This window comes from Macrotis lagotis, chromosome 1 (genome assembly GCF_037893015.1).
Source record: "Macrotis lagotis isolate mMagLag1 chromosome 1, bilby.v1.9.chrom.fasta, whole genome shotgun sequence".
In the NCBI taxonomy this organism is placed as follows: domain Eukaryota; kingdom Metazoa; phylum Chordata; class Mammalia; order Peramelemorphia; family Peramelidae; genus Macrotis; species Macrotis lagotis.
The window spans coordinates 476,791,813-476,863,901 of NC_133658.1; the positions used below are offsets into that span (position 1 = coordinate 476,791,813).

General features: G+C 34.6%; 1 protein-coding gene across 1 annotated transcript; it reads left to right on the top strand.

Moving 5' to 3' along the window:
* The first annotated feature begins 11,832 nt into the window (after nt 1-11,832).
* CRLF2 (cytokine receptor like factor 2) lies at nt 11,833-58,069 on the top strand. The gene is made up of 8 exons (XM_074213675.1): nt 11,833-11,939; nt 38,712-38,817; nt 41,088-41,248; nt 42,652-42,785; nt 47,309-47,471; nt 51,086-51,200; nt 54,267-54,351; nt 56,378-58,069. Exons 1-8 carry the CDS (start codon nt 11,864-11,866, stop codon nt 56,633-56,635), a joined length of 1,098 nt encoding a protein of 365 aa, XP_074069776.1. The 5' UTR covers nt 11,833-11,863; the 3' UTR covers nt 56,636-58,069.
* The last annotated feature ends 14,020 nt before the right edge of the window (nt 58,070-72,089 follow it).

The following is a 72,089-nucleotide window of genomic DNA, read 5'->3' on the forward strand; positions in this document are numbered from 1 at the left end:
AATAGATTTTTAGTCTGAATAACAGATTTATTTTCCAGATCTCAACCTCCCAAAGTCTATGTCCTTTGAATATTCTGAATCCCTTGTGGGCCAAAAGATAGGGTACTATTGAATATTTCAATCTTTTTGCTGAGTCTGGCCTTTTCCATTTCAGAGAATCAGTTGGGCCCCCCCCCCCCAAAAAAAAAGATGGTTGTGACTATTAAGTTCCCAGGGTCTACAACTGTTAGGTCTAGCTGAAGTGCCTCCTATAGTCCAGGAATCTCACTGGTCTCTGTCATTTTTACCACTTTTAATAATTAGTTTAAAAATAGCATTGGGTGATAGAGTGATTGTCCCATTCAGATGATGGGGTGCAAGTGGCAGCCAATGGTGAAAGAAATTTCATTTAGTGAAAAATCATTCTCTTCACTTCATAATTCCTGGGACTTATCTCCAGAGCCAAATCTTCTGGTTTCATTCAAAACAATGCAAGTTAACCTGACTTTTTGGATGAAAGTCTTCAAGAACAAAACAGACCTACAAGATACTCTATAATCTGCATAGGTAGAAGGTTTCTTCACTAGGAATTTCCCATTCCAATGAAATCACTGTTTGGTTAATGATGGAGAGTGTCTGATTTGTAAAGTCTGTTCTGTTTAATGGCTATAAGGATCTATCTACTGCCTTTTTCCCTTCACCTATTGCACTTTTCTAAAAATTCTACCACTCTTCCTTTAAAACATAAATAGCCTTGGGAGAATTTAAAAAATGAATTACATAATTTTGACTTATTTTAGTTGTTCTCTTCCTCATATGAAAGGAAGTCAATTGGGAGCCTAGGAAGAACAAAATGTGGAAAAGGATCAAAGCGTGAGAAGCTGATAGGAAAGACTCAGAAAAAAGGTTACGTTACAGTAGTCTTGAGCATCTCAAAGAGACTAGCATAAAACTGAATTTCAGATAAAGCACTCCTTGGAGGGCTTGGAACGCTAAGGTTCCAAGATACCCATGCATTTTTTTTCCTCCTCTGCCCTGGTTCTTGAAACAATTGGAGGCAAATAATGGCACAGTAGATAGAGTGCCAGGCCTGGAGTCAGGGAGGCTTGAGTCTAAATCTAGTCTCAGACATTTACTAACTGTGTGACCTTGGACACATCACTTAACCTCTGTTTTGGTAAATTGAGAATAATAGTAATATTTACCTTCTAGCATTGCTGTGAGGATTAAATAGGAAAATTAATAAAGGGCTCAGCATGATGTCTTGCACATACATAGAATGCTATGCTAGCTATTAACATTAATTCAATGTAACAAGCTATTATTAAGTACCCATTATACTTACCATACTGCTACTACATACAGGCTACTAAGATATAAAAAATGAAATTCTTTCTTTCCTAAAGGGTCTTTTTTTTACTGGAAAGACTATAATAATAAATGTGTGTAAAATGTACTATATACAACATATATATATATATATATATACAATGCATATGCACATATGTATATAAACACATGCAAATATGTATCTATCTCTAGTTCTCACATATGCATTCATGAATCTATCTCTACCTTTTTTATACCTCTGTGTATATATACATCTCCATATTTTCTATAGTAAGCTGTCTTGATCTCTATATGTATATTTCTCTATCAGTCTTCATCTTTATCTTCTAGTTCAATCTATCTATCTATATGTACTTATATATTTCTCTTTGTTTTTAATCTCTTCTCTGTGTCCATCTCTTGGTATATGTACTATTTTTATTTTTCTCTCTCTCCATATATATATATATACATATATATATGTATATATATATAATTTCTATTTCTTGTATGTATGTTTGCATTTATGTATGTCTAATTTATGAGCCATATATGTAGTTGACAAGAAGACAGGGTCACCTCTCTTCCACAATGAGACAATCCAAGTCAGTAAGATTATGAACTGCACTGAAAATAGTGTTGAACTCAGTCACAGAGGACATGATTGGGAATCTTTGGGTCTGTCCTTTATTACCCCTGTGACACTGAGCAAATCCCTTGATCTCTCTGGGCTTCCCACTTTAAGATGCTTTTATCTGATCTGGTGATTGCAAAATCTTGTAAAATTTCCCCTGCCTCATTATGCTAGGTTAGGACTATGGAGAATTAAATTCGAATGTTTTCCAATTAATTTAGATTGTCTCTGCTCTTAAGTTTTGATCTCTCATTTTTATCCAGGATACTCTTCACTAAGAGTCTCCCTTCCTGATATTGATGGAAAGAGTGCCCTGAATGCTTGATAGGAGTTAAGGAGTGGTAATAGAGAAAGGATGTAACCAAGGTGCAATGAATTCAATACACTATGTTTTACCTATTTAACTGTTCTGATGAAAGTACGGAATGAATCAACAGCCACTAAAATTTGTACATACCTTCTAGGTTGGGAAAAAGTTATTTAAAGTTAATTGAGGTCCTTTTCCATACTTGAGTAGTCATCACTTTTTGAACAACTGAACAACCCTATAGACAATTTTGTGTTGTATCCAAATGGAGTGGTAAGTAACTATATAACTTTGTAGATATGTCCCTCCTCCCCAGCTTCCCTGGTAATGGGCAATAAAATGATCCAAATATACTCATACCTCTTGTCAGTTAGCTCCCCTCACATCAAAGGAAGATTTAGGCTCTAGATTATATCTTTCCTTGCTACCTTTCCTCCTCCCCATAACCTTGAAGACTGAATTGTAATACAGTTAAAATATTGTTCATGAAAATAAACTCTAAAGGACTAGCTTTTTATTCTATTGTTGAAAAGACATTTTGTAAATATTTCCATGATATCAGGAAATGTCAGAACAGGATTTGGCTTCTAGATTGACCTGGGGTCACAACACACTGTTTATTGTTTAGAACTTCATTAAATGAAGCCTTTGATTTTTTTTTAATATTGTAGATTTTTCCATAACTGAGTTCAGACAGACCAATCTAAAAGCAAGAGCCTAGTGATAAATACAGGATGTCTGCAGTTTGAACAGTTACCAGAATTACAAATTTGGAAGGGATTTAAGAGGTCATAATCCAACCTATATCTGACCAATGAGTCTTTTGACAACATTTCTATCAAAGTAATAATCTAGTCTTAATTTGGAGATCTATGGTTAGGTGGCTATTGTGTATAGTGCATAGTGCAATAGATATGGAGTCAAGAAGATAAGTTCAAATTTTGCCTCAGATGCATACTAGTTCTATGACTGTAGAAATCTCCTAATCTCTCTAAACCTTGTTCTCTCATCTGTAAAATGGGGATGATAATAATAACACAATTCATGAAGCTGTTAGGAAGATAAAATTAGATAATAAATATAAAGAACTTTGAAAATTTTGAAGAGTCAGACAAATACCAGCTAGCTATTTTTATTAGTAGTACCAACCAGGGCAACCCATTCTATTTTTGGATAGCATCAATTGTTAGGAAATTTCTTCCATTTACTATCTGAAGGCTAAATTCATTTAAAAATAGGTCCTGAAATGCTTTATCTAAATATTATGAAAAATATTGATGGGCTATATAATAGGGACGTTTTCCATTGTCTTATCCTCCTCTAGTCCCCCTCTCCCCTGGCCTGGCAGTATATTCACTTGCCATTCTTGATAGGAAGGCTTAGAACCCTAGAACCCCAAGGCAACCAGATGTGTTCCATGGGCTTAAGGGAAGGAGAAAAGAGTCTAATTATAAAGAAATCACATTTTACTAGTGAAAATACTTGATAGATCCTCTAAATTTTAGAGTCTAAAAAGTTATTTGTGCCTCCAGGGCAGGGAGGGAGTAAAATCACTTGGAAATCAAGCCATTTCAATTTAACAATCTTAATATTTGACATTTTTTTGCCTTAATGGATGTTTTCAAATCTTGTATTTAATATACTTTTCCTTGCTGTCTTTTTTCCCCTGAAATTTCTGATGTAAAATGTACAAGGCAAAAATTATAGCACATGTTCGTTTGGCATTTTAAATTAAAAAGATGTATAAAAAGAAAGTAGTATAGACTGACTTTATATTGTCTGCAGAAAAAAAGTATGATGTTATTCAGAATTATGACACTGTTTATTTTGGCTCATTTTGAGCTTGAAGTCACGGGTTTCATTGTCAATTTATGTGTTAGCATTGCAGGAATATGAGAAAATTTGTAATCATTTATGAGGAAGTTTCTGTGTGTTTATTATTAACTACTTTCAAGTCCAATCCAATCCAATCCAATCCAATAAACATTCATTGTATCTACTATTGACCAGGCACAATGGATACAATTAATACAAAGAAAGACAATACTTATCTTCAAGACATTTATAATCTATAGTGGAAGACAATACACATTGGGATTAAATCATGTGTCAGTAAACATCATAACCAAGTCACAATCCTTCAGCTGCATATAGGGGATAGTATATTTCCATTATATTATTTCCATTATTATCCATTATAGGGGATAGTATATTTCTCTATGTATCATAGCCTTAAACCTGGAATCTCTCTCCTTTTGCTTCTATATGTTGTATGTAATACATACATGGCAAATCGTAAATGAGAGGATAAAGATTAAATTTTCTCCTGGAAATGAATGAGGAAAGAGAGTTTTATTTTGGAGAGTCACAGTTTCAAAATTTATCAGGATGGTAAAGTGTGGAAAGGAAAAGTAAAGAAGTAAAGTCTGAAAAAGAAAATCATGGGTTAGGTGAATTCAGGAAAGTATCTCAGTTAAAAAAATAATCTTGGTTAAAAAAATCTATATAATTGGGATTTGGGAAATCTTTAAGAATGTCTGTTCTTGTGCAAACCAAGTTTTATAAATGAGATATTCTAGTTATTGTGAGGATGACTGGGCTATCTGAGACAGGCTCCATGCCAAATACACCTACCTATACTGTTTTAGGAAGTCTTATCATCTAAAATTCACCCAATACCAGAAGACCAATAATCTCCTTTCTCTCAACCTGTCCAGAAGAAAGTCACTCAAGGGAGGGGAAACAGGCAGAGATATCTTAGTAAGTGAGAGTATAGTCACTTAACCTGTTTGCCACAGTTTCTCCAACTATAAAATGGGGATAACAGCAGAATCTACTTGTCAAAAATATTCTTAGGATCAAAATGATGAGATAACATGTGCAAATAGGAGCCACTTAAAGACTTATTTCCTTCCTTCACCTTTTCAAACTTTAACTAAAAAAGATGATCTGCACCAATTGCCTCCATTTTCTCACCTATCTTCTCAATCTCTGGCAATATAACTTCTGATCTCAACACCTGACTGTAGCTGAACTAAAGGTACCAAAAATCTTTTAATTTCTAAACAGAATCACCTTTTCTCAGTCCTCATTCTAGCTGATCTTACTCTGCTCCACTGTTTGCCCACTCTCCACTCTCTTCATTCCCTAACATTGTTCCCTCTTGGTTCTTCACTCACCTGACTGATTCCTTCTATGTTTCCTTTGTTGAATCATCATTCTGTATGCTTAGAGCATGAACTTCTTCCCAGGATCTGTCCTAGTTCCCCTTTTCCCTCAAAACTGACTTTTTTTGATGATCTCTTCAGTTCCCAAGGACTTCATTTTCATCTTTATGAAGAGGACATTCAGTCCTCTTCACAGTCTACGCATCAAGCCCTCATGAACTCTTCTCATGAATTTTAGCCCTGTTTTACCAATTGATACTTCTTTACCAAAGTGTCTCTTCTCTTAGAAGGGCAAGTTTTGCTTTAATGACACTGAAGGGGAGGTTATAGCTTTTTATGTGCTGAACTTAATTAATTTTGACTGACAAATAAAAACAAAAACAGAAAAAAACTTATATTTCTTAGAGATTAAGATATTTGCCCAGAGTAACACAGATTCAAAAATAGTTGGATTTTAAACTTGAATACAACTATTCTGATTTCTTTTCCAGAATTCTTTCAAGAACATCTGGAATAGTAAAAATATGTCCAATAATGCTTTAATTTTAAATAATGTTTTATTGAAGTCTTTTGCTTTACTTCAGGCATTTCTAGATGTAATATTGGCCCTACTCAATCCCTTCTGGAATGAAATCTTCCCTTGAACAAAGAAAAACAGTTAAATAAAAAGTAAAATTAGTTTCAGCAACTTTGCCAGATGTACACAACACCCTATCCTTATAGTCCCTTATCTCTTTTTTTGAGAAGGAAGAAGTACATTTTCATTATTAGTTTTTCCCCCATTACTCAGAGTTCAGTTTCTTTTTAGTGATCTTTTAATTTATTGTGTTGTACTCATGATGTATTTTCTTCTGGTTCAGCTCACTTCACTAGGCATCTGTTTCAATCTTTCAAAAACCAGCTTTCCATTGACATTACATTTCATAGAGCACTGGATCAAGAGTTAGGAGGACATCATGAGTTCAAATATGACCTCAGACACTTCCTAGCTGTGGGACCCTGGGCAGGAAACTTAAGCCTGTTTGCCTCAGTTTTTTTCATTTGAAAATGAGCTGGAGGAAAAAAAATGATAAACCACTCTAGTATCTTTGCCAAGAAAACCCCAAATGGGGTCAGAAAGATTCAAGCATATCTGAAAGACTCAATGACAAAATTTATCATCAATTCCCATTCATAGTAAAAATATACAATTTAGGATTTGGTTTAAGGAATATATATATATATATATATGTAAATATATATGTAAAATAAATATATGTATATATGTATGTGTGTGTGTGTGTGTGTGTGTGTGTGTGTGTAAGTCCATAAGTATAAGTTAAATACTCTATTCCCTATTCCCTAAATACTCTATTCTCTATTCCAGCTTATTATCAGCTTAATTCAGCTTTGATGGTCTTTTCCAGAATTAAGTGGAAAATACTAGTAACCCCAGCTCAAAACCTCTGAGAGTTTCAAACTCTGCTTCAATTTATTTTTTTTGAATATTCCATTTTGACAATGCAAGCCTTTGCAACTCTTTCCCCTACCACTCTCCTACCATTCTCCTACCATTCTTATTATATTTATATTATATTAATAATATATGATATATATATATATATCCAGTGATCTAAAAAAAGGTTTATTTATTCTTTTTATGACTTCTGATTCAAGACCCTTCACACCCTTTCACTCTGACCAGTAAAAAATAGAGACATATGCCTCATTTCCACATTCTATCTTTTCCCTATGATTATCTGTTTTCCTAATATGCCATCCTACTAGTCTCCTCTGCTCTGGAGTTCTTCCATTGTATATAAGATATTCTTCATATTTTGACTGATTATTATAAGGAGTTTGACAATTCCCAGCTCTCTCTAATAATCTTTATGTGGTTTTGCCTTTTCCTCTATGAAGATTTTAGAATATATTGAAACAAAATTTTTGGCACAACTAGACAACATTTCCATATTGGAAAAATGTTGTCTTCTTAGAAATACTTCTGAGAATAAGAGAGAAGCAGGTCAATAAGAGTTGTTTGTTAAAAGGCAGAAGGGAAAGAATAAGAGGAGAAAAAAGTAGAAGAATAATAGTTATAATCCAGAAAGGATTGTTATACACATAATTTATCTTTCCTTAATCCACAAGGTTGGGAAAATAGTACAATATGATAAATTTGTAGCCAGAAGACCTAGCTTTGAATTCTAACTCCATTACTTTTTAAAATGTGACCTTGAGCAACAAATGACTTTGTTATTATAAAACTCAATTTCCTCATCTGTAAAATGAAGGAGTTAGATTTAAATGACTTCTGTGGTCCCTTCTAGCTCTAAACCTGTGATATTTATGTTTAGTGTTTTGTATGGCAGAGTACTTTTATGTCCTTCATGTTTTTGTGTTGCTTCAGTTATATCCAACTCTCTGTGATCCCATTTGACGTTTTCTTGGCAAAGCTACTAGAACTGTTTGCCATTCCTTTCTCCAAATCATTTTACAGATGAGGAAACCAAGGCACATAGGGTTAAGTGACTTCCTCAGGTTACAGAACTAAGAAGTATCTGAGGTCATATTTGAACTCTCAAAGAGGAAACTTCCTGTCTCTAGGCTGAGAGGTTTATCCATTGTGCCAATATTTTTCATTCTCAAAGAAGACCATGACATCAGGAGGTGATGCCATAACAAGTACATGAATTATATTTTAATGAGGGAGTGCTATGCTAACCATCTGGGTCCAGTGACCAGATCTGAATCAGGATGATTGGATATGGTCCTGGATACAAGGCAATCAGGGTTAAGTGACACAACTAGTAAGTATCAAATGTATTAGGTCAGATTTGAACTCCTGACTCTAAGGCCAGTGCTCTATCCACTGGTAGAGATAGGTAGGACAAGTATCATTTTCCTTTTATTTACTCTGAGAAAATTTTGAGGCATGAAGGATTTAGATTTGCCAAAAATAACTGTCAATGACAATTATAAAATTAGAACCCCAATCTTCTGCCCTTGGGTGCAGTGTTTCCAGCTAGAGAAAACATATTAGGAAGGATTACTATTTTAAAAAAGATACTCTTATAATGCATGATATCAACTGTGAATGACTCAGTTATTCTGAGCAATATAATAATCCAAGACAATTCCAAAGGAATTATGATGAAAAATGCTATCAACCTCCAAGGAAGCCCAGAAAGAATGCAGATTGAAACAGACTTAAAACAGTCCTTCCTTCCTTCCTTCCTTCCTTCCTTCCTTCCTTCCTTCCTTCCTTCCTTCCTTCCTTCCTTCCTTCCTTCCTTCTTTTTTCTTTCCTTCCTTTCCCTTTTCAGAATGGGTAATATGAATATATGTTTTGCATGACTACATACATATAATCTAGATCTATTGCTTGCAGTGTTAAAGAAAGAAAAAGGGAGAAGGGAGGGAGAGGATTTGGAACTCAAAATTATAAAAAAGGTTAAAATTGTTTTTACATGTAATTTGAAAGAAAAATATAAAAAAATTCACAAAACATGTTACTTCTATCTTTCAACTCTTACTATTATAGAGGATACATTAAATAAAGCAAATGATAATGGTGCAAAAGACTCAGATTTCCTTTTCTTCTCTTCTTGTGGAAGCTAGTACTAATTACAGCATTCAGTGGGTGCCAGTCTAGAGATGAATGGATTAAGACAGTTTTGATTTGGATAGTCATATTTATTTATTTAGGGATTTCTTATACAATTCTTTGTTGCCTTTTATATCAAAGCTTTACTTCACAAACTTTCTATATTCTTCCTTTGCTAATTCAACAGAAAAAACTCAATTTATTGTAGGTATCTGGCTACTACGACTATTTATAAACTTGCTCTTAATCTGCTAGGGGCTTCACATTTTCTAAACATGACTGCTCTCCAAATTTCCTGACAGAATTGTTCCTGTAGTAATTGCTGTTATTGCTGTTAAGGCATTCTGATGGACTGAACCCCAATCAATTCTACACTTAAATCTTTCCTTGAATGCAGAGCATATATTTATCATATATGTATATATATATATATATATATATATATATATATATATATATATATATAACTAAAATATACATTGACTCTGGAAATATGAGCTAAGAACAAAACCCAAATATGCCAATCTACAAAAGTAATTTAGGTGTGGGGCAGTTAGGTAGCATAGTGTGTAGAGCACTGGCCTGGAGTCAGGAGGACTTGAGTTCGATCCAACCTCAGACATTTAATAATTACCTAACTGTGTGACCTTGGGCAAATCACTTAACCCTATTGCCTTAAATAAAGTTTTAAAAAATAATAATTTAGATGCATAAAAATTTAGTTCTAATTCTGAAATCCATTCTAATAAAGAGAAAAAAGTAGATAGTGATTATATAGATTTATTGAGATTTATTAGATGAGTTCTATCAAGAAAATATTCCTAACTAATAATTATATAGCATTTAAATGTTTGCAAAATGCTTTTACATATATTAACTTATGTGATCCTCACAGCAACCCTGTGAAATAGTTATCATTATTCCCATTTTATATATAAATAAGTTGAGGCCTAAACTTTCCAAAGAATAAGGAAAGTGAGTTGCCTAGCATCACATGGATGGCAAGTATCTGAGGCAGGATTGCAACACAGTTCTTCCTGTTTTCAAGTTCAACAGTCTCCCTTCTCTGCCAAGGAAAAAACCTAGGTTCCCAGACCATGAAGCCAAAGGGTTCCTAGAATCCACCAATACTATTGTTTACCTCCTTTTCTGTCACAAAGAAGACAGAAGGGAGAATCTACTTATGTCAGTAAATACCAGTGTTTTTCAGTTCTCAGTAAAGGTTAACTTGAATAGTCTATAATGAAACACTTAAAAAAAAGTTGCCAAACTTCTCATCAAGGAATTGTGTAATATCGACCATTGCAGTAGATTACTTGGGGATCACATTCTAATTTGGTGATGATTTTATGAATCTGGGTTTGATTGTTTGATTTTTAGACATCATGTTCTCATCAAACTCATTTCCAAATTATCCAGGAAGTTTCACAAGCAATTTTTTCAACAGCAGACTGTTCAGACTATAAGGCATCAAAAGAATATTTTTGCATATAGCATTTACATATAGCAATTTCAATATTATACTTAGAGGACCAAAAATTATCTATAACCTCTGGAATCCCAAATAACTAGCTAGGATAGTAGAGCAGTCAAATGTCATTGGTTTCTAAATCTGGAAAATTAATAATTCCTCTATAACCAATGTCTATTTCAAGAGTTTATCCTAATCTTGTGGGATAGAAATGTTCCGAAGTATCTTTCTAAATGATTTTGATTTTCTTGCTAACAAATAATTCATCATCTGAAGAAATGGAACCAAATTAGTATTATCAGAAAAGTACAGCAATAGATTGAGTTGGAGGACATGTGTCTTACTATATGATTGTAGGCAAGTCAGTTCAACTCTCTGAACCTCATATGAAATATGAGAAGGTTAATCTCAGTGACTGCTAAGGTTCCATTCAGCTCTAAATCTTTTTAAAAAATTTCAACATCAAAATAATTGATCAAATAGAATGGGTTTTTTTTTAGTTTTTTTTTGCAAGGCAAATGGAATTAAGTGACTTGCCCAAGGCCACACAACTAGTTAATTATTAAGTGGCTGAGACCGGATTTGAACCCAGGTACTCCTGACTCCGAGGCTGATGTTTTATCCACTACGCCACCTAGCCGCCCCTCAAATACAATTTTAACTGACAAAATGAGTACAATATACCTTTTGTACTTAAAATGAAAAATTAACTTGTTTTATGTATGATAGGAATACAAGCCATATTTCATGTCCTAATTTTTAATTATTCAGACATATTCATGTTTCTTTTTGTATATTATAAATCTATATGCTTATATATTTTATATATTTTTCTTTTATATAGAAAGTGTTTTTATACTTATTATATATATATATATATATATATATATATATTACATTGTAGTCATACTTTCTGTTCTTTAGAGTACTTTTTAGGTTTTGCACATTTCTTTGTTTTTCCTATTTATCATTGTTTAATAGAATTATATTCTTCTATTATCGTAATTGTATCACAGTTTACTTAGTTCTTCACCAAACGTTGAACTTTTATGTTGTTCCTTGTTCTTAATATAAATATGAAACTGTAGGGGAATTTTTGAGGGATCTAGTGTGTGTTTTCTATTCTCAGTGACAATGTTGTTAGAAAACAACTTCTTAAATAATGAAGTGAGAAACCTTATCAGGATAGATGTAGATCTGTCTCTCCACCCCCAAGCACCTAATACTTTATAAATAAGGCTAAATAGATATTTATTTCCTGTAGTCATTTCCCTTGTATCTCTTTAGCGTCTTTAAAAGGTGGTGAAGTCTTGATGTCAGCATTAGTAATAATCCAGTTACTATTTGGGTTCTCTTGATACTATTGCTCATAATCACTGCGTCTCTTAGGATGGAGAGAGTTCTTTGGACTTGTATAGCAGTCATTCTACTGGGAGACATGACAACTTCTAGAGAACCTGAGAAAAGTAAGTCAAACCTTTGGGGTTTAAATATTCATGGGATGTGATTTTCCCCTTATTTTTCTTTAAGGTGTAACAGTCCCTTATTTATTTTATCCTTGAAACTTATTAGAAACCTGTCTGAGGTTGTGTATCCTTACAGATGAATTCAGCAATGTGGAAATTGTATTAAATGGTTGCTTGTTATTTGAAGTTGTTTTTTTTTTTTTTTGATAGCACAGAAGCCAAGTTAAGAATCTGTCACTCTTTGGCTCTTTTTTCTTATCTTCAAGGATATTCAGCTTATTTTATTTTATATTTTGTAAGGGAATTGGAGTTAAGTGACTTGCTCAGGGTCACACAGTCAGCTAATATCTAATGTCTGAGGCTGGATTTGAATTCCTGACTTCAGGGTTGGTGCTCTATCTACTATCACTCAAATGCTCCTATCCAGTTGATTTTAAAAAAATCATCTTTATTTTCCTATAGTAAGGTCATCTTACAGTGGAATTAAAAAAAAAGATAGGAGAACTGTAACAAGACACCATGATGATACAAAGAAAAGGTTGACCACTGAGAAACTATGACATAAAACTTAGTTCTAAGCCTTGCTGAAAGTAAGAGGGACTGTGTATACAGGAACACCTTCTGGGAATGATTAGAATTCTTATCCTGCTGTCCTTCCAACCTGGTTTCTGTGGAGACTTCAGAAAATTGTTGCCAGGCTATATCATATTATTAACTCTGTTCAAAGGACAAAAAGGAGATGCCAGATGGGAAAAGTTCCAGCATAACTGAAAAACATATAGCAGATTTCAAGTCAGACAGCTAATATTTTATATTCCAGCTCAATATACTGGCAGTGGATTACCACGCTATGCAGATGAAAGCAGGTATCATTCTTTATGGTCCCTTAACACTCTGAATTCTCCCAATGCTTCAACTTTGACACAGTCCCTTACTTTCTAATTTTGTGCCAACCTCTTATCCACATGAATTTGTAAAGGTCCTTAATGACATCACTTTACTCATGGTTTAGTGGTTGCGAATTGGATTGCCTTACAGAGTGTTCTGGAACACTAATAAGGTATTGTTACTGGGTTTCTACACAGGAAATGATGATAATGCAACATTGCAATTGAGTTCCAGCCCAAGTCCCCGTGATTTACTGCTCTATTTGTAATCTGAGCTAATCTGTCTACACATGCTCCAATTAATTTAATTCCCTACCCGTATCACAAGGTAGGGGAATGATGAATTAAGTTGTAACTAGAGTTGTTGGTATACATGGAAATAGATTCAAGTCTTTTCTTTGAAAATCTAGCCTTTTCTCCTTAACATCAACCAACTTGAGATTTGATTTGAAAAGGGACTTAAAAAAATAGATGCCTAATCCAGTTAAATACATTAGTATGAAGGAGAGAATTTATATTCCAGTTTCTTGACATCATGTAGCATATACTACTTTTTCTTGTTGTTTTTCAGTCCTTTTTAAGTCATGACCAATTTAGTGTGATCCCATTTGAGATTTTCTGGAGTGGTTTATCATTTCCTTTTCTAGCTCATTTTACTGAGAAAATTGAGGCAAATAGTGTTAAGTGACTTGTCTAGCATCACTAGCTATGTGTCTGAGGAGGAATTTGAACTCTAATCTTCTTGATTCCAGTCCTGGCATGCTATCAACTGTGCTACCCTCGCTGCCCCATTCCTTTCTTTTACCTCTTTAAAAAAAAAGGATGTGACAGTTAAGCAGTGCAGTGGATAGAGCACTGGCCCTGGAATCAGGAGGATCTGAGTTCAAATTTGACCTCAGTTGTTTAATAATTATTTAGCTGTGTGACCCTGGGCAAGTCACTTAACCCCATTGCCTTATAAAAAAACAAACAAAAAAAGAAAATAATGGGATATTTTTCTTTTAGAATGTGGAGTTTGCTTTCTACCATGATGCAGAGGGAAAAAAAAAAATCACTGGCTCTGGGGTCTTGAGTTCAAATCCTACCTTTGAGGTTTACCATCTGAGTGACCTTGAGCAAGTCACTTAATCTCCATTGGCCTTAGTTTCTGCACTTGTATAATGAAGAGGTTAGATAGATGGTCTCTATGATCCCTTCCAGCTACATATTTTTCTCATGCAGGAATTTTCTATGTCAAAAAATGAACAGATCTAGTCTTCATATTTCCTTCCTAGTATTTAATTCATTGTATTAGTAGGGTAGGGTAGAGTAGTTTGGATTATCCCCATTTTATAAATGGGGAAATTGATATCTAGAGCAAAAAGAAGATATGTACAAAATCATATAATGAATGGATCAATAGTGGAGCCAGGACTTCTACTAATTTCTAGTCCATTGTTCTTCCTCAAAAGATAATGATACTCTCATTTTATAGGTTGTTGATTTTTGATGGAGACAAATGATTCCAGGGATGAATTCATTGATGCTTCAGAGCCTGGATAGAACTTTGTGCTCAAAATATCCTATTCCTATTGATTCAGGGTACAACAATGGGGTTCAGCAGGGGGGAACCCCCCCAAATTTGAACCTTGAGTCAGAAATCTAGTTCGAATCCCAGCTCTACTATTTTCTCACCATGTGATCATAAGAAACTCATTTAGCTGTCCTCATCTGTAAAATGGAGAGGTTGGATTAGATAATTTCTAAAATCTTTCCCCTGTTTTCAAGCTATGAAACTATGATTCTAAAAGAGAATTAGATATTCCAAATCTTAAACTCCCGCAGCCTGGGTTGATTATTTCTTTTGGAACTCCTTAGAGTTCAGGGTAGAACAGCTGATTTTTGTAATGAAACATCAACCTTTTCAGTTTTAGTTATGAAAAATTATCTGATACAATGATTGCATATGAAAATGTACGGACCATTATGACTCCTTAGTTCTCCTCCTTTTGGGGGAGTTATTTTCTATGATTTTTTTCTCTTGTGACAACATAGTTTTTTGTTTTGTTTTTAACAATTACTCAAAGTTCACTTTCTTTGAGGGTTTATTTAATTCACATTATTTTATTCACTCATATTTAATTTTTAAATCCACATCTTAACTTCAGAAGTTCAAATTTATTTTATTTTATTTCATTTTGACATAAAACCTGTGTATAAGATATCTGGGCTGATAGTGACATTTGTGGTTGATTATGACATAATTAGGGAACTGAAATATTAAGTAAGTGGGTTGTTTTTTTTCTGATTGACAAACGTTGTTCCAGAGAATTTTACTTAATCATTCTACTACTTAAGATAAAGATAATGTTCCATTATCTAATATCTTGAAAAGTTCCATTCTTGAGGAAAATAAACTGAAGTTTTTTTAAATGCTGTTTTTCTCTTCCTGTTTTAAGATAACATTAACCTCAAATAGTATGTTTTTAATTCTTTATCATGTCATCAGATGGAGATAAGGATTGATACATCCTGTTCTATTTTATTGATTTCTTGCCGGGAGGGATATGGAATTGACCTGTGATTTTCCCTGGTATAGAGGATCCTTTTGTTGGAGGAAATTTCCTCTACAAATGTAGATCTACCCCATTCTGCAGCTTAGTCTTAGATGCTTAAAGTACTGAGGGATTAAGTGACTTGTCCAGTGTCACATAGCCAGTATGGGACAAGAGATGGACCAGGTCAACTTGCCTATCTAATCCCTATCTAATAAATTGAGCTTTTTTCTATTCTCAGGACCCATTCAAATTCAAATCCAAATCCAGAGGATAAGACTTAACTTTATGTTAGAGATCACAGAGGAATTAGATCTAGGGTCAGCTTTATAACAGAAAACATGAATATTTTTTGTTTAAAAAATTATTTTGCTTACTGTCTCAGGGAAGGAGGCATAGAATTTATAATTAAAATTTTAAAAATATTACAAATTAGTTCTTATAAGCACTTATCAATCCCTTCAATTAAGGAATTAGGAAAATGAGAAAGAAACCTTCATAACAGATGGTTGTAGTACAACAAAAAAAATTTCTATATTAGCCATGCCCCAAAATATATCTCATTCTGTATTTTAAGTGCATTATCTTGCTGGTAGAAGATGAGTGGAATGTTTTGTCTCCAGACTTCTGGACCTATGTGTTACCATAGCATTTATCAGAGTTCTAAAGTCTTTCTAGGTTATTTTCCTCTACAATGTTGTCCTTGTATTAATTGTTCTATTGGTTCTTTCAATTTACTATTGTTGTTCAGTCCTTTTAGTTGTGTCCCCCCATCCCCCACAGAAGGCAGTCTGATAGTCTTTACATTATTTCCATGCTATACATTGATCAAAATTGAATGTGTTGAGAGAGAAATCATATACTTAAGGAAAAATATATGAGATAGCAAAATTACATAATAAGATACCTTTTTAAAAAGCAAATTAAAGATAATAGTCTTTGGTCTTTGTTTAAACTTCACAATTCTTTCTTCATTTCAGATACACTAAAATTGTCCCTAATTATTGCACTGATGAAATGAGCAAGTCCATTAAGATTGATCATCACCCCATGTTACTGTTAGAGTGTATATATCTGGTTCTGCTCATCTCGCTCAGCATTAGTTCATGCAAATCCTTCCAGGCTTCCCTGAATTCCCATCCCTCCTGGTTTCTAATAGAACAATTGTGTTCCATAACATACATATACTACAATTTGTTCAGCCATTGCCCAATTAATGGACATTCACTCAATTTCCAATTCTTTGCCACCACAAACAGAGCTGAATATTTTTGTATAAGTGATGTTTTTACCCATTTTCATCATCTCTTCAGGGTATAGACCCAGTAGTGGTATTGTTGGATCAAAGGGTATGCACATTTTTATTGCCCTTTGGGTGCAATTCCAAATTGCTCTCCAGAAAGGTTGGATGAGTTTGCAGCTCCACCAACAATGCATTAGTGTCCCAGATATTCTACATCCTTTCCAATATTGATCACTGTCCTTTCTGGTCATATTGGCCAGTCTGAGAGGTATGAGGTGGTACCTCAGAGATTCTTTAATTTGCATTACTCTCATCAGTAATGATTTGGAGAAATTTTTCATGTGACTATGGATCGCTTTGATTTCTTCATCTGTAAATTGTCTCTGCATATCCTTTGACCATTTATCAATTGGGGAATGACTTTTTTTTTTAATAAATTTGACTCAGTTCTCTATATATTCTAGAAATGAGTCCTTTATCAGAACTACTAGTTCTGATTGATTCCCAATTTACTACATTTCTTTTGATCTTGGTTACAGTGGTTTTTGTCTGAGCAAAAGCTTTTTAATTTAATGTAATCAAAATTATCTAGTTTGTTTTTAAAGATGTTCTCCATCTCTTCCTTGGTCATAAACTGCTTCCCTTTCCATAGATCTGACAGGTAAACTATTACTTGATCTCCTAGTTTGCTTATAATATTGTCTTTTATGTCTAAATTCTGTATCCATTTTGATCTCATCTTGGTATAGGCTGTGAGGTGTTGGTCTAATCCAAGTTTCTGTCATAATAACTTCCAATTTTCCCAACAGTTTTTTTAATTGTAGAGAGAGTTTTTATCTCAGAAGCTGGCCTTTTGGTCTTATCATTTCAGTAACTTTTTAAAGAATAGTTACAAATTGTTTTCCAGAATGGTTGGACAACTTGAATAGCTGCACACCCAGTGGGATGGTTTTCCCATCGCTTCTACAACATTTTTCAAAGAATAGGAAACTTCAGGCATAAATATTGTAGGAAAAGGACCTTCACATGCTACCCTAGTGAAAACAACAGTAGTTAGAATTACATAGTCAACATCAAATGTTGTTCAGCTGTTTCAACCGTCTGATTCTTTGAGATCCCCTTTGGAGTTATCTTGGTAGAGATACCGGAGTGGTTTACCATTTCCTTCTCCAGATAGTTTTACAGAAGAAGAAACTGAGACAAAAAGAGTTAAATGACTTGCTTTGGGTCATACTTCTAGTAAGTACTCTGAGGCCAGAGTTGAACTTATGAAGATAAACCTTCCTGACTTCAGATCTGCATCACCTAGCTGCCCTGGGGAAAAAAATTCAACATCTAAAGTAGAGGGTTAAATTTGTTTCACTGAATCCATCCATCCATCCATCCATCCATCCATCCATCCATCCATCCATCCATCCATCCATCCATCCATCTATCTATCTATCTATCTATCTATCTATCTATCTATCTATCTCCCTTGCTTTTAGTGCTTATTGACTTTAAAGTGGTAGGGGGCTCTATCTATTCTACCTTTTCCACTCCTACCCCCTTAACTTACTTTATAGATGATGAAATTGAATCTAGAAGGAGTTTGTGTTAGTAGAATTATATTATTCTAAGCAGTTAGAATACAAACTTCAATCTTCTGAATGTCACTTAAAGGTTTCTTCCAACTACTCCCTGCTGCCATAAATACACACACACACACACACACACACACACACACACATATATTTTATTCTATATGTCAGAAAAAGAGGAAAAGAAGGTCCAGGCCTTCATAATCAGGTTCATGAATAACCTTTGATTTCTAGGGTTATTATTTTACACAATTTTAAAAATGGGTTAGCTATGGGACATGTTCTGCAATGTCAATGATGTCCGAGAGTGAAAATATTGATGTCTATGACACCATTGTGTCTCAGTAGGCGGCACATTGGATAGAATCCTGGACTTAGAGTCAGAAAACCTGGTTTTAGAAATTTATTAGCTGGGTGACCTTGGGCAAATCACTTAAACTTTGTCTCAGTTTCCTCATCTGTAAAATAATAATAACAATACTACTACTACTACTACTACTACTACTACTACTACTACTACTACTACTAATAATAATAATAATAATAATAATGCCTCCAAAGGTGAATGTGAAGATAAAAGTTTTGCAAATTTTAATGTGATATAACATGCTAGTTATTATTACTTGAACTAGGCTAATCCAAAGGATTTACTCTCACACAGTCTGTAGGATTGCTCATATATTGTGAGCTAGTAGTAAAGAAGTAGTCTATCAATACTTTGCTCCTATGTCTGCCACTAATAACACAACAGAAGATTCTACATCTCTGAAGTAGTACTATCTCAAAGGAATCCCAAATTATCTTTCAAGCATGCAGGATGACATTATTGAATTTTTTGCTGAGTTAGGAATCCTACTCTATTGATGCAGTAAATGCATGGCATAGTAGGAAAAGTGCTGATTCTGTAATCAAGAATTCCTGGGTTCACTTTCTGCCTCTGCAGTATAGGACCCAAGTGACCTTGGACCAGCCACTTAATCATCCTAAGTCTAAGTTTCTTGATTTGTAAAAGGAGGGCATTGGTGTAGATGCTTTTTGAAGTATTTCTAAGCTCTAAAGCTATGATTCTATGACGACACAGAGAATAAAGTTAGAATGCTGACCAACAACTATCTACTAAGAGCTTTTTAACCAACACTGCTGCTAAATGTCTTTCTTATGTATCTGAAAGACACTGTTCTTTCTCTAAACTCATCATCCTTTCCAAAAATATGGGTCTGTTCATTCTCCCTAAAACATTCCATGAACATTCTTTCCTCAACCCCTGGACTCTAATTCCCATAGCTTGCACAATGAGACTTGCACAAAACCTACATGTCTGGAGAGATAGAAATAATCTCTTACACTTATTGGAATTTTACAATGTATCCCTGTTCAGCATCATAGGTTCTAGGTCACAACCTGCTTGTCTTTCTGTATGTAAGTAAAAGATTCCTATTCCTTCCCTCTTCCCCCATCCCAGTCATTTTTCTATTCATGAGTTTTCTTAAAAAATAAAATTTTATTTATACCTCTTAGTGTTTACTTTACAATCATTTTGTACTAAGGGTCTTTCCCTACCCTAATCAAGTGAGTCTTCCCTTGTAAAAATAAAAAGACTACAAAAGGCAGTTCAGGAGAACCAATTTATATAGCACCATTTTCTGCCACAGTATTCAACATTACTGATCTGTAGTTCCCCATCACTTCAATGAAAAGAGGGAAGCATATTTTTCATCCCTTTTCCAGGAGCAGCCTTGACTATTATCATTGTAACACATTCAGTTTAAATTTATTCAGACATAAGAGATTTTCATGATTTGGATGTGATTTTTGGTGATTACAGCAGTCCCTAGTTAGAAGTTATTGTTGGTAACTGTGGAAAAATTTCAAATGTTGCCAAATAGTTGTAAATGTGACATAAGAATTTTTTTGATAATCATTTTTTTTGCTAAAGAAATATGTTATATGTAGCTCTGTGGTTTGGCATTTGGCCCACAAAGTTTCTGAGGTAATGGTATGACTTTGATTTAAAATACCCTATAGTGTTTGGTTATTGAGTTCTATAATGATCAAAAGTCTATTGTAGTGTTTAATAGATGTCTCTTAAGGGAACCCTCCTAATTTTGAAGGAAAATTTCCAGTATTCAAATCATGTCTATCACATGTCTTGGTTCTACAATGTACAAATTTATCTATCTCCAAAATACTATAGGGATCATTTAAAAAAATCATTTCCTGAAGTGTGCATATTCTGAGAAAAAGATCTTTAGAGAGTGCAGTATCAAACAATTAAAAAAAAATATCCAGAGTTTTACATTCCACTGAATTAGCCAGAGTCAGAGATGCCTTAGATATTAATATCCTGTCCTGCAACCATATCCTCTTAGAGTCTCTGGTTTCCATGGTGCCTAGAAAGAGAAGCCATTTACTAGAGATTAAGAATTAAATGGAGGCAAATGGGATCCGAAATGCCTTAGACAGTGAATAATGTTTTAGGCTCTTGCCAAGGTTTATAAGCTCCTAACTTTCTTAACCTAGATCCTGGTTTCTTTTTGTTTGTTTGGTCAAAAAGCAGAAGAAAAACTCCAAAATCCGTTTTAATGTATCCCTAAGGTAGAGATTTCCAAATCAAGTATGGTTCCAATTATTACTTAGTATATTGTAGACACACAATTGTCATGGGATTCTTTAAACCTTTTTAGGTCAAAATTTTTTACATTACTTTTTTTACATAAAAAAATGGACCACGTAGGACTCTTTGTGTTTGTTAAGTCATTTCTCAGTTGTGTCTGACTCTCCCTGACTTCATTTGGAATTTTCTTGGCAGAGATATTGGAGCAGTTTTCCATTTCCTTCTCCAGTTCGTTACATAGATGAGGAAACTGAGACAAACAGGGTTAAGTGATTTGCTCAGGGTCATATAGCTAGTAAGAATGTGAGGCCAGATTTGAACTCAGAAAGATGCCTTCCTGACTCCAGGCCCAGAACACTATCTATCTACTGTGACAACTAGATGCCCATTCTTTGTCTATGCTCTCGTTCTCTCTCTCTCTCTCTCTCTCTCTCTCTCTCTCTCTCTCTCTGTCTAGCCATACATGCATACATATATATATCTCTTCATACATACATATATACACATGTATATATGTTAATGAAATAATTGGTGTGGGTATTAGAAAATTTCACAAATGACTGACTGTTCAAATTCTCCAAAGTTCAAAATTTATCCTCTAAGGAACTCATCAAAAAATCAGAAGCCCTAGGATACAGTTTCTAACTCTTGGCCGTGAAAATATTGTTTTCAGAAAGTATCCTCCCTGTCTCTCTCCCAAATAGCATTGCTGTTTATTCCTGGGAGCCAGTTTATATTTTTAAATATTTTTTCTTTATATTGGTACAAGTTTCACAGAAAAAAGTTTAAAGTCTCTGTTGCTCATGACCAATAATATCTTCCCTATTTATTTTATTTTTTTTAAATTTATTTTTATTAAAGATGTTATTTGAGTTTTACAATTTTCCCCCCAATCTTACTTCCCTCCCTCAACACCCCCCCTCCATGGAAAGCAATCTGTTAGTCTTTACTTTGTTTCCATGTTGTACCTTGATCCAAATTGAGTGTGATGAGAGAGAAACCATATCCTTAAAGAAGAGACAAGAAGTCTAAGAGGTAACAAGATCAGACAATAAGATATCTGTTTTTTTTCCCCTAAATTAAAGGAATAGTCCTTGAACTTTGCTCAAACTCAACAGCTCCTTATCTGGATACAGATGGTATTCTCCTTTGCAGACAACCCAAAATTGTTCCTGATTGTTGCACTGATGGAATGAGCCAGTCCTTCAAGGTTGAACATCACCCCCATGTTGCTGTTAGGGTGTACAGTGTTTTTCTGGTTCTGCTCATCTCACTCAGCATCAGTTCATGCAAATCCTTCCTGGCTTCCCTGAAATCCCATCCCTCCTGGTTTCTAATAGAACAATAGTATTCCATGACATATATATATACCACAGTTTGCTAAGCCATTCCCCAATTGAAGGACATTTACTTGATTTCCAATTCTTTGCCACAACAAACAGGGCTGCTATAAATATTTTTGTACAAGTGATGCTTTTACCCTTTTTCATTATCTCCTCAGGATATAGACCCAGTAGTGGTATTACTGGGAAAAAGGGTATGCACATTTTTGTTGCCCTTTGAGCATAGTTCCAAATAGCTCTCCAGAAAGGTTGGATGAGTTCACAGCTCCACCAACAGTGTAATAGTGTCCCAGATTTCCCACAACCCTTCCAACAATGATCATTTTCCTTTCTGGTCATATTGGCCAATCTGAGAGGTGTGAGGTAGTACCTCAGAGATGTTTAATTTGCATTTCTCTAATAATTAATGATTTAGAGCAATTTTTCATATGACTATGGATTGCTTTGGTCTCCTCATCTGTAAATTGCCTTTGTATATCCTTTGACCATTTGTCAGTTGGGGAATGCCTTTTTGTTTTAAAAATATGACTCAGTTCTCTGTATATTTTAGAAATGAGTACTTTGTCAGAATCATTAGTTGTAAAGATTGTTTCCCAATTTACTACATTTCTTTTGATCTTGGTTACATTGGTTTTATCTGTGCAAAGGCTTTTTAATTTAATATAATGAAATCATCTAATTGGTTTTTAGTGATGTTCTCCAACTCTTCCTTAGTTATAAACTGCTCCCCTCTCCATAGATCTGACAGGTAAACTAGTTCTTGATCTTCTAATTTGCTAATAGTATTGTTTTTAATGTCTAAGTCCTGTAACCATTTGGATTTTATCTTGGTAAAGGGTGTGAGGTGTTGGTCTAATTTAAGTTTCTTCCATACTAACTTCCAATTATCCCAGCAGTTTTTATCAAAGAGGGAGTTTTTATCCCAATAGCCAGACTCTTTGGGTTTTCAAACAGCAGCTTACTTTAATCATCTCCTGCTTTTATACCTAGTCTATTCCACTGGTCTACCACTCTATTTCTTAGCCAATACCAAACAGTTTTGATGACTGATGTTTTATAATATAATTTTAGATCAGGTAGAGCTAAGCCCCCTTCTTTTGCACTTTTTTTCATTAAGCTCCTGGAAATTCTTGACTTTTTAGTTCTCCATATGAATTTACTTACAATTTTTTCTAACTCATTAAAGTAATTTTTTGGAATTTTGATTGGTAGGGTACTAAACAGATAGTTTAGTTTTGGTAGAATTGTCATTTTTATTATATTAGCTCTACCTATCCATGAGCAGTTGATATTTGCCCAGTTATTTAAATCTTATTTATTTTGTGTGAGAAGTGTTTTATAATTGTTTTCAAAAAGATTCTGAGTATGTCTTGGCAAATAAACTCCTAAATATTTTATATTGTCTGAGGTTACTTTGAATGGGATTTCTATTTCTAGCTCTTCCTGCTGTATCTTGCTACATATATATGTATATATACATATATATATATAAAAGTTGAGGATTTATGAGGGTTTATTTTATAGCCTGCAACTTTGCTAAAATTGCTAATTGTTTCCAGTAGTCTTTTGCATGATTTCTTGGAATTCTCTAGGTAGACCATCATGTCATCGGCAAAGAGTGAGAGTTTTGTCTCTTCCTTCCCAATTCTAATTCCTTCGATTTCTTTTTCTTCTCTAATTGCTGAAGCTAACATTGAATAGTAGTGGTGATAATGGGCACCCTTGTTTCACCCTGATCTTATTTGGAATGCCTCTAGCCTCTCCCCATTGAATATAATGCTTGTTGATGGTTTCAGATAGATACTGCTAATTATTCTAAGGAGCAGTCCATTTATTCCTACACTCTCTAGTGTTTTTAGTAGGAATGAATGCTATATTTTGTCAAAAGCTTTTCCAGCATCTATTGATATGATCATATAATTTCTGATAGGTTTGTTGATAATTGAGTATACTAACAGTTTTCCTAATATTGAACCAACTCTGCATTCCTGGAATAAATCCTGCTTGATCATATTGTATTATCCTAGTGACAACTTGTTGTAATCATTTTGCTAAGATGTTATTCAAGATTTTTGCATCTATATTCATCAGGTAGATAGGTCTATAATTTTCTTTTTCTGTTTTAACTCTTCTTGGTTTAGGTAACAGTACCATATTGGTTTCATAGAAAGAGTTAGGCAGAGTTCCATCTTTCCCTATTTTTTCCAAAGAGTTTATATAGAATTGGAACCAATTGTTCCTTAAATGTTTGGTAGAATTCACTTGTGAATCCATCAGGCCCTGGAGATTTTTTCTTAGGGAGTTCAATGATGGCTTGTTGAATTTCTTTTTCTGAGATAGGGTTGTTTAGGTATTTAATCTCCTCTTCATTTAACCTGGGCAACCTATATTTTTGTAAATATTCATCCATTTCACTTAGATTATCAAATTTATTGTCATAGAATTGGGCAAAATAATTTCAAATTATTACTTTAATTTCCTCCTCATTGGTGGTGAGTTCCCCTTTTTCATTTATGATACTGCAATTTTGTTTTCTTCTTTCTTTTTTTAATCAAATTGACCAGAGGGTTATCAATTTTATTAGTTTTTTCATAATACCAACTTTTGGTTTTATTTATTTATTCAATAATCTTTTTGCTTTCTACTTTATTAATTTCTCTAATTTTAAGAATTTCTAATTTGGTATTTAATTGGGTATTTTTGATTTGTTCTTCTCTAATTTTTTTAGTTGCATGCTTCATTCATTGATTTCCACTTTCTCCGATTTATTCATGTAAGCATTTAAATAATATATCCCTTGAGAGTTGCTTTGAATGAATCCCATAGGCTTTGGTATGTTGTTTCATTATTATCATTATCGAGATAAAATGGTTAATTCTTTCTATAATTTGTTTTTTGGTCCACTTATTTTTTAAAATGACATTATTCAGTTTCCAATTTGTTCTGGGTCTATATCTCCTTGGCCCAGTATTGCATATGACTTTTATTGCATTTTGATCTGAGAAGGATGTATTCACTATTTCTGCCTTTCTGCAGTTGATCATTAGTTTTTTATGTCCTAGTACATGATCAGTTTTTGTATAAATTACATGTACTGCAGAGAAAAGGGTATACTCCTTTCTATCCTCATTCAGTTTCCTCCATAAGTCTACCATATCTAATTTTTCTAACAATCTATTTACCTCCTTAACTTCTTTCTTGTTTATTTTATGATTTGATTTATCTAGATCTGAGAGTGGGAGGTTGAGGTCTCCCACTAGTAGAGTTTTTTTGTCTATGTCTTCCTGTAGTTCTTTCAGCTTCTCCTCTAATAATTTGGATGCTAGCCCACTGGGTGCATATATATATATATATATATATATATATATATATATATATATATTCAGTATTGAAATAACTTTATTGTCTATGGTACCTTTTAGGAGGATAAAGTTTCCTTCCTTATTTCTTTTAATGCTATCTATTTTTGCTGCTGCTTTGTCTGAGAGAAGGATTGCTATCCCTTCTTTTTCTGCTTCAGCTGAAGCAAAATATATTTTGCTCCAACCTTTTACCTTTACTATATATGTATCTCTCTGCTTAAAATGCATTTCTTATAAGCAGCATATTGTAGGATTCTGGTTTTTAATACACTCTGCTATTTGCTTATGTTTTAAGGGAGAGTTCATCCCATTCACATTCAAAGTTATGATTACTAATTCTTTATTGTCCTCTGTGCTATCTTCCCTCTCTTTGTATTTTCCCCCTTCCCCCTTATCCATATTCCCCAGTATTTATTTTCTGAATACCACCCCCTTAAGTGTGTTTGCCCTCCTATATCACCCCTCCCCTTTCTTTCCCCTTTCCCTTTTTCCCTTTTCCCTTCCCTTCCTTTTGTTATTTCCCCTTTTCCCCCCACTCCATTTCCCTTTCTCCATTCCCCCTTCCCCTTTTGCCCTTTTAATACTTGAAAGGTTAGATGTTTTATAAGTTAACTGAATATGTGTAGGTTGACTTTAAGCCAAGTCTGATGAGAAGAACATTCAGGTGTTTCTCATCTGTTCCCTTCTTCCCCTCTATTACCATAGGTATTCTGTACCTCTTAGTGTAATGAGATTTACCCCACTTAATCCCCTCCTTCCTCCTGTCTCTTTCCTGTCCCCCTTTTTAAGGAGGTAGTGTTTTTTTTAAATCATTCAACCTGAGTCATAGAAAATTCTGTGTATCTGTCACTTCTACTTAAGTATATTCTATTGAGTAGAGTTAAAATTCTTGGGAGTTATTAGAGTTTTTCTCCCAAATGTGGTTAAATTCAGTTACATCTCTTTAGATAGCAGTCTCATGGATAGATCATGAATGTCCATCATTTCTGGCTGGGTATATTCTCTCTGTTAGAGTTACAATTCTCAAGATTTATGAGAATCTTTTTCTGGGATATAGCCAGTTTCAACTTACTGGATAGCAGTTTTTTCCCTTTTACTCCCCCCCCTTATTTTTTACCTTTTCATGTGTCTCTTGAACCTCCTGTTTCATGTCTGAATTTTCTATTTAGCTCTGGTCTTTTCATCAGGCATTTTTGGAATTCTTCCATTTTGTTAAATGTCCATCTTTTTCCCTGGAAGAGAAGGCTCAGCTTTGCAGGAAAGTAGATTCTTGGCTGCATTCCAAGCTCCCTTGCTCTTCAAAATATCTCATTCCAGCCCCTTCGATCCCTTAATGTTGATGCACCCAGGTCCTGTGTGATCCTTACTGTGGCTCCTTGATATTTAAATTGTTTCTTTCTGGCTGCTTGTAAGATTTTCTCTTTTATCTGATAGTTTTGGAATTTGGCCACAACATTCCTTGGTGTTTTCATTTTAGTATCTTTTTCTGGAGGGGATCGATGTAGTCTTTCAATAACTACTTTGTCCTCTGATTCCATGATATCAGGGCAGTTTTCCATCACTAGATCCTGTAAGATTAAGTCCAGGCTCTTTTTCTCTTCAGTGTTTTCAGGAAGTCCTATAATTTTCATCTTGCCCCTCCTTGATCAATTCTCAAGCTCAGTGGTTTTGTTGATGAGGTATTTTACATTTTCTACTATTTTTTGATTTTGTTTAACTGACTCTTGCTATCTCATGGAGTCATTAGTTTCTTTAGATTCCATTCTTTTTTTGGGGGAGGAATTTTCTTCATTAACCTTTTGCAACTGCTTTTCCAATTGTTCAATTCTACTTTTGAAAGAACTTTCCATTTGACCAATTGAGGTTTTGAGAGAATTATTTTCTTTTTGCATTTGCCCAATTGAGGATCTGAGAGAATTATTCTCATTTTGTATTTGTCCAGTTGATGATGTGAGGGATTTATTCTCCTTTTGTAATTGTCCAATTGATGATCCGAGAGATTTATTCTCATTTTGTATTTGTCCAATTGTGGATCTGAGAGATTTATTCTTTTTTTGTATTTGTCCAATTGTACTTAAGGATTTGTTTTCTTGTTGCAAGGTATTAATTATCTCTCTCCCAAATTTTTAAGCTCCGTCCTTATTTCTTCAATGAAGTCTTTCTTTGCTGAGAACCAGATTTTATTCTCCTCAGAGTTTCTAGGTCTTTCTGACTTAGGGTCTTTCCCTTCCAAGAATTTTTCTATGGATCCACCTTCCACTTCATTTTCCTAAGACCTTGAGTTGGGGCGGGGCTGGTTCACAGGGCCTTGGGATGGCTAAATGCTTTACTCACTGAATATAACTTCTCGTCTGGCCAGTAGGAGGTGGTGCTGGTTGCTTTCTCTGGAGTGTCTGTGACCTTGATTGAGGCCTTCTCCCTGAGGGAGGGGTTGGAGCTATTGAATTCTTTTGCCTTCAATCAATGGTGGGCTTTACTCTAGCCTGAGGTCATTCCTCTCTTGATTGTCAGCTGGGCTGATTCTTCTGCTCACACACCTGGGCCTCAGGCAGAATTAGTCTGCAAATGTTTGTTCTGGGAAGAGGCCTCAGCTGTAATGGAGGTGTGGACACAGTTCCTCAGATCAGAGGAGCTCAGGGATGATGTCCACAGCTCTCCTGCACCGGAACTCTCCCCCCAGCCCTGTCCATAAGCTCCAGAGGGACAGCAACACCAGCACCTCTGCTCCATAGCTGACTCAAGCCCCTGCTGTCTAGCCCCACCGCTGATCTAGCAGGTGCGGCTCTCAGGCCCTCCCTGGCTCCAGTTCAGCTGCTAATCTGTCTGATCCAGGGCTGTACCGCCCTCTGAGCCCAGACTCACCAGCCGAATTCTGCCAATGCTGCTGCTGGAGACAAATCCTGAGGTAGATGTTCTTTCTCCTGGCTTTTCTGCCTGGGTTTTGTGGGTCAGATTTCTGTTGAGGGTTTTTTTCCCCAATATGATAGATGGGGAAAGATCAGGAGACTTTAGAACTGTGCCTGTCTTCTTTTTGCCATCTTGGCTGGAAGTCCTATTTATTTTTTAATAATATTAAAAACAAAGAAGACAATCTCATCATTATTAGGGTCAGATATCAATAGAAATGAATTCAAAGAATAATGGCATCTTTGAAGTTAGAGGGATCTTAGATGTCATCTAGTATTTTTAAAAATATTTTATTTATTTTTTCCAACCAAATGCAACACTTACCAACTTCACTAAATTCCAATTTATTTTCCTTCAAATCAAATCAATAACTACTTAACTGAGAATATACTTGGTGGAGATAGCAAGTCTAAGATAAATATACTCTACCCTAAATCTAAACAACTATAAAGCAAAATATCTTCAAATGAACTATAGATATTATGTACTCTATAAATTCAGAAGAGAAGGAAAGATATTTTAAGTATACTCATGAAAGGTATCATGAAGAGATAGGTAGTCATAGAAAATAAGTTGGATTTGGAAACATAGGTATATAGATTTAGAACTTGAAGAGAACATCTATATCTTTATTTACAGATAGGGAGATTTAGGCCCACAGTCAGTGACCTAGTGACTTATCAGTGTTCATTCAGGTAGGCAGTAAGTGGCAGGGATTCAAACCCAAGTCCTTCTACTCCAGACCCCATGCCCATTCCCCACTTACCATACATTCTCTCAGTCAAGATAGGGAAGATAGAGCAATGGTATTAGTAAAAACTTTTTTTTTTGACTAAGCTACATGTTCTGTCCTTCAACAAACTTTCCCATGATGAAAAGACAAAGCATGTAACCTCTAGTTCCTGTTGCTTTGAGGAAGTGAAAACTATTTTGTGCAATGCATGAAAGCTCTATCTCACCCCCTTTCAAGCCACTAAATTAGTTGGATATATCCTAAATCATTTTATAGTTTGCCAAGCTTGAATGACCCTTGCCAACACCATCTAATGGCAAGAACTTTGTGTTGACATAACATAGAAAAGCAAACCAATATAGTCCTAAGTTACTCAGTTCCTTTTAAAGAAAAGAAGCAGAATGATAAAGAGAAGCCAGACAGATTTATATTTCTGGCTTTGCCACTGAATTTTTCTTTATGAGTGTGAGTTCTTTAACTCTACAATGTTTTAAGACTTTGGTCAGAAAATAGGGATGTCAGTTCTTATCACAAAGCTTTTTTTATAGGCAGATCCAAAGAAGGTTGATGACAACATTCACCAGGGACAGTTGTGATCTTCACATGATATGACAGCCAATAGAGGGTGCTCATGTTGAGTGATAGATTGAGTACACCCCTGGCAGATGGAAACTTTTTATTCAGTCAGACATTACCTATCTTACATTTGTAATTGGAAAAAGAATGTGGTTCTGACAAGTGGTGGTAGTCATGTGTAAGAGGCATCTGATGATTGATGTCATTGAATGAAAGGATCATAGGATTTATGAACTGGAAGGGACTTTGAGGCAAATTTAGGTTAAGAAAGGGGAATGTCTTACTAATGAGACTAAGCAGAGTTACTTAGATTAACTCCAAGTTCAGTATTCATTCCAGCATACATGTTGACCTCTCAGTATATATAAAATATGATCTTCAAACTTAAGGAAAAATTATTTAGATAAGGAAGCAAGATATAGCCAAGTTTCCCCAAACTACTCAAGTTCAAGGCATACTTTGGGTCAGTGTCCACTCAAAAGTATAACTCCTCCAATATTTCTTTTTATTAACCAACCACAGAACCCACTAGCTTAAAAGGAAAGATATTTCATTAAGTAACTTAACAAGAAAAATGACTAAGGATTTTCCTCCTCTGCAGACAGGAATATAATTTCTCATATATTTCTATTATATTCCTGGGAACTCTTGTGGGGAATAAAATACAGGAGAAGGCAAATGCACCAAAATCTGTGCAACTTGGGCAATGTATTCTAGCAGGTACATATCCCAGCTAATACCTTTTCCTCTTTGGAGCCTTTGTTAATTATCTGCTTGTCTTTTCAAGTCCATTGTTACATGCTCCTGTCTGGGTCCTCTGTTGCTATTTGGTCTTCTGCTGAGTTTCAGATGTTATATGTCCTTTTCCTCATAGGCCAATGTCTTGGTTCCCTTTTTTGCCCCTTAAGCCTAAGGGACCTTGTGAGCTTTTTCTTAGACTTACTCATTTTCATGCATAGTCCTGATAGCAAAATACAGCAGAAGTCCAAAAGCTTAGAGTAAAGCTGTCATTTAGACTGGATCTGCCTCAGGTTTTTTACTCCTTAAATCAGATAGATATTTGAATTAAGTGAGGAATTAACTCATAATTTTTTTTCAAACCCTGTCATATCAATTATGGATCATGTTAACTCTTATTGGGGCCTTTAGTGTGGTGGCAACTTTTGTTTTTTGGTTTTTGCAAGGCAAATGGAGTCAAGTGGCTTGCCCAAGGCCACACAGCTAGGTAATTATTAAGTGTCTGAGACCGGATTTGAACCCAGGTACTTCTGGCTCCAGGGCCGGTGCTTTATCTACTCTGCCACCTAGCTGCCCCATGGTGGCAACTTTTGTTAGATGTTTCTACCATCAACTAAGTCACTGACTTTTTTTTAATTGATATTTTATTTTATTTCTCCAGTTACATGTTATGAAAGTTTTTCAACATTCATCCACATGCATTTGCATATTTTTAACTTACATAATTTCCTTCCACCCTCCCTTCCCACCTCCTCCCCTTAGCAATGTTGTACATATACATTTGTGTCTAACATGTTTACAGAGTAGTCATTTTCTGTGTGAGGAATTGGGATTAAGGGAAAAGAAAGAAAACCATGAGCTAGAGAAGAAAAACATGAGAAATTTTTAAAAATTGAATGTGCCACTGACTTTCTTTCAAAAATTTGGGAAAAGGGGTATGCAATAGTACTCTAACTAGAATGTTGGCAATTAATATTTATTGTTCAGAGCAGAGTCGAGTCAAGTGACATAGGGACATTGAGACTTCTGAGGAAGAGAGAGAGGTTGGAGCCCTTCATCTTAAACTGGAGGACAAGGAAACTTGTATGAACTCAGAAGCGGTCTCCTTAGCTACTAACAGTGCTCCACATTTCTCACATCTGTCCTCTTCTCTCCATTCACATTGGTACATTCTTGGTTCAGGCTCTCATCACCTACCACTCAAGTTACTGAAAAACAATCTCCATGTTTCAAGTTTTGCTTTTCTCTAATCCATTATTTGATCAAGGAAGGAAACCAATGAAAAAGCATTTATTAAAGATCTGATCCTTACCAGCTACTATGCTGACACTGGGGGATACAAAGATGGAAAATAGGAGAGTCATCACCCTCAAGAAACAGATTTATATGGGGGGGGGAATAAAAAAACATGCAGAGATCCAGTATAAAGGGAAAACATTCCTAAGGGAGCCCTGGGGATGAAGTAGCAGTTAGGAGATCCAGGAAAGATCTCTTGAAGAAAGGTAATATTTGAGCTGAGTTGGAAAGCAAGTTAGGAATTCTAAGACTTGAGAAGTGAGAAGGGAGAGAGTGAATTCATAGGATCATAGGATCATACATTTATAACCGGAAAGGACTTAAGAGAGATAACCAACCTTCCTAGTTTTTTGTTCAGTTGTTTCAGTTGTGTTTGACTCATCTTGACCCCATTTAAGTTTTTCTTGGCCTGAACCATTTCCTTCTCCAGCTCATTTTACAGATGAGGGAACTGAGGCAAAAAAGGGTTACATGAATTACCCAGGGTAACACATATGACCCTCAAACTTAAGGAAAGAATTATTTAGTTAAGGAAATAAAATATAGCCAAGTTGCCCCCAAACTACTCAAGTTCAAGGCATATTTTTGGGTCAGTGTACACTCAAAAATATATCTTTTCTAAACATTTCTTTTGATAAACCAACTCACAGAACAAAAACACTAGCTTAAAACAAGACATCTGAGGTCAGATTTGAATTGAGAAAGATGAGTCATCTTGATTTCAGGCCCGACTCTCTATCCACTGTACCATCTAGCTACCCCAGTCCTCTTCATTCTAACATAAGGAAAAAGAGGTCTTCCCATAAATAACTTTCCCCAAAATCACATAGATAGTAATAGTCAAGATTTGAAACCAGAACCTCTGAGGCCTGATTTCCACTATTTTACCCAACTTGGAGAACTGTCAGGGCATACATTGCACATATATATTGACTGAAATTTCCGGGTTCTCCCAATCCCATGACAGAGTTTATAAGGGAGAACTGAGTGCCTCATTCAATTGCAAATGAGGAAACTGAGGTCTGCATAAATGAAGTTACTAGTCCAAAGTCACTCAAATGTAATACAATATAAAACAGTACACACAGAGAAACCAGGTTTTCTGGTTTCTGCTCTTTTCACTATAATATGGAACCATTTAAGAGGTTACTTTTTTAAATGCTTCAGCTCCTGCAACTAAGGATAGGGATCAATGTGAACAGAAAAGGGGTAGAAGTGGGAGGAAAAGGAAAATAAAAGAAAAGTACCATAAAGGGATGGAGATTTAAAAAAAAAAGACCAACTTCTTGAAAGTGAGAGCAAAAGAAAAGAAACAGTAGGGACAAATCAGGGGAAAGGGGAGCTAGAAGACAAGTATTAGCAAAGGCAATTCTTTACTTATAGCAGAGATGCTCATCAAGAAATGGTATAAGCATTAATTGTAGGGACAATTATTAAAAGATAAGAATTCTGCCTCTGTTTTGGTAGGCAACTATTTTTCTTTCCAAATCCTCTTTATTCTTCTCTCTGAGGCACTTTACCAACTAAGTTACTTGGATTTGGGAAGTTCAGCCAGGTTTTTTATTTGCAGTTGAATGCATGGGGTGTTCTGGGAGGAATAGCACCTCAGCCGTGAGGGATTGATGAGCCTTTATCAGGGATGCTCATACATTGCAGTCGCCACATTTTGGCAAATCATCTTAATAGATGGGTAAACCAGGTTAAAGGTAACTGAGAGGTCTCAAACCTGTCAATGAGTTGGGAAGGTATCTACCCCAAGCATATGAAAACTTCACCCAAAAGAATGACTGGAGGAAAATAATTTGTTCCAATGGCCATGACAGTGACTGAAGCAGGGGCAGTGGAGTGCTCAGAGTTTGGTCAGACATGGAAGATACTAAGATCAGCCAACCACTCTGTCCTGAGCCATCATCAGTCATCATAACTTGTGTCTTGCCACTGGACTTCAATGACTCTGGAAGAGATGTAAGGCTAATGATTTGGCACAACTCTGACTCACTCAAATTCAATATAGATGAAAGTCATCACCTAAGTTATCATTCGTCCTCTTTGAAAATGAAGGATGAACAACACCAACTAGTTGAAAATATTCACAGAAAACAATCTTCAAATTAGTTAAGAAAGCTGAGTTCTGTGATTAGAAGTCAATGTAATATGCTCAAAACAAAAACTAATTATAGCAAAATTGGATTTTTCTCCTCTTTTGCTTCTTTGCTAAAAATCTAAGGTTTTTTCCCCCCCTTGCTTTTGGATACTCAAAGGCAATTTGTATATGAATATACTTTCTGAAATCAATAGTTTGTTCCTAATCTACCAGGGACAGTTAGGTGGTGCAGAGGATGGAATATTGGACTTGAAGTCAGAACAGAATAGTAGCATCTGTTTCAGATGATCATTGCAAGTATCAAATAAAAACATGTAAAGATCTTCACAAACCCTTTAAATGCTATTGTTGTTATTATTAATCTTATTTAATTTCCTCTAGTTGTCAGCTCAAACTACATCTTAGCAAGGCTCATTTTTGTTCCATTTGCTGAAACAAAACTTTTTCATTTATACTTCCTTGGCTTTATTCATGTAGTTTTATGTCTAGAATTCTCTCTCCATGTCCTCTTGAAAATAGCAATGTACTTTTATTTTCAAGACCCAGCTCAATCAAGGGGTTGAAGATAATAGTTGTTCAGCTCTTTGAAGTTCTGACTTATGTGTTTCTCAAGTTCTATTGCCCTTATTGCATAGCCAAGGATGTGGTAGTAAATATTTAATAATCAGATTTCCAGGGGAAAAAACCCTATGTATACTTCAAGTTCAATCTTCATTATGAACATTTTCTTCAATCATTTTTGTCTAGATGATCAGCTAAAGAATAGTTTAAGTCCTGATTTCCAGTATTTGTCTATTTACAAAATAAATTTTAATTGCTTTTGAGAGCTCACAGTATACCTCTGCATGTGCCACTCTTTTGACCCTTAATCTTGCCTGAACTATTTCACTTTTTTGTAGGTATTTGTGCTACCTTGGTGGGAGGTAAAAAGGTAAACCCTTTGTGGGCAGGGCCACATCCTATGATAAACACTGAATAAATGTGTTTATTTGTCTGACTGATCATTATTGCCTACAATAAACTGTTGTGAGGAAAGCTGCCACAGCTATGAATATATTGTTTAAAATAGTTTGTTTCTTTCTTTTGCCCAATATATTCCCATTTCATGAATGTTTGTTTGCACTGGTAGTTCCTCATGCCTCTCTAATCATTTCTATTTCTTGGAAGCTCTGGTTTTTTTAAGACTCTGCTCCATGATACTTTCTACAGGGATGCTTTTCTGACTTCCATACCCTCCCCACCAAGCTTCTAATGCTCTACTTCCTCAAACTATCTTGTAAATATTTCTCTCTCTCTCCCTCCCTCCTTCCTTTCCTCTTCTCTCTCTCTCTCTCTCTCTCTCTGTATATATATATATATATATATGCATATATATATATATATATATATATATATATATATATATATATATACACACATATACATCCCCAAATAGAAATAAGGTAATTGAGAACGGGGTTGTAATTTGTCCCTGAACACACTGCTTGGGATATTTGGGATATAGTATATATATATTTTTTCCTAAGTTACTTAAATCATCCTTTATTTATTTATTTATTCTTATTTTGTACAAATAATGTTTTTTATACATTACTAAAATATTCTTGCTTAAGAGTAACATAATTCCCCCTCCCCCAAGAAAATATAGACCTTCATAAGTGATAAAGTAAAGGGAAGAGAAAAAATTAAAATTATTATTATTAGTAATAATAGTAATAATAATAGTAGGTATGGCTAGGTGGTGCAGTGGATGGAGCACCAGCCCTGGAGCCAGGAGCACCTGAGCCCAAATCTGGCCCCAGACACCCAACAATCATCCAGTTATGTGACCCCATGCAAGCCACCCCAACCCTGTTGCCCTACAAAAGCCAAAAGGAGACCCAAAATAAAATAAAATAGTAATAGTAATAATAATAATAATAATAATAATAATAGTAGGGGTGGCTGGGTGGAGGACAGATCACTGGCCCTTGAGCCAGGAGCACCCAGGTCCAAATCTGGCCTCAGACACCCAATAATCACCCAGCTGTGTGGCCCCAGGCAGGCCACTCAGTCCCATTTGCCCTGCAACACTCCCCCCTCAGAAAATAATAATAATAAAAATTGTGCTTCAGGTGTTCCAACACCACCAACTCTGTCGTGGGTGGATCACTTTCTTTAGGATAAGTCCATCATAAAAGTTATTTCCATATTTTTCCACTGTTGCCACTGCTGATTGCAACTTCCTCCATTCATACTTCTGTACTACCATGAACTATATTTTCTCTCTCCTTTCACTCTATCTCTGCTGTAGGGTAGTTGAGTGGCACAGCAGACAGATCCCCAGCCCTGGGGCCAAGAGGCCCCAAGACCACATGCCACCACTTACTCAGACTCCACCCAGCCCTATGGTCCTAGACAGGCCATCCAATCCCAGCCCCTTGCAAGAAGTAAAAAAGAAAATGTGTTATATATCTGACCACTCTCCCCCCATGGTCCATCCTCTCCTCCATCACTCACATACCCCCTCCCCTTACCCCTGTGCCTCTTCTCTCCTTTTTACTACAGATGCCTATATCCCATTGAGTATATATGCTGTTTCCTCTCCTGGCCACCTCTGATGAGAGTGAAGATCCACTCATTCCCCCTTGCCTTCCCCACTTCCATATCATTGCAATAGCTTATTGAAATAAAGAAAAATCTTATTATATGAAATATCTTAGCCTATTCCTCCTCTCCTTTTTCTTCCTCCCATTTCATTTCCCTTTTATCTATTGACTATTTTTATAACACAATATATCTTAAGATTTAGCTATAAAAGCTCCCTCTACCTGCTCTATTAAATTAGAAGGTTCATATAAGTATTATCAGTATCATTTTTCTATACAGGAATACATGTAGTTCATCATCATTAAGTCCCTCATATTTTCCTCTTCTCTTCCACTCTCTATGGTTTGCCTGAATCCTGTATTTGAAGATCAAACCTTCTGTTCAGCTTTGGCCATTCCAACAGGAACATATGAAATTCTCCTGGTTCATTGAAAGTCCATCTTTTTCCCTGGAAGAGGGAGTTCAGTTTTGCTGGGTAGTTGATTCTCAGTTGCATTCTAAGGTCTTTTGTCTTCCAGAATATTATATTCTAAGCCCTATGAGCTTTTAAAGTAGTTGCTGCTAAGTCCTGTGTGATCCTGACTGTAGCTCCACAATATTTGAGTTGTGTCCTTCTGGCTGCTTGTAATATTTTCTCTTTGACTTGGGAATTCTGGAACTTGGCTACAATATTCCTGGGGGTTGTTTTTTTTTTTGGATCTCTTTCTTGAGGAGATCAGTGGATTCTCTCCATTTCTATTTTGCCCTCTGCTTCTAGGATATCAGGGCAATTTTCCTGTAATAATTCTGGGAAAATGTTGTCAAGGCTCTTTTCCTGATCATGACTTTCAGGTATTCCAATAATTTTAAAATTATCTTTCCTAAATCTGTTTTCCATATCAGTTGCTTTTTCAATGAAATGTTTCGCATTTTCTTCTAATTTTTCATTCTTTTGGTTTTGAGGTATTGAGCCCTGATTTCTCGTAAAATCATCAGTCTCTCTGAGTTCTATTCTTTATTTGAAGGATTTGTTTTCCTCAGAGAGCTTTCTTATCTCCTTTTCCATCTGGCCAATTCTGCTTTTTAAAGCATTCTTCTCCTCAATAACTGTTTGAACTGTTTTATCCATTTGACCTATGCTGGTTTTTTTTTTTTAACATATTTTCTTCAGCATTTTTTGGATCTCCTTGACTAAGCTGCTGACTTCATTTTCATGTTTTTCCTTCATCTCTCTCATTTCTATCCCCAATTTTTCTCTGTCGTCCTCACTTGATTTTCAAAGTCTTTTTTGAGCTCTGTCATGGCCTGAGCCCAATTTCTGTTTTTCTTGGAGTCTTTAGATGTAGGAACTTGTACCTCCTCATCTTCAGACTGAGTATTTTGATTCTTCCTGGGATCACAGATAAAGTATTTCTCAGTGGTGTTCCTCTTTTTTTCTCTGCTTACTCGTTTTCCCAGCCTGAGTCTGGTTTTGGGGTGCTTCCTGAGTTTTTTGGGACACCCCCACAAGGATCTCAGTGTGTGAGGCTCTGGCTTCCCTCCTGGTCTGTGAATGACCATAAGCACCCCACCACCACAGGGCTGAGGTGGGGGGGCCCTGCTGTTCTATGGAGGGGCCTAGACTGCGATCAGGATCTGAATGTTGTCAGAACCCCAGAGTCCTGTTCCAGGAGCAGAGGACAGAGCTTGGCAGTCTCTCTCTTCACTCCCCTCAGTCTGCTCAATGGGCTCATGCCCTGGGGGCTCCTGCTTACCACTCTGCCTGCTTCTGGTTCCTGGATCTGGGCTGCTGTGGCCACGCTGCTCGCTGTGTTCCCTGAGGGCTGAGCTTCATGTGCTTGCTCTGGCAGAGGTCCCCCGCTGTTCCCCTCAAGTTGTGCTTGGTGCTCCCTGGGGTGTAGATCAGGAAACTGCCTCTGCTGCTGTGAGCCGCTCCCAGTGCCCTGGGGCTGCTTCCAGGAGGCTGAAGTTCCTTTGCTCTGGCAGGCCACCCCTCTGGTGGGCCACCCCTCCTATCCGGATCCCGTGGAGCCCAGCCTTTCTGCTCTTTTCCAGGTTACTTTGGGTTGGACAATTGCCTCACTGGATCCCTCTTTGGGTTCTGTCTCTCAAAAATGTAGTTAGAATTCTTAGTTTATAAGTTTTGCTCCAGAGCAACTGAGAAAAAGTCCTCTCCCATTGTCAACTTGGTTCTGCTCCTTGATATATATAGTATATATTTAATAAATAATTATTGATTGATCAAAATCAAAGATTTTTTCATTTATTAGAGTATTTCTTTCCTTAGGAGACAACTTGAGTATACAGATTATCAGCTTCAATTTTGAAAAGACACATGTTAAGTGGAATGTCAGTGAATATTTGGATGAGAAGAATTTAACTTTCCTTTATGGGTAAGTATTTATGAAGAAAATCCTCAGTGCAATGGAAAATAAATCACATTTGTGCTTTTGAAATACTTTTGTCATATGGGTAGCATGGAGAATGCCAGAAGAAGATCTCATTCTATTTAAGTCTCTAATTTTTCAGAGCTTAGTTCTGTCCATACTTCATATAACAATCACATTTCTCTAAGCTTTCTGATGAGTCATAAGCTTAGGCTCTTAAGCCAGTTATTTCCAAACATGCTTATTCATACCATGGAGAATAGTGGGTTTAGAAGTTAGAGCAGCTGATACTATGGCACCCTTTTAGGATATTTCTGACATTTTCTCCCCTGCTGTTTGATAAGATCAAGGACAGGGTCTGTACCTGTGATTACATTAAAGACAGAGTTTTTTTTTTTAATCCTAGAGATAAATGAAGTTAAAGTCCATTGTAAAATATTTCTTTATATTATTGTTTACATTATGCTTAATCAGGCTAAATATACACATGTCTTTTCAAAATGAATACGGAACTTCTTCATGTAGTGTTTTCCTGGTCTGACAACAACACTGTAACATTTAAGTTTCTATTTTATTTGAAGGTCTATCACTGAGAAACAACAAACCAACCTTTTCATCTCCCAATTATAGTAGAAGAGATTTAGACAAGAAGGGCTTCCTAACATTAATTAAACTAAATGTTCTTTTATCTAAGGTAAGCTCTCTATTATGCCATAGTTGCTTCACATATTTCTGTATAAATCTTTACATTTTCAAATACACACACAAACATATATATATATATATAAAATATAAACACACAAATATGTTATTCTACATTTGAATATTCATATACATATTTACATACATGTAAAATGTAATATAATATAGAGTATAAATTTACAAATTCAAGCTAAATATGTATATATTTTTATATCACTTTTTTCAATACACTCATTTAGGTGTGTGTGTGTGTGTGTGTGTGTGTGTGTGTGTGTGTGTGTGTGTGTTTGTGTGTAACAGAGAAATCCTTTGGCCTTTAGAGAATAGATTCTAGAGGTCTTTATAGAATCATTAATCTAACCTATAAATGATTTCAAAAGTCATCTAGCCTAATCCCTTCATTTAAAAAGAAATGAAGAAATTGAGATTCAGAGTAATCAAGTGACTTGCCAAGAGCCCCCATGAATGCCAGAGTTGGTATATGAACTCATGTATCCTGACTCAAAATCCTATACTTTTTTCACTATACCATACTAACTTTCACATCTTCCTCATATGAGTATGAGTATGAGTATGAGACCCTTCTGAAAACCAATGATAGGATTGAGGGGAAGAGCTATTATTTAGCTCAGGTGAGCATTTTTCATATACTTTAGAAAGTATTTAAATTTGTGTTGTGTTTTAGAAATACCTTTCTCCAAATCTATCATCATCATCATCATCATCATCCCGATTTATGCTTTTTTTTCTCATGGATACGTTTTACATTTACCTTGTTTTTTCTTCTCCCTTCATAAGACTGTAAGGAAAGTATTTTATGTATTATTTTTTCCATTTTACAGATGAGAAAACTGAGATTTAGAGAAGTTGAGTGATTTGCCCATGGTCATAAAGACTAATAGGTACCAAATTATCATATAAATTATTTAAAAAAAAGAAATGGATGACTTATATGGACTTATGTAAAGTCACTAAAATCAGAACAATTTATACCCTACTATATAGTATATATTAATATAAAAATGAAAAGTTTTGTATAATTTTATGAAATGAGCAGAACTAAGGGATCAATTTGTATAATAACAATAATGATGTAAAAAACAATCTATGAAAGCTATAAAAATGATACTTTAAGCAATCTTACATTCTAACTAGCTCATGATACCTCTACAAAATACTACACTGCCACCTCAATGTAGTATGGAGTGATACTGACTTCTTCAAGGTTATGCCAGTGGAGTGGGAATCTTGGCATATACTCCCATTTTGGAAAGCTTTAGGCATGATTCGACAGACCTCTTTAGATAAGATCTAGAATAGTTAATCAATGAAAAGCTTCACACTTGACCTTACCTACTGATAAAGCAAGGGAAAATCCAAAATGATCCTCAGTCTTAGGTAGTCTTTTTTTTTTTTAATAATGAAGGCAGAGTGGTAGAATAAAGGTATAGATTACATTACTGAGAATAGTATAAGTTTTAAATGGTTATGAACAATAACTTACATTGAAAATTTCAAGGTAGAAATTAACATATAAAGTAATTAGTAGCACTAACTCTTTTCTTTAATTGTAGATTGGACAAAGCTTTACCTTCACAACAATGTCCTCACTACACTTTTGATCAAGGTTATACTGCTGGATGTCTTTTTAAAGCTGGAGACAGTAGACTGACATTTTTACTCAAGAGAGAAGATCAAGTTCTTGCACGAAGGAATGTGAAACTTAGCAATTATTGTAAGCATCAAGTTTGGTTTTCTTTTTTGTTTTCTTAGCTGTTGAAAGCTAGTGGAATCAGTTTTCTATACAGACCTAAAGTAGGAAATGATTCTTTAGTGGTAAACATGGATTTTAATGGTGGCTGTCAGTGCATTTGCTAGCTATCATGTTTTTTTTCTCTGTTGGTTTGGATACAGATAGAGAGAAATTAAGAATTAAGAGGGAGAGAGAGAGAGAGAGAGAGAGAGAGAGAGAGAGAGAGAGAGAGAGAGAGAGAGAGCGAGCCTGGCCTCCAACCTAGAGAAGGAGAACAAATCGTGTTTAATTGTCTTAAAATTTGACTAGACATTTATGATAATTTAAAATAGTTCAAATATGTTCATCCTCCTAATCTCTGACTGTTATCTTTAGGGAAAGGAACTGGACATCTGATTTCCTTGGTATAGAGAACTCTTAGATGAGAAAATTTCCTTTCCCATTGTTGTTCAGCACATTCTCAACAACTTTACAGTTTATTTTAGAATTTTTACCTTAGAGCATTGAGAGTTTAAGTATTTAAGAACAATGACATATATATGGTGGGGTCCATGCCTGGGGAGGGACAAACAGATTCAATCAGGATTTTCATTGTAGAGACATCTGCATCCTTCATTGAGGCAGATGTACTGACTGCTTCATTGGTGATTTTGCTGGATATTAAAATCAAGATCAGCAATACTAAATATCTTACACACATTTGTGAAGTGCATCATCTAGACTACGGAAAATGAGCACATATAATAAAAGGGTCTATTAATGTTACACTGGTGACATACAGAGAAATAGTAATAGGTACAAGCTTATTGTATGCACTCAACCTAGTTTGTGAAGGATTTGCAATCTGAGGTAAGTCATAGCTTGCCACTGCCTCATATCTTATCTTTCCCTGTATTTGAGGCTAAAATATGTAAATTCAATTATTTTTGTCTATGAAATATTGCAATCATATATAACACAGGTCAGTGAACAAATATTTAGGTTTATTTCATTTTATCAATATTAACTTTTTACTTTTTTGCAATATAGAGGAGGTTCTACCTCCTCTACCTCTCCTGACTGCATGTCCCTGTTAAAGAGTTTTAGCAATTCTTTATCAGAGGCATATTTGAACTTAGGTCTTACTGGTTCCAAGGCTAATTCTCTACCATCCCAAGGTGCCTCTCTAAATCTTTATAAATCTACATCTTTAAATGAATCTTTATAAATCTTTATAAAAGCATAGCTTAAAAGGAAAAAAAATAAAAAGCTCTAAAAGACTGATACAGGTCCTAAAAGATTGATATGGGAAGGAAAGGCAGACAAGAAAAACCCAGGGATTTAATAGAGCTGAAATATATTCTCTGAATAATTTAATGCCCGGTAAAATAGGTTTCCTCTTTCAGTAAAACCCAGTTCTCCAACCAATGTGAACTTCACATGGAGAGAAGACTCAGTTACAATAACATGTTCTGAATTGCTCATTCCTGGTCTTTACTATGAAATTCAACTCAAAAGCATCTTTGATCAAAATTGGCAGGTAAGTACATCAAGTGTGTTTTAGCTTTGTCTGATTGTTTAATCGAAGGAGAGAGATTTTAGGTCCAGTAGGAGTTATCCTAGTTAGAGAAGTATGAAGTAACATAGTTTTCCTAAACATTTGTCCTTTTGCTTTACCTACATCTTACCAGATTTCTTCACTCTAGGTGGTCCTCATTAACAAGTGAATGTTAATTATCAGTTAATATGTAATTCTTGAAAATCTGCTATATACTTGGGGCAGTGAGTAGATTGCTGAACCTGTAGTCAATAAGACTCAAGTTTAAATTTCACCAGAGGAATTGACTACCTTTAAGACCCCAGGTAAGTCACAGAACCTCTCTCAGATTCAGTTTTCTCATCTTATGAGGATAAGAAATGATAATGGAATAACAATTGCACTTCTCAAGGTTGCTGTGAGGATTAAATGATCTTCAAATCAAATGAAAACCAAATGAAAAGAGTGAAACTCTTTGCAAACTGTATAACATTATATAAACACTAGCTATTATGATTATTTTTATTGTTAATAGTAATAATTGACATTTTGCTAACTATTGTGAGCTATGTAAGAAGTTGGAGACATGTTTCCTATTTTTAAGGAGTTTAAAATAAATTTCAGAATCACAAAATTTGAGAGCTGTAAAGAATAAGACTGACAATCTAGTCCAGTTGATAGAAGAAAAGAATTTCCAATATTGCTTAACAAATGGCTCTCAAACTCTTAGTGAAAATTTCCAGAGAGAGGGAAGTGTAACATCTCTTGAAGTAAGTCATTATATAGGCTTTAATAATAAATAAATTTTTTCCACAGACATCAAGCCTAAATTAGATTTTGCAACTCACATTCACTTTTCCTGATTCTATCCTTTCATTCCTTCTCCCTTCCTTTAGTTCTTCAGATACTTAAGGACAACTGTCATGTTCTTCCCTGAACTTTCTCTTCTTTGGGAAAATTATCTATACTTCCTTCACCTGAACCTCTTATGATATGGACTTAGGGCTCTTTACCATCCTGGTTGTTTTTCTCTGGATGCATGGAATCAAAGCAAACCATATAAAACAAAATGTAATTAAACACTAGATTCTGTGGCATTTATTATCAAGACCACAGTAGTCAAGAGGAAGGCTAGATCAGTGAGAGCTAGGATAGACAGGGACTTCTCCATGGAGGAGATGGAACTCAATGTGAATTTTAAATATGGAGAGGATTTGGATAGGAAGGAAACCACAAAAATGGACGACAGCACCAAGGCAAGATGAATATGGAAAATTCATGGGAAAGTAAGATATTTGAGTTATTTATTTATTTTGCTGCTTCCCCTTTCTGTCCCTACAATTCCATTAATACATATCAGCCAGACTAATCAGTTAAGGATGAAGGAAAAAAATGGAGCAATGGGACATTCCCAGAACATTGTTTATATTTTGGAATGACACATCCATATCATTGGGGAGCTCATTTAGTGGGAACAAAATATCCTATTTGTACAGCACTTTAAATATAGTTGGTCTTGAATCTATCAGGGAAAGGCATTTGGTATCTGTTCACTCCAGAAACAAATAAAAAAAATGCTAAGATTTTTTTTTTTAGTTTTTTCAAGGCAATGGGGTTAAGTGACTTGCCCAAGGCCACATAGCTAGGTAATTATTAAGTGTCTGAGGCCATATTTGAATTCACGTAGTCCTGACTAAAGGGCCAGTGCTCTATCCACTGCACCACTTAGCTGCCTCGTAAGATATTTTTCAATGCTTATTATCAATCAATCAATCTATAAGCACTTATTTTAAGTGATTACTACATGTCTATAAGAAGAGAAGCAGTCAATTTGATATATAAATTCATTTGGAAAGTCTTATCAAAGAGCCTAGTGGAAATCTTAGTAATATGGCCAAATAAAAAAGCAAGAAGTAGCGAAAAAAAATTTGACTCATAAAATAAGTAAAGAGATTAAACCTAGAAAGATCTATAAGTTATGGCATTTAAAGATGAAATTATAAAGAGTCAATCAGTCATTTAAACACTTAACAGATATTAAAATAACAATAATTAAATCAGTTTTTCAAAGAGCCTCATTTTATTTGGTACTACTATGCGCCAAATCTCTCTCTCTCTCTCTCTCTCTTTCTCTCTCTCGGCTATTTAAAAGTTAACTTTGGAAAGAAAAGCATTTTGTATTTAGAGGGAACAGGAAAAACCTCTTGTAGAAGTCACATTTAAGTCTTGAAAGAACTCACAATTGGGTCCTTATGTAGCATGATTAAGTAATGATTGGCAGGTGTTTGGCAAAAGCATAATGATTTGGAGACAAGAAAAACTCAAAAATATATGGATATTTTGCTGAATTCAAAGTGAACTATATTCTAGTAGCTAAAGGGAGATATTTTTTTAATTTATCTATTAAAGTCTCATATTTACTCCTTTTTGAGAGAATAAAGTATGACTTTGAATACTATGACTGAAGAGACCACTGATATAGAGTCAATTTTCAATCCAGTGAACCATCTGACATCCAGTAAATCAAAATGCTAATTAAAGAAGACACCTGGAATTATAATCAGAAAACATGGACCTGAATCTTAATTCTTATGCTTACTATCTGTGTAGCACTGGACAAATCATTTCTCCTCTCTTAGCCTTGGTTTCCTAATTTTTCAAATGAGGTGCTTGATAAAACTAGAAGGAAACTTGGACATCATCTAGTTCATCCCTGGATCATTAGGTGAGTGCCAGAATTGGAGTCAGGAAGACTCATCTTCCTGAGTTCAAATCTGGCCTTGGATACATATTAGTTATGTAGCCCTGCAAGCTGTTTAACTGCTTGCCTCAGTTTCTTCTATAAAATGGACTGGTGAAGGAAATGACAAACCACTCTAGTGGTTCTGCTAAGAAAACTCCAAATGGTATCAGGAAGGTCAAACAGACTGAAAAGAACAAAATAGCAATTCATCTCTTTCTTTTCACAGAATAGGAAAATGAAGTTTACAAAGATAAAGTAACTTTTCTTAGAGAATAGTAATATTATCACATAATTTCTAAATCTTTCTTTCTTTCTGCCCCTTTGTTCCAGTGTTTAACTCAAACAAAGAGGGGTGGGGAAAATAAGTCAACAATAAGGGAAGTGTAGATAATGAAGAGGCAGTCAGGTAGTACAATGGATGGAGCATCACAGGGTGGATAGCAACCAGAAACCTGGTGTGACCCAGGCAAATCATCTAACCTAGTTTACCCTGGTTTCCTCATTTGTAAAATAAACTAGAGAAAAATAATTGATAAACTACTCTAGTATATTTGCCAGGAAACATCAAATGGATCACAAAAAACAGACATGATGGAAGCAATTGAATGAAACAGTGGAAAAATAATAATTATTAAACACATTAGACCAGACCTATAATTTACTGATATAAGGAACATTTAGTGACAAAATTTAATCTACCTATAGAAATCAGCATTTGAACTGCAACTTCTAGTTTCAGAGAGTTGTTGGAGGTATAGAGAAATTAAATTACTTGATCAGCATTAGACAGCCAGTATGTTTGAGAGACAGAATGTGCAACTAGGTCCTCATAATTCTAAAGTCAGTCCTCTACCCTTTTGCCATGGTTGTTTCATACTAGATAATTTTTTAAAAAATACCACACTCTTTTCAAGATCTGCATTTTATTGATATAGAACAAAGTTGCCAAATGTTTGACCCACAGTCCCAATGTAGCCTAAACCAGATTAAAATATAATCATTAAAATATAATAAATAAAAATACAAGTTAATATACACCCATCCACATATATGGTTTAGTGATCTGCATTTCTACTTGAGTTAAATTTCTTTGGTATAAGGATAGCTGGATAGTGCAGTGGTTAGAGATCTAGGCCTGTAGTCAGTTTATGAGTTCACACCTGACCTTAGATATGTACTAGTTGTATGTTCTTGAACAAGTCACTTAACCCTGTTTGCCTCAGTTTCCTCATCTATAAATTGCTTAAGAAGAAAATGGTCAATCACTCCAGTATCTGAGAAAAACTAAAATGAAACATGAAGTGTCAGACAAGGTTAAGACAACTGAACAACAATAACCATTGGTTATTATATACAAATGCTAAAGAAACTTGTTTTATCACTCAATAGAGTTTAACAACTGTTTTACAATTTAAAGAATTTAAGTCTTTCCTGGGAAGCAGAGAGATTAAGTGACTTGCCCAGGATTGCACAGTCAAATCATACCACTTCATCAAAAGTTATTCTATCTTTAAATACCTTTCACAAAGTGTTTCATACCCTTTAAATTGTAAGCTGACATTCATTATAAAGGAAATATTTTTGTAGGAGGCTTGACTTTATGGTGTTCTACTTTCAATGCTAATACTCTATACAGTGGGTGAAAAGCCAAGGACAGATCAAGAAGTCAAATGAAGCACTCGGATGGATTGTCACCTGAATGACTGAGAATAGAGGATATCATTTTGATACTCTTCTTGATAAAGTGTACAATCAATTAATTGATACATGTATTTGTCCCCAGCTCATCATGAATAGAACATGCAATTTTATAGTAGGTGACTTGGATTCTGAGAAGTGTTATTTCTTTCGGGTCAGAGCAAAAGCAAGAATGGCTATTTATGGCAGTAAGACATACCCTAGTGACTGGACACCTGTGACACACTGGAGGAGGAACAGATTGGAAGGTAATGCCAAATCCAAGGTGATACAGCTGTTTTTAAATGGTAATTTCAAAGGGAATTGATCTTACCAATGTGGATCTCAATGAAGTATGACTTATTTTTAGATTACCAGAAATATTAATACCTTAGCTTATTTTTTATAATATAGGAAATGGACAGGAAAACATTTCTCTTAATTTTCATATCTCTAAGGTTGCCTTCTTCATATCACAGTAAATTGAATTATATTTCAGGTAGGTGATATAAGGGTTAGAGAGCTTTCATGTGGGAAAGTAAGACTCTGAGCAACAGTTTGAGATAGTATATGTACACTGCACATTGGAAGGAAGACTACTAAAAGAGGTAAAGATTTCAGAGAAGATATTAAGGAGGAAATTCAAGATAAATTTTACCTAGTTCTTCAATGAGGAAATTCTGTAACATGCTGGGGCTTAGAATGACCATGATGCTAAATGACAAAAGGAATGTCTGGAGGGTTTTGTCATTTATTAAAAGAAAGTCCTCTCTACATTTGGATTCTGCAAGTATGCATCTCCCTTTTTAATGCCATTAAATATTAATATTTACATCCTTGAATAGTATTATCATTTTCTTTGCATCTATCAAGCAATTTTGTAGAATCTTAAAATATGTATAATAACTATAACTAGTATTTATATAGCACTTTAAATCTTATCAATTAAGTGAATTACTTGGAATGATCTCACTTAGTTGGTCTTTTATTGTTCTCTTTCATTTACTCCTCTTTGCTCTTTATGAGAAGAAATTATTATTAAATTATTTATAATTTATATCTATATTTTAACAATTGAAGTTTAATAATTTAAAATAAAAATAAATAATATTTAAAGTAATATAAAATGTTATTCAATCCAACTTTCCTTCCATGTAATGTAAGTTAAAGAAATATTCTAAAACATGTCCTTTCCCACTTGGTAGGGAGGTTGTTTGCTGGATAAGATGTTTCTAGTTTCTTTAGCCTCCTCATTATAACAGTTGTTTTATAACAATTAAACTTCTGTAAGAATAATTGAAAATTAAAATCTAAATCTTTCCCTTTATCCTTTCCTCAATTTTTGATCACAAAAAAACACTTGAGAAACTCTTTTGTACCTGTTTACAGTATCTTTGTATTAATTTTATTTTTTTATTTAATTTGATGTTGATATTTAGGCTTCTATTTCGATTAGTTGATAGTCTGACATACGGATGGACTCCAATATCAGTAGTGTCTCATTCTTTGTATATTCAGTACTTAACAAAATGCCTTTTAGATAGTAAACATTTAATAAATGCTTGTTGATTGAATGATCATTAAGGTGTTGTTGTTGTTTGGCTTATTATATCCTGCATCTTCTAATTCTCTTCTTAAAGAAAGCATTCATGATATTCATGAGTGAAGTTGCTCTATAGTTCTCAGAGATCTTTGGCCTCTCTGTTTTTTTCTGTATCAAACTTAATTCCCAAGATATTTTTTTCATCATTTTTATATCTACTTTTTCTTTGAAGTCATAGACTATCAAAATATATCTTAGCTTGGAAGTCTTTTTGAGTTTTTTGGTAGAATTTTTCCACCATTTTGTCTTTTGAGAAAAAATGTCAGCATGTGCATATTTTTACTTATGTACATCAATAGCCTTGTAGGGGGAGATGACCAAGTGAACCATGAAATATTTTTCTAGTTGCTTTTGGGGACCTAATGAAATTAACTGATATAATTAATTCATTCATTCCTCCCTCCTCAAAGAGAGCCTGGGATGCATAGTTTTTTTTTTAATCTCCAAGTTCTTTTTAAAGAATCACAGATTAGAGTTTGGAGGGACTTTGTAGGCTTTCGTCTCTTTTTTTATGGCTAAGGAACCTGGGACCCATCATTTATTATGCCCAAGTTCCGTTTGTAAGATCATAGATTAGTCTTAAAGGGACTACAAAGGCACTTTGCCCCCCCCCCCAATTTTAAAACTCTAGAAAACAGAGGTTGAAAGGGGTTTTAGTGACATGCCCAGGGTTCACTCAGATAGTTAAACAGCAGAGAGATTGGTTTTGAAATTAGGTCCTCTCTAGAGTCAGTGCTGTTTCTACTGTACCACATTGTCTGCTCATTTACTTTATAATGAGAATGTCCTTACTAGCATACTTTAATTCTTTTAGGAGCATATCAACTCATAGTTCAATGGAAAAGAATCTAATGTTTGAGTATCAATAATTAAATTTATATTTATGAATGTCTAAAATTGGTTGATTTATAATACTTCAAATAGTCATTTTTAATCTTGTCTTTCATGTCATTCATTTCTATGACTAAAAGATAGTGGCCTATGGTAGCCAATCTATTGGCAATGGGTCTCTGGGTACTTATGTCACTAGGATCATTCTTGAAGTCTTTCCAAAGTAGTAGAACCTATTTTTTACAGTTCTGTGATGTGATTTTCCTAATCCCCGGGTTATCTTCATATATTTTGGAGACTTCACAATTCTTTGAAGATTGATTTAATTGAATTTTCCTTTCATTTCCAATGACATATTCTAGATATCATGTTCTTCTACAGTCTTTCCTTTTAGTAGTGTTGGAGTGAAGGTGAATAAATATACAACAGGATTCTCATCATTGGAGATCGTATTAGGAGACTGAACAGGTTTTCATCTTTTTTTTTTCTCCAATTGACATCAATTATAGCTTGACTAATAAACAGTCTACTCATTAACAGGAAGTTCTTTCAAAAATGCATGGGAATATTCAAAATTTCCTTTCCTAGAAAACTTGCATAAAATAATTTGGTATAAAATAGTTTGGTTGATTTTAAACCTGTTTTCCACTGAGTAGCTGTGTGACCTTGAACAAATTCATTGAAACTCCCAGAAACTTGGTTTCATCCTCTAGAAAATGAGGGAAACTATATCTTTCTTATTCCCATGCAGGATCATTGTTAAAATAAAAGGATGGCACACTAAATTGTTTTAAAAACTAGAAAGAGCTATATTAATGTAAGGTAGCAAAGTGCAAAGAATGAACTTGGAGTCAGGAAGAGTAGAGATCTAAGATATTTACTTAGCTGTTTGACTGAGGGTTGATCACTTAAACTTCTTTCAGCCTAGGTTTCTTTATCTATGAGGAATTGTTGAGTTAATATATGTAACGAGTTTTGCCAGTCTTAAAGCAATATATAAAAATGAGCTATAATAATTATTATATTATATTATAATAATTATTATATTTGAGGCTCCATGACCAAGAAACTTGCTAGGTGATCAAAAGATTCCCCATCAAATGTCATTTTATCTTTCTAAACTCTAATTTTTGTTAAATACCTCTTTTGCAGAATGCCTCCCTTGCTAAGACCTGTCTCTTTGACTGACTGTATACTTCATATTTAGTAGTATTGACTTGTGAATTGATAACCTGATAGCTTTGGATATCCCTTTCTGAATGGAAGGATTATAGGATTTAAATATAGGACTAGATAATGAGCTGTCTTTTTTGTTACATATCTTTTCCTTCCTAGTATTTGTATTATTTTTTTATCAGAATCAAGATTCAGATTTAGAACTTTTCAGAATTTTTGAAGAAAAGACTTGAATTGGAAATATGCACCAACAACTTTCCTGTTTTCTTACAGATTCATGCATTGAGGGAGACAAAAAATCTTCCCCGAAATACGTCTACCTAATTAGTGGTCTGGTTATTTTCTTAATGGTGTTGCTTCTCCTTTTATTTTTGTGGAAATCATCAAGGTAAGCACAAACTTGAAAACTCTCAAGAAATGAATATATCATGGACATTTTAAAATGCACAAGTATACTCATTTAAACTCCTTGAAATCAGGAACCAGATATTTGTTTTTCTCCCAGAATTGAGCCCAGAACTTTGAATGCAGAAGGTTTGAAGTATATGTTTATTGAACAAATGGCGAAGAAAGCAAATTCTTAGGTAAACAAGAAGTCTATGATTATTTCAATAACTAATCAACTACTTTACCAAAGGAAATCAATAAATGATCAATTAGAAAAAAGCAAGTAAATATGTAGAAAGTAAATAATTTAACACATAGAAATTGAAAATTACTTTTCCATATGACATATATTATTTTAAATAATACTTTATTATTATTTATAACATTTATATTATATTATTATGTAAAACAATTTTAAGTATTAATTTTTAAATAAAATCCTTCTCTCTTATTCTCCCTTACCCCCTCTCTGAGACAGTAAGCAATCTGATAGAGATTTTTCGTGTGCAATCTGATATTAATTCTGAAAGAAATTTTGAAAGACTGGCAAATTGAATGAATATTTGTAGGATTATTGAAAGATGCTAAGTTTATTGTGAGATTTTTAAATGTAGTAACTCACATTTATAGAGTACAACAAAATGTGCTTAGCATATATTGTATCAGAACTTTGTAACTGAGAGGTAGGTAATATGAGCATTATTAGTATTATTAACTCCATTTTACAGGTGAAGAAACTGAATGTAGAAAAAAAACCTGATATCTGTCATTTGTATTTGTTCTACAATCAGAGTTACGTAGATGATTGAAAAATACTTATTGAAATTGAACTGAAATCATTTCCAAAAAGCCTTTAGAAGAGGAGGAGTTTGCATGGTTGGATTTCTTTAAAGTCGATTAGACTTTTGTGCATTTTGGCTAAAACAAAATAATGATTCTTAGCATGTGTAACATGTTTTACAAATGCCATGTTGAAAACATTTTAAAATCTTTCATAAAAAACCTTTAATCATCAGCTCTTTCCCCCTGTTCATAAACTGATTTAGAGCCTAGGTGCCAGAAAAGTTAGTCTGACAATGGACAGATGCACTGATTATATGCAGTTCCTTGAATCATGGTGGGATTGTCTATCTTCAAATGACTTTATAGTTATAAATTGGCTGGACATATTGCATTGAATTCTTGCAAGGGGGCCCATTTCAATTTTGTCTTTAGTAGGAGAGGAGCTCAAACTGAAGCAATCAACATCAGTCTCTCTTTCAAAGGAAATGAAGTAATCTGATAAGCATATTAAGGGCACGAAGACAAGACAATCTGTTCAATCTAGATGACTGTTTGGTATTTTAATATAGAACAGATCTAGCCCACAAAGAAAAATCTTAGAAAATACTGTCTTGATGGAAAAATACACTTTTACTCTTACTCTCGGGAATCCCTTGCTTAAACAAATAAGGTGTAGAAGAATCAATTAAGTCAAAACAATTATTATTAAATTAATAGTATCAGTATTTTTAGGATGTTTGTAAGACACATGAAACAGTTTTCTGTTTCTGTAAAATATTTCTAAAATGCTAAGGATCCAAAGCTTGATCATCAAGACTAAGTTGGAAAGGATGGAAAAATATAAAAATATGACTAATCAGAAGTTGATAACTGAAGGATCTAAGATAGTGAACACTTACTACTGACGAGGTCAGTTCAATGATGCTAATTATATCCATTGATGCTGAAAGAATCAGATGATTCAATTGCTGAGGCATTGTCAGTGATCTCTGAAAGATCATGGAAAATGGGAATATTTGTTAAAGGAATCGTTAATGAACATCTATAAATACAAATGTTGATCTCAAAAAGCCATTCTGGCTTAACCAAGAATAAGTTATGATAGTCTAAGTTTATTTCCTTTTTGAATAGTCACTAAACTAGTAGGTGAGGAGAATGCTATAAATTTAGTTTTATTTAGATAAATAGACCATCTGATAAAGTGTTTTGTGCTACTCATGTGCAAAAGATGGAGAGATATGAGCTAGAAGATAATATTATTACAAGGGTCCACAATTGGATGAATATGTGGATTCCAAGATTTTATTAATTTTATTAATAGTTTATTAGTTTTATTAATATTAATATTTATTAGTTTTATTAATAGTTATGGTGGAAGCATCAAATGTCTCCCAGTAAAGCATCCCAGGGATCTGTTCTTGACTCTGTGTTACTTGCATTTTTATCAATGACTTGGTTAAAAAGCATAGGTGTTATACTTATTAAATGTGCAGATGATTCAAGGCAAGCAAGATGGCAAAGTCAGAGTTTAAGAAGACCTTGCTGGGATAGACTATGTTGTAGAAGGACTTACTTTTTAGATACAAATTGGGCTAGATGACCACAAGTAATGGGTAGATTCATCTTCATGAGTTCAAATCCAGTCTCAGACTTCTACTAGCCATGTGACCTTGGGCAAGTCACTTAATCCTGCTTGCCTCAGTTTCCCCATCTATAAAATAAACTAGAGAAAGAAATGGCAAAACATTCCAATATCTTTGCTGAGAAAATCCCCAACTGTGGTCACAAAGAGTTGGACATGACTAACAATAACAAGATGCCCACAAATGTTTCTTCCAACTCTTAAGATTCTTTGATTCTATAAAAATGACTTCAATTGAGATGGTATAGAGTTATTGAATGAACAATGGCTAGATAAGTCTGCTTTTTACTAGCCCTATGACCTTTGGTAAGGAAACCACCTTGAACCTTTTCCTTCATCTAGTAAATGAAGATAATATCTGTGTCAGGTCTCAGTAAAATGGATCTGAAAGAGCTCTGAAAACTACAAAGTGTTCTATTCACAGTGGTGATGGTAGTGCTAGGGAAGATAATAATAATTACAATACCTAAGCTATAAAACATTCTAGGGTTTTCAGAGAGCTATTTCTTAAGGTATAAGTAGTGTAGATGTAGTCATGACTATTTTACTCATAAGGAAAATAAAGCTCAGAGATGCAAACAGAATTACCCATAGTCTTCTTGAAGTTTAATCTTTGTAAAGAGATTTCTGTTTTAATTTCAGAGTTAAGAAATTATTCATGCCTGCTGTGCCTGATCCCAAACATTCTTTTCCTGGTTTATTTGATTTCCACAAGGGAAACTTTCAGGTAACTATAAGTATTTTTTTGCATTTTTTAAAATAACTGTCACCGACTCAAGTTTTCTTGTACTCAAATATGACTATGTAGAAAAATCTGTTTGAAAATAAAATATTATCTTTTCTCTAAGATTCATGAGCAATGCATGTTTCAAAAGCAGAAACTTTGTCTTTATCCCTTATATATTTTGTTCATTCTGAAACTCTCCATTAGGCCTAAAAGGATCTCTCATTTTTCAGCTTCTATGGGTGAGACCAGGAGAAAGAATGTGCACTTAATTTCTGTCATGGTACTGCAAAAAAAAAAAAAAAATTTTCCCTTTAACTTATTAGAACTAATGGCAAGGAAGTTCTCTTGATATTTAATCTAATTATGTTTTTCTTTCTTTTGTAATGTAAATTCATTTACTCTCCTCTTTGGAGGTGAAGAAGACCTTAGTCAATTTTCTTTTAAAGTTTGCCTACAAATCAAAATACATTTATGGGGCAGCTAGGTGGCTTGGTGGATAGAGCACTGGCCCTGGAGTCAGGAGGACCTGAGTTCAGATTCAGCCTCAGACACTTAATAATTACCTAGGTGTGTGGCCTTGGGCAAGCCACTTAACCCCTTGCCTTGCAAAAAAACTAAAAAAAATGCATTTACTTAATTGCTGTAATCCAAATTCTTGAATGCAAATTTGGGGACAATAGAAGGGAATTGGACAGAGCATTAGAGGAGAGGAGCTGGTCAAGTGTCAGCTCTATTCCTCTGGAAATCTCACAATAGCTATCAAGAGGTAGAAGGCAAAAGAGATTGAAGAGTAAGGAACTAGCAGGAACATTCACCCTTGGGGAGTAGCTTCCCTCTGTCTTGTGCTTATCATAAAACCTAAAAAATGGTCCTCAGTATACATGTTTTAATGAAACAATAATTGAATTGAAGACAAGGAGATTGGGTCTACCTTTCAGTTTTGCTGTTTATCAGTAGCTAACACACACACACACACACACACACACACACACACACACACACACAGACAAAACCATAGATATAGTACCTTAAGGTTTGCAGAGTATATCTCCTTTTATCCTCAAAACAACCATGGAGGTAGGTGCCATTATCTCCATTTTGCAGAAAAAGAAACTGAGATAGTTAATGTTTAACTAACTTGCCCAGAGACACAGAGTATCTGAGACTGGATTTGAACTCAAGCAACTAGGTAGTGCAGTAGAGAGAGCTTGAAGCCTAGAATTAGGAAGATCTGAATTCAAATATAAAACTCAGATATTTACTAAGTGACTCTGGGCAAATCATTTAACTCTGTCTGCCTCAGTTTTTCAACTGTAAACTAGGAACAATATTACCCACCTCACAGGTTTTTGTAAGGACCAAATGACATAATAATTGTAAGGTGCTTAGACTAATTCTTGATACCTATATAAAAGTTAGTTATAATGATGAGGTCTTCCTGATTCTAGGCTTATTGTTGTATCCACTGTGCTACCCAACTGCCTTATTATTTATTGACTCTATGACCTTCAAAGGTCCCTTCCAACTATAAATCTATGGTCCAATGTGTTTTGTTTTGCAATTCCACTGGAAAGTGATAGAATAAGATTTAGATCTGGGGAAGCACTTTGGAAATCTTCTCTTCATTTGCTTTCTAGATGAGGAAACTCAAACTCAGAGAAATTACAAGACTTAGCCAAGGTCATACTTGTACTAAGTGACAAGAGTCAGCTCTGATTTCCAGTTCTAAGTCTCCAATATAACTACATTCATTGTCCCCAAATTTATACCAATAGATAATTACAGAAATGAGTGATTAGAGATTTTATAGATACTATAACCATATTTTAGAGGGGAGGGGAAAGAATATCTAATTCCATTTGAAATTGAATTTCCTCTTTACTTTGCTAGCTCACATTGACATTAGAGCACTATGCTAGTTCATTTGATATTGAATTTTGGTATAATCTATATTAAAAAAAATGTATGCAGGACCAGGTAGGAGTTTTAGTGGAAAAGTTCTAATTTATTTGTTTCCTCTGAACAGGAGTGGATCCAGGATACTGAAAACGTGGCTAACCCTTCTAAAGTAGAACATATGGAGCCGGAGTGTATTGTTGAGGAGGGGCTTCTGGAGGAATTTGCCAAGAAAGAGGCCAGAGATAAAGAGGGGAAAGCTTTTCAGGAATATCCACAATTGAATGAAGACAAACTAAACTCTTGTGTCCCATGTCAAGGTGGTGACTCTACTTGCCTGGGTGATCTTAAATTTGTTATGAATGATAATATGTATGTTGTATTATGAAACTGCATGATGCACAACTAGGAGAGGGGGTCTGGGCCGGGATCAGCTTGGTAGACTTTTGGAATTAATGGCAATAATAATGATAATAGTTAACATCTATAGAATGGCTTTAAAGTTTGCAAAACACTTTACAAATATCTCATTTGATAGTCATGATATCCCTGGGAGAGACATGTTATTATTATTCCTGTTTTACAGTTAAGGAAACTAAGGCAGACAGATGTTAAATGACTTGTTCAGGATTACACAACTAGTAAGTATCTGAGGCCAGATTCTAATACGAATCATCTTCCTGATTTTTAGGTCCTGTTCCCTCTCCATTATGTTAATTAGCTAGCTAAGGACACAGATGGGGAAACAAATTATTTTCAGGATCTCTCAAACTCACAAGTCTGCCATGAATTTAACAGCTATTCAGTGAGAAATCTTAAAGTAAATTACATTCATTTTTGTTTTAATTACACCATCTTTTCACATGTACATACAGCAACTCATCATCCTTAATGTCTAGGCTTTAAAACTCATAAATGTAGGCACATTTCAATCTGAGAGAGTTTATTAAGCTGCTAGTCTATTTGGAATACTTAGAATAATTAATTTGAAATGTTTATCATATTCTTCCTAATTCTATGTTTGTTCTATGTATGCTTTTCATTTAACTTGTTATGACAGAAACACCAGTACAGATGGTCAATAAAGAAACATATGTAAAAGGATTTTCAAGTATCCAGGTTGAGATAACATAGTATAGGGGAAAGAATATTGGAAAGGGAGCTGGGCAATGAAGTTCTAGTACTCTCTCTGAGACTATAGTTTTATGACTTTTGCCAAATCATCTCTTTCAGCTTCCCTTCCTTAGTTATAAAATTCTGGAGCTGGATTAGAACATTCCTAGTTTGATATCTAACTCTTAGAAACTCTTTAAAGTCACCTCTAGCTCCAAAATGATCTTATACAAGTAGCTTGCAATTTCAAATGGTGAAGAGATTCTTACACTGTTTTGTTTATAACATTGGGAACTACATAGCAAAAGATGATTAAGTATGACAAAGTTTCAAATCCACATATTAGGTTAGGCAAACAAAAAAAAGTTTTCAAAGCTTAAACACAATTGACTGAATCATTGTTTTGAAATGATAGACTACCTTTGCAAAACTATATCTCCTCATGAAGGAAAATCCCCAAATAATCCCCTATTTGTAACAAACCCTTCCAGTATTTGTAATATACTTTGTTTTATAAAACATTCAGCACAGTCAGTCCCTTGATATGTCTGGTTCTGGTCCTTGATTTTTATTTTGCTGTGTTTCCAATTGCTAAATAAAGGGGGGGAAAGTTACCATGAGTATTATCTTTGAGAATAAAGTTCTAAGTGCTTGATTTCCTGGTTGATAGTGGAGGGGGTTTTTGTACTGAAAGTTCTTCTAGGGTTCTTCTTCATCAGGTTTTTTAGATGATTGAGATTATAAATTCAGTAGGTGGAAACTAGGTTGAACTGTACATTTGCAAAACAGTTTAGCAAAGCCACAGCAAAATTTTCATATTTCTATCTGCTGAAGGTGGTTAGAAACAGTGATGGGGAACATAACATGCTATTTTCTGAGGCTATTAAAAAGTCTCAGAATGACCCTGGTAAGTATTGAAAATAGAACACAATAGAGGAATGAGCCAAGAAATATTAAGAAGTCTACAAACTATGTCGGAAACCCTAGTGTGTGGCCATCTTCTGGAATGTATTGGGATCCATTCACCTGCCTTAGTGCACTGCTATTGTTACACCCAGTCAGATGAAGAAATTTCAAGTAGGAAACTAAAGAGAAGAGGAAAATGGGAGGAAAGGATAAAAAAGATCAAATTATCATGGGATAAATTTGATGAAACCTAAGAGGTAGGATCTGAATTCTAAAGCCAACCCAACTCCAAGAATATTTCATAAAGAAGGGTTAGTTATTGAAGCTAATTTCACATGTCACTAAACATGGATATTTTATTTTAATAAAAATGATGGAACCTAGAATATATGCTCTTTGAAGTCAGAAACTATCCCTGTTATTATTGTCATCAGTAGACGGTCAATGATCATTGCTACTCTAAAAAGAATACTTATTGCTTGTTAAGAAAATTTTAAAAAACTGATAGGAAAATAGTCTAAGGGTCTCTTTCAGGTTGCTATTCAACTGTGCATTTGATTAGTAACAAATCACCTAGTCTTTAAATTACCCGACAATAACCAAATTAAGAATGAGAAACTAGCAGAATCTGTGTGGGCCTTCTACCTCCTGGCCCAATTTTTCCTTTTTTTTTTTTTTAAACATTCTATCATTTTGGGAACAATTTTAAGTGTAATAGAAGAAAATGCCAGTGATGCTGTGTTCCCCACCCTTTTCTCCCCGCCTCCATTTTGGAGATGTAATCAGTTATAATCTGCCACAACAATTAGTTCATTCTAGTTTCTAGTCCCTTCAGTAGGGAAACTCAACATTTAGATGGAGATTTGGATTTAATTTAAATTTATCTAGGTAATAATTGGATTCTTTATGGTTGAGATTCAGATTATTAGAAATATTTAGGTAAAGAAATAAGTAGACTATGTTATAGTTTCTATTAAGACACCAGGAAGGAGAGTTAGGGAAAAAGCATACCTTTTTTTGGAACTTCCCTTAGTCATTAAAGAGGTACACACTACTTGTTGGTTTGAGTGAAAGTGGACAATTCTGTAGTCTCCTGTAGAATTTTGTAGGTGAGCAACACACATCCAGTAGGATAACACATTCTCTTTTTAGATGGTTAGATGTTTGAGGATAGGGATCATATATCTTACTTAGTTTTGCATTGTTCCCAGCATAGTGCATTGAACAAAAGAAGTTTCAAATAAATATTTTTTAGGTTATTCCATTTAGAGTCAGTGCCTTAATAAAGCTGACTCACACTCATTATAGCCCTCTATATTTTATTAGGCTCCAATATACATTTTTTTAAAGGAAATGATTTAGCTGGTACTCTAGCTAATTGAAGTAAAAAAGAGCAACATTAACTGCATCTGTCTTCTAAAATGCTCTGATGCTTTATCAACTCATGAAAATGAGTTGGTTCTTGAAGACTGCTTCAAGCAGAGAGTGACGTTGGCAACAGAGGCTACAAAACTGGAAAGGCCTTAAATGCAGACCTTGTGAGGAAGTATGTTTTCTGTTTGAGGATTAACATAGCCAAAATTAGAGAGAGAGTCAATAATACAATTCTGGAATGTCAGTATGCTCAATGCCCTTTCAGGCCATTTTCTCTTGTAAAAATACATATCCAAAATCAAATGTTTCATAATCCTACCTAAATGAATATTTCTCTATTTATACTTTTTTTCTTACCATCACTTAGCTTCCCTACAGCTCTCCATTTATTTTTCTCATGGTTTCAAATACTTCTCATCAGAGTGCAATCTTCTCTCTATAAAAGGAGAATACTGATAGCTCTTGAAAGATTCTTGCTTGCTGATATCTGCTCGATATTATCTTTTTTTTGGTTATTTTAGAAATCTTCTGAAATTTCTGTGGACATCTAGGTGAGTTGAATAGTACTGAAGACCCCTCCATTTATTCTTTGCTTTTCCCTTTCTTAAAGTTTGTTGACCTGACTAAATTTAAAGTTGCTGTCTATTTGGCTTTCATTCTTGCCTCCAGAAGGAAGGCCTCTCCACCTTTCTCAGAGTAGGAAGGATATTATTTAGCTATTTTTCACCCACTGGATCTTATCTTACCAACTTGTTAAATCTTTACCTTTAGGTAACTTTGGAACTGAGTTCCTTTTACTGTGGAGCCTCTTTTTCAGCTATTGAAAAAAGCTACCCAGGTTCAAGGAACTCTGTGGATGCAAATTCACTCAAAACCATAATATCTGAGCCCCATACCAATGTGTTTACTTTTACTAATCAGCCGGAGGTCAAAGCAAAGGTACGGTATCAGTAGAACATTTTCTCTATAAATCTTGGGCTCATTCTCCTGTACATTCACAAAGAATCAGTAAAAATATTCAGATGGAGGAATCATATTTTGTACCACACACTTAAGGAACACAGGTGATTAAAGTACAAATTTCTAAGGGCATACATTATAGAACAAGTATATCCAATGCACACCCATGGAGATAGTCACACAGATGAAATTTATATAGCTAGAGATCTTAGGTAGAGAGATAGCTCATGCCTCCCATGTTATATGGATGCTATTATCTTCTGGTGATGTTATGGTATTGCTCCCTTTGGGTCTACTCCCCGATGGGTACTGTTGAACCTTGAACCAGATAGGATCTTTACAGTGTCCTGCTCCCTGTTTTCTCCTAGCTGCAATGGTATATTCTGTAGGTTGATTACTGATCCATAGCTAGCATCTTTGGCTACCTTTTTCCAATAAAGAATGTCCTCTAGGGATGGCTAGGTGGCGCAGTGGATAAAGCACCAGCCCTGGAGTCAGGAGTACTAGAGTTCAAATCCATCCTCAAACACTCAACAATTACCTAGCTGTGTGACTTTGTGCAAGTCACTTAACCCCATTGCTTTGGGGAAAAAAAAACCAAAAAAGAAAGTGAATATGAAGTATGAAAGGTGACACTGAAATTGTAGGTGTGTGTGACTGGGAGGATGATGGTATCCTTAATAGTGGTAGAAAGTTCAGAAAAGGGGAGCATTTTGGAGGAAAAACAATCAGTCCTGTTTTGGACATGTTGAGTTTGAACTGGCTACAGGATATCCCAAAGGCAGTTGATAATCTTCAAATGAAGCTCAGGAAAGAGACTAGGACTTTATATACATGTCTGGGAATCATCTATACAGATATGATACTTGAAGCAATTGAGCTAATGAGATCCCCAAGTAAGATATTATAGAGAAAAAGGGGGAAGAAGATCCAGGATAGAACCCTGGAAGATGTGATATGAATTTAGAGTCAGAAAAGGGTTCTGATGAGAAGTCAGGAAAAGAAGAAGAAAATCAGGAGAGGACAAAATCACAATAGACAGAGGAGATCAAGGGAGATAAAGTTAAAGATAGTGTTAAATGATGCAGAGAGGTCAAAAAGGAGAAGAACTGTGAAAAGGTCATTGGAATAAACAATTAAGGGATCTTTGGTAACTTTAGGAAAAGCATTTTTAACCAAATAATGAGGCTGAGGAGAAGTAAAGGTACTGAGTGTAGAGAATTTTTTCAAAAGAACACAGTATTAAAAGGGAGGAAGATACAATAGATACGATAATATCTAGAGAAAATGGCAAGATCAAGCAGTTTTTTTTCTTTTAAGGATGGGGGAAACATGGAAATTTTTATAGACATCAGTCATGTCTATAGTCATTAGAGGGGCAGCTAGGTGGTGCAGTGGACAGAGCACCAGCCCTGGAGTCAGGAGTACCTGAGTTCAAATCCGGCCTCAGACACTTAATAATTACCTAGCTGTGTGGCCTTGGGCAAGTCACTTAACCTCATTGCCTTGCAAAAAAAATCTAAAAAAATTTTAAAAAATATAGTCATTAAAGATTTAAAGTAAATGAGAGACTGGGAATGATAGTAAAGGAAACGTGTTGAAGAGGAGATGGTGAAAGGAGGAAGATGATGATGATGGTGGTCAAGGATAGCTGAATATAAGCTCTTTTTCTAAATATATATTTTCTAAAATATATATTTTAGCTTTGTTAGTGCTCTAAGCATCACAGGAGATATTTGGGAAGAGTAGGTCCTGTGTGTTTCCTCTTAGGGTACCTGGTGCATTTAAGTTCAAATTGACATGTTGCTTTAGATTTTGGGCACAGTTGGTACCATGCAGAAATTTCCTATAATGACATTGCCTACAACTTTTTTTTGAGACTACTTATCTGTAAGGACTGTCTAAGTTCTCCAATGAGGCCATGTCTGGATTGGGAAGAGTAAGGTCAAGATAAGTAGAAAACTTTCTAGAACGTTCTACCCATTCCTTCAATTGATTTTTGCTACTAGATTAGAATAACATAGAGATAATATATGAATACTGTTTTGGGGAGTGTTTTTTAAAGACCTACACTAATTTGAGCAAGAAATCAGAAGGAGACAATTCAACCAACTTCAGTGAATAGGAAAGCAGTGGAGAGCTGTTACATATTCTGTTTATTTATTCAAATTTGTCTTGTTCATCAAAAGAATATTCTTCTCAGATGCCATGTTTGGCACCTAATTATATCATATAGAAAGTCTGGTGTAGAATATGTAAGTCTATAGATTAATGAAACTGTAATTTTTCAAATGACAAATAGCCAGGCAGTACATTTATCTATCATTGAAAAGATACCTTGATGTGAAAAATTAATTAATTTAAACTTGATGGAGATGATATCAAGGAAGTTAGCCTAGGAAGTAGGAGTTGAATTGAAAGTCACCTCTGTCTTGAGCTTCCTTTACAAACAAGTACTGGTAGTGGGAAGTTTACTAATATTCAGTGATTTTTACTGAATAATTTGAATGATGGAACCAAAATATCAGTTCATGTCTTATATTCTGTGGGATGTCTTTTTTGACTTCTCTAATACTGGTGTCTTTGTCTCTGGGATTATTTTTCATATTTTTTGTATATACCTTAAATGCTTTTAGGAGATGAAGGAGAAAATTCCAGGAATGAGAGATATCCAGTAAAAATTCCTGGAGAGGGTCAGTTCAGGAAGGATTTTGAAAGACAAGAGATTTTAGATTTGAGACTGAAAGTGGTAAGGAGATGAAGAAGGGTTGGCAATCAGACTTGGACTTTAGAAACATCAATTTGACAGCTGAGTCCATGGACTTGGTTGAGGAAAGACTTGAAGGAGGAAGATAATAAGAAGGATACCAAAATAATCCAGCTATGAGAAGATAAGGACCTGAACCAGGGTGAGAAGTGTCAGAGGACAGAAAGGAGTGAGTGTGAGAAATGTGAATGTAAAATGGATAGGATTTGGCAGCACATTGCATATGTGGGGTGAGAGAGAGTCTTTGAGATTGTGAGACTGGGTGGTTGGGAGAATAGTAGTGACCTTGACAATAACTGGAAAGTTAGGTGCTCTATCACTCTTGAATCTTTCCAGTAATACCATGTAAATTCTAGAATCATGTTCCTAGCATATACTGAGTATTAGGCAAGCACCCGTAGTCACCCACATATATATATATATATATATATATACATGTATGTATATTATATAATATATATTATATATAATATATATAATACATATATAGATAGATACATTTATAGATAGATTATATTGAGATATGATAGTTAAATATGGAGGTGTCAGTGAGACGTTTTCTCATTCCTATTTTAATTTATTATTTGTTTATTTTCCTGTGAATTATCTTTTCCTTTTGTGTGACTCAGCTCCATTTTATTATTGGAGAAATATGTTATTGTACTTTGGGGTCTAAAGATGTATATAAAATATTGTGTTTCAAATTTTTTGAATACATTGTTTTTAAAAAGTTTTTTGGTCCTATAAGAATATAAACCTGCATATATGTCTTAGGAAGAGTCTGAATGCTATGAATTAAAAACATAAACTAGAATTTTTAACTTGGTAAGTATGTTTTCTTGGTATTAAGTTAATCAGTGCCTATAGTAATATTTTAAAATATTATGCAGTGGGATATGTGAATTTAACATCTTATCATTATAAGAATCACTTTAAATTTAGAATCAAAAGAAGAAAAATATTTTTACTTTAAAAAGTTTTTTTAGTCTTGTGAATTTAGTTTACTTAAATAATACCCTCAAGGGTCCTACACTCCTTTAAAATAATGTGGTATGATCTGCCATAAATATATTGTTTATTCCTTATTACCTAAGAGCCTATTTCCTTATAATTAATAGAGACAGGATAATAGAATAGCATGAAAATAGAGAATTTTAGTCTTGAACTTCTAAACTATATTTAAAAGCTACTTGGATTTTGCAAATTTAGGAGCAATCCCTTCTAGGTAGAAAAACTAATCATTGGTCACAGAGCTAATAACTTAAGAAAAGAGATATGAAATATAATTTAGAATTTGATTTAATGTTGAGATTGCTTATAAAACATCTAAACTTAATTTAGTGATTTGTCCCCTAGATAACTGAACCCTGTTGCTATCAGTCTATTATATAACTATTTCTTTTATTGTATTTTTTTTTTGTTTTTTGTAAGGCAATGGGGTTAGGTGACTTGCCCAAGGTCACACAGCTAGGTAATTATTAAGTGTCTGAGGCTGGATTTGAACTCAGGTCCTCCTAACTCCGGGGCTGGTACTCTATCCACTGTGCCACGTAGCTGCCCCCATGTTGTGATACTTTGAAAAGTTGTTTCTTTGTCTTGTTCATACTCTTTTCCCCTTCTCCCAGTCTCCACAAATACAAGAGAGTTGATTTTTAGAGATATTTAAGACAAAAAATACATAATCACTAGATCATATTACAAATGTGCATGCATATATTCTATCCATCAATGTACCTTCCCATTACCACTCAATGCACAAATTTCATATATATATATATAAAAATATATATATATATATCTCAAATTGATATCTTAATTAAAGCTACTATCAAAATGTGGTATCTTAACATGGAAATAACTTTGCAAATAAAAGTGTCCAGCATGATTAAACACAGTCTATGAAATAAAACCAAAGGACTTCTCCCTGATACAGTAAACTTGCAGAAACCTATCGTGTTTCAGCCCTCTGCTACTGTGTTTTAATTTTTCTTGCTTACTTGTTTAAACCTCTCTTGATTTTTATATAGAAATAAATTCGGTTTATGTTCAGCATTGTTCTTCAAAAACATGAGACTGTGAAATTATGCATATTTAAGAGGCAGCAGTTGAACATCATTTCAAACTTCGTTCCTTTTACAATTATTAACAATTATTACATGCTTTTAAGAAGTATTATTTAATTATAAATTAAGTGATATAATGATTTATGAAGTATATAAATTTTTAGAAAAAGACTTGATGCATTTATACTGTAATTGGAAAGTGCTGCTTCTACTTTCACAAAAGAGTGATATATAATATTAGAGGTAGCAAAATTATGTAGTACATAAGATACTTTTTTAAAAAAAAATTGAAGGTAATAGATTTTGGTCTTTATTTAAAAACCCACAGTTCTATCTCTGGGTACAGATGGTATTTTCTGTCACAGGTGCTCTAAAATTGTCCCTGATTATTGCACTGATGGAATGAGCAAGTCCATTTAGATTGATCATGTTGTTGGTTAGGATGCTCAGTGTTCTTCTGGTTCTGCTCATCTTGCTCAATATCAGTTCATGCAAATCTTTCCAGGCTTCTCTGAAATCCCATCCCTCATGATTTCATCACATGCATATACCACAACTTGTTCAGCCATTCCCTAATTGATGGACATTCACTCAATTTCTAATTCTTTGCCAGCACAAACAAGGCTGATATGAATATTTTAGTACAAGAGATATTTTTACCCTTTTTCATGATCTCTTCAGGTTGTAGACCCAGTAGTGGTATTTCTGCATCAAGGGGTATGCTCATTTTTATTGCCTTTTGGGCATAATTCCAGATTGGTTTCAGAAAGATTGGATGAGTTCACAGCTCCACCAACAATGTATTAGTGTCCCAAATTTCCCACATCCCTTCCAATATTGAACATTGTCCTTTCTGGTCATATCCTTGATTTCCTCATCTGTAAATTGCCTTTGTACAACCTCTGATCATTTGTCAATTGGAGAATGGCTTGATACAGCACTTTAAAAAAATAGAGCCGGAGGTTAACCTGGACTCAACAAGACCCCAATCCAACACTGGTGTAGAAGGGAAGGCAGCCTCAAAATGGATAGGGAAAGATTGAGTAGGGGGCATCAGTGTTCAAAACCAAGTTGTTTAAGAATGGTCCTTGGGAAAATCCAGCTGAATTAGTTCTGACAGCAAAGAGTAGAAAAGGTGATGTATAAAAGTAATCCTTAACTTGGAACCAGCAAGGGAAGAATGTCAGGCTCCTCCTATAGCAGGGAGAGCCTGAAAACAAGGAGGAGTTTCCAGGCTAAGTCCTAAGGCGTCTTAAAAGATTTAAGACACAGAATTTTGAAACTGAAATGGGGGGATATTCCTTTTTCACAAAGAAAAAATTGATAAACCATGCAAATTATCCACTTTTTCAATGCTGAATACTTTGAAATCCAGAAGAAGTAGCAATAGAACTATGGTTAAGTAAAAAACTGGTAGGATAATGGTGAGGGCAGTTAAGTGGAGCAATGGCTAGAGTGCAGGGCCTGGAGTTAGGAAGACTTGAGTTCAAATGTGGCCTCAGACACTTATTAACTGTGTGACCCTAGACAAGTCACTTAACCCTGGTTGCTTCAGTTTCCTCATCTGTAAAATGAACTAGAGATAAAAAAATCAGGAAAGTGATGCCACAACTAATGTGTGTGTGTGTGTGTGTGTGTGTGTGTGTGTGTGTGTGTGTATGTGTGTGTATGTGTGTATATATATATATATATATATATATATGTTTATATATATTTATATGTACGATATAAGTGAGGATAAACTGTGCAAAGTCACTAGCCTCAAACTGTCCGTTGGAGCCAACTGAGTCCAGTGGCCAGATATGGATCTGTTGGATTGGAGATCTTGGCCTTTTTAAATTATATAACTATTTTATTTGTTTCCTAATTATATACAATGGTAGTTTCTGCCAATATTTTTTTGCAAGGTTTTGAGTTTTACAATTTTTTTCCATTCCTCCCTTCCCTCCCCATCCCCCCCCCAACAGAAGATAATCTGATATAGGTTTTACATTTACATCCATGATGAGGACAGATCAAAATTGAACTTGTTGTGAGAGAAGAATCAGATCCAAAAGGAAGAAAGAATTAGAGATAGCAAAATTATATATTACATTAAAAAATTCCATATTATATTCAATTTAAAAATTGAAGATAATAAGCTTTGGTCTTCGTTTAAACCCCACAGTTTTTTCTCTGGATATAGATGGTCTGTGATCTTCAGAGGCCCTTAAATAGTCCCTGGTTATTGCACTGATGGAGTAAGCAAGTCCTTCGTTGTTAATTATCACCCCATCGTTTTGTTAGTGTATATATAATGTTCTAGTTCTGCTCATCTCACTCAGCATCAGTTCATAAAAGTCTTTCCAGGCTTCTCTAATCTAAAATCTAAAATCTAAAATCCCATCCCTCACGATTTTTTATAGAATAATAGTGTTCCATCACAGTTTGTTCAGTCATTTCCAATTGATGGACTTGTCTTCCGTTCTTTGCCACTCCAAAAAGAACTGTTATGAATATTTTTTAAGTGTGGGATTTTTACCCTTTTTCATGATCTCTTCAGGATACAGATTCAGTAGTACACCTTTTTTAAACTGTCTTTAACAGGTTTTAGTTTGCCTGAGGCAACACCCATCATCGTATTTCATTCTAGAGCATTTGGCTCAGCACTCCCATTAACAGAGTATGAGCCTGGCACAGTCTCAGTAGCACTTAATTCCAGCCCCCAGCTTGCTTAGAGAGAGAGAGCAGCCTGAGAGAATTCTAGGAAAGGCTTAAACAGGGAACAATAGGTTTTTTTTAAACCAAGCTTCAGGAGAAAGGCCTCAATCTAAATCTCAACTGAACAGTGCCTGAAGTCTTGGACAAAACTCTGTCCTCAGAGCTCTGAGACAAGAAGAGATTAGGCAGAGTCAGTCTACCAGTAACCGGAGAGTCTTTTGAAAGGGTTTGGGGATAGTAAAGTAAAACACTGTTCTCAAGACCCCACAGTTCCTAGCCAGATAATTCAATTACAGCATTTGATTCTTTTTTTTTTTTTTACAAGGCAATGGGATTACATGGCTTGCCCAAGGTCACACAGCCAGGCAATTATTAAGTGTCTGAGGTCAGATTTGAACTCAGGTACTCTTGACTCCAGGGCCAGTGCTCTATCTACTGTGCCAACTAGATGCCCCCAGCATTTCATTCTTATGCAAACCAAGAAAAAACTTCAAGCACAGTGAAGAAATACTGTGGTTATTTCTAAGTTATGAAAAATATAATACCAAAAAGGATACTCATCTCATAACAAATCCAGGGAAAGCTTTAGAAATAAAAAAATTCTCTAATTACAGGTACTATAGAATTATTTAGAAGGAATAAACAAGAAATATGGAATGGAAAAGCTAGGGAGGAAAACATGGCAAAAAAAAAAAAACTAGTGAAGAAAACTTAGAATGGTTGGTGAAAATTTCATGGTAAGAATTGAATACCCTGAAAATTAAAATGTGCCAGGCAGAAAAAAACAAGGACTCAAAAATACAATAGGATATTTCAAAAAAACCCAAAAACCTGAAAAAAAGAAAACTATTAAACCTATGTAATATGTGCACCTGTAATGATGTCAATGTTGATATTTGTATTGATAAATAGATAAAGCAATAGATATACATAAAGATATATTAACTGACCTGGAAAGACATTTCCCCCCAAATTGTCAGATTCTCTGAAACTTGTAATCAGAAAAAGTTCAAATTTCAGGAAATTATAAATGAAAAAAAATCACTCAAACTCAGTCACAGGGTAAAAATCAAAAGAAAGATATTGCATCAATTAACTCCAAAAATAAATCCCAAATGAAAAATTGAAGGAACATCATAGCTAAAATTGAGAGCAATCAGGTCAAAGAAAACATTTCCAATTGACAAAAAGTTGGAGTTCTAATACCAAAGAGTCACAATAATGATTACACAAGTCTTAGAAATTTCTACCAAAAAAAGAAAGGGAAGCTTGAAACATCCTAAAAGGCAAGAGATAAAGATTTATGACAAAGGATAACATATCCTGCAAAACTAGACGGGCAAAAAAGATCATTAATGAAAATAAGATTTCAAAGCATTCTTGATGAAAAGAACTGAGTAGTTTGGAAATGGAAATGTATACACTGAAAGAACACAGAAAGTCATACATATTTGGATAATCAAAAAGGAAGATGCAGGGATTAATTATTTACATTAACAGGGGGGAAAAGAAACAAATTCTTTTCAGAATAATAATTTATTTAATTATCAGAGAAAAGTTAAAATGACAGAGGAACTATAGATGGTTTTTGTTATGTTTTAATTCTCTTGATTGGAGACGAAAATGATAGGGACACGGGATTATATTGTGGAGAAAAGACAAAAGAAGGGGAAGGAAGTAATTTGAAATACTAGAGGTATAAAGGCGAAAATTTATATAACTGTGCAGGAAGGGATGGGAGAGAAGTGGATATCCTCTAAACTTCACTTTCATGTGAATCAATTAGAGAATGATTAAATATAATTACTCAGCCCCCCCCCCCCCATATAGAAATTTTGGTGTTGAAACTCATCAAACTCAAAAGACAAATAGGAAAGGAGAGAAACAAGTAAAGGGGTAGAGAGATTTTATAAGAGGAGGACAAGATAGGGAAGAGAATAATCATAAGCAAAGCAATGTTAAATATTGGGGGGTGAAGCATGAAAGGAAAATTAAAACTAAAGGAAGAAAATGTAAAACCTTGTGATTGGGAATGGATAAGGCCAAGAAAAAAGAACTGTAAGAGAAGAAATAGGCTATTTCACTTTTATAATAACTAGTGCAGGCAAATTCCTTCTCTAACACCTTATTTATAAAGAGAGTGGTGGGGAGTGGGGGGTAAGGAGAGAAAAAACTCAGGAAGACATGATTAAGGGAAATAATGTTCATAGCTGTGAATGTGAAGGGGATGAACTCACACATAAAACCAAACTGAAATAGGTTGTTTACTAAAAACAACTAAAACATAGATTTACACAGAGTTAAGGTATAGGACAGGAGCAACACCCATTAGATTTTAGGTGAAAATATGAAAAATCACAGGTAACTATTATTATTTCAAATAAGGATACAGTTAATATAGATGAAAAGAACTAAGCAGGAAAATTATATCATGCAAAATGAATCAATAATAATATCTGATATATACATATATAATATACATCTAATAATGTAGTATCTTAATATTTAGAGAATAATAAATAGTACTTACCTAAATATAATAGAAAACATTTTATATAATAGAAAATAAGTTAGAAACATTTCCAAATAAAATCAGGGATAAAACAAGTATGCTTATTATCACCACTATCACTTAACACAGTGTTATAAATGCTTGCTATAGCATCGAGACAAGAAAAAAGGGATGGAATAAGTGCAGGAAAAGAGAAATGATCACTTTTTGCAAATAACATGTTAGCATTTAAAAAAAAAATTTTTTAGTTTTTTGCAAGGCAAATGGGGTTAAGTAGCTTGTCCAAGGCCACACAGCTAGGTAATTATTAAGTGTCTGAGACCGGATTTGAACCCAGGTATTCCAGACTCCAGGGCCAGTGCTTTATCCACTGCCCCACCTAGCCGCCCCTCATATTAGCATTCTTTAGAGATCTCTAGAGATTCAATTAAAATGAATGGAAAGAATAATTTTGGAAATTTTTTACAATAAGATAATACATATACATAATCAGTATTTTTATATAATTAACTAAATCAAGAAGAATTTGAAAAATGAATTCCATTAAAGCTAGCTAAAGAAGATAAAAACCACTTGACAGTGTATCTTTCCAAATTCAATCAAAGATTATATGAATCTAAGTATAAAATAGTCTTTGAAGAAATAAGAACAGATCCAAGTCACTGGAAAACCATTAAGTTGTAATGGCTTGGTTGAACCAATAAAATCAAAATGATATGCTACTTAAATTAATTTCCTTATTCAGTGCTGTATCAATTAAACTCCACAAAGAATTATTATAGATATAGCAAAAATAATAACAAAATTAATGCAAAAGCAAAGATGAAGAACCTCAAAGATAATAACTAAAAAAGCATATTATATTACAAAGCAGTCATGTACCAGGCACAGTGGTGGCCACACTCCAATAAAATCTTATCAGCAGACAAGCTAAACCAGATTGAGGGTAACTTAGTGAGTCAGAGGAAGCCTACCCTAAGCATGTGAAGATTTCCTCTAGTGGAATGAGTGGATGAAAGCAATTTGTTTCAATGACCATGAAGGCAGTTGAAATAAGTCCTATGGAGCACTTAGAGCTTGGTCAGATATCAGAAACACCAAGATCATCCATTGTAGCCAGTTGTCTTGACTTTTGTCTTGTCACTGGATTTCAGTGACTGAAAGGGAATGACTTTGAGCAACTCTGCCTCAATTAAATCCAGCTTATTTACAGGGTGATGTCATCAATCCTCTTCAAAAATAAAGGACAAAGAACATATAAATGATTTGGTTTGGGTGACAAAGGAAGACAGAAGGAGAAACAGAGGAGATGGAAAGAGAGAGAATCATTAGTGGAATAAATTACTGGATGTATTCACTATCTGACAAAAAAAATTCTGAGAAAACTGTACAGCAATCTGGCAGAAATTAGATTTTGATCATATCCTACCATATATCAAAATGAACT

Bases quoted from the DNA above. Each gene is read 5' to 3' on its own strand.
- CRLF2 (XM_074213675.1), top strand. From the start codon at position 11,864: ATGGAGAGAGTTCTTTGGACTTGTATAGCAGTCATTCTACTGGGAGAC. The intron at 47,472-51,085 runs GTAATGCCAAAT...GTTTTCTTACAG, and splicing joins GAGGAGGAACAGATTGGAAG to ATTCATGCATTGAGGGAGAC. The intron at 51,201-54,266 runs GTAAGCACAAAC...TTTTAATTTCAG, and splicing joins TTTTTGTGGAAATCATCAAG to AGTTAAGAAATTATTCATGC.